The sequence below is a fragment of the Pristis pectinata genome, chromosome 33 (assembly GCF_009764475.1).
Source record: "Pristis pectinata isolate sPriPec2 chromosome 33, sPriPec2.1.pri, whole genome shotgun sequence".
Taxonomy (NCBI): Eukaryota; Metazoa; Chordata; class Chondrichthyes; order Rhinopristiformes; family Pristidae; genus Pristis; species Pristis pectinata.
In genome coordinates, this window is record NC_067437.1 from 1,178,796 (window position 1) to 1,236,991 (window position 58,196).

At 47.5% G+C, this 58,196-nt stretch overlaps 4 protein-coding genes across 4 annotated transcripts in view; 3 read left to right on the forward strand and 1 right to left on the reverse strand.

Annotated features, from left to right (window-relative positions):
• Positions 1-3,454, forward strand: part of snrnp70 (small nuclear ribonucleoprotein 70 (U1)) — a 19,888-nt gene extending 16,434 nt beyond the window's left edge. Inside the window, exons 7-9 of the mRNA XM_052042969.1 lie at positions 54-155; positions 1,087-1,174; positions 2,458-3,454. Coding sequence (XP_051898929.1) covers positions 54-155; positions 1,087-1,174; positions 2,458-3,181 — 914 coding nt within the window. The 3' untranslated portion in view covers positions 3,182-3,454. The remainder of the gene's footprint in view (positions 1-53; positions 156-1,086; positions 1,175-2,457) is intronic.
• A 7,039-nt stretch (positions 3,455-10,493) lies between these two features.
• Positions 10,494-16,445, forward strand: LOC127585615 (uncharacterized). The gene is made up of 5 exons (XM_052043217.1): positions 10,494-10,592; positions 11,421-11,621; positions 12,467-12,628; positions 12,994-13,121; positions 15,506-16,445. Exons 1-5 carry the CDS (start codon positions 10,494-10,496, stop codon positions 15,912-15,914), a joined length of 999 nt encoding a protein of 332 aa, XP_051899177.1. The 3' UTR covers positions 15,915-16,445.
• Positions 16,446-29,033: 12,588 nt separating this feature from the next.
• Positions 29,034-32,969, forward strand: lhb (luteinizing hormone subunit beta). The gene is made up of 2 exons (XM_052042827.1): positions 29,034-29,195; positions 32,739-32,969. The coding sequence occupies exons 1-2, from the start codon at positions 29,034-29,036 to the stop codon at positions 32,967-32,969; spliced, it is 393 nt and encodes a 130-aa protein (XP_051898787.1).
• Positions 32,970-34,637: 1,668 nt separating this feature from the next.
• Positions 34,638-56,823, reverse strand: ruvbl2 (RuvB-like AAA ATPase 2). The gene is made up of 15 exons (XM_052043106.1): positions 56,734-56,823; positions 53,545-53,599; positions 53,042-53,097; positions 52,157-52,298; positions 51,218-51,347; positions 49,965-50,031; positions 47,961-48,067; positions 46,275-46,368; positions 45,249-45,372; positions 43,947-44,041; positions 43,721-43,839; positions 43,188-43,307; positions 42,033-42,162; positions 41,445-41,559; positions 34,638-34,801 (listed from the first exon to the last, which is right to left on the reverse strand). The coding sequence occupies exons 1-15, from the start codon at positions 56,740-56,742 to the stop codon at positions 34,776-34,778; spliced, it is 1,389 nt and encodes a 462-aa protein (XP_051899066.1). The 5' UTR covers positions 56,743-56,823; the 3' UTR covers positions 34,638-34,775.
• Between the last annotated feature and the right edge of the window lie 1,373 nt (positions 56,824-58,196).

Below are 58,196 nucleotides of genomic sequence, written 5' to 3' on the forward strand. Positions count from 1 at the left end.
CATGTTGAATCCCACTGACTTTTAGTTGCTGTTCTGGGCACGCTCTATTGCAGCTGCATACAAACACGCAGATGGCAAGAAGATTGACGGGAGGAGAGTTCTGGTTGATGTGGAGAGAGGCCGCACTGTCAAAGGATGGCGCCCAAGGAGGCTTGGTAAGTTTAAGAGCTCTCGTTTAAAGAGTTATCTGATGAGTTTGTTGCAGTGGTACCCAAGCTCTCTCCCAATCCCAGGAAACTTGCCACAAAGGTTCAGAGCACTTGGTTTGTAATTTGAAGCTATGTTGCATATCTTGTTCAGTTGCAGATTTATCTCAGAGGCTGAGATTTCAAGGCAGCACTTGCTTGGTGACAGCCCATAGCTGCCTGACCTGAAAAAAGGCAGCCAGAGATCTAGTAGTTCTTGCAAAAATTAGGAACTATTTAGAGCGGTTTCTGTTGACCAAGTCAGTAAGTGTTTCTGCACTGATACTTCCTCAAGCTAGTTGTGATTATTAGTTGCTGTTTTGAAGGAAAAGGGTGCAAGCACTTTGTTTTCAAATACTTGAATCATTAAACACCATATATTCATGTATCTGATGTTTGACTTGAACTTTTGACTGGCCTGCACACCCTTGAGTTGACCACACTGAACAGAACTGTTGAGAGGAGACTCAGTTGCTCATGGTAGTCCTGCTGATGAGTCAGTAGAAAAGTGATCATGCTATTGGATAGTTAACCCCTTGCGTAGTTCTGCAGAGCATTGAATAGACAACATGACTATGCACTTGAGTGCATAGACTATTCATGGGTATAATCTCCATAAAGATACTTGGAAGTGATTTTCCTCTTTGCTCCTTCCTGTTTTCTTTGAAAGTAGTGTTTTCCATAGTTCATTTCTCCTACTCCCACCAATGTCCTACTTTCTTCTGTTAATTGAAGTGAATAAAGGAACTGCTAAGCAGTTTTTAGGAGTGCAGTGTGGTCCCTGTGCCAAATGCTGAGGTTTGATTGTTCAATAGAAGTGGGTGAATGGTGAAAGAGCAGTGGCACTCTAAATTTGATTGTAGCATGTTTTGCGTAGTTAACATTTGCTTTCTTTTTGCAGGTGGAGGGCTTGGGGGGACTCGCAGAGGTGGTGCAGATGTCAATATCAAACATTCAGGTCGTGATGATGCACCACGATATGATGAGAGGTGAGAAATGTAACAATGCAGCGACTGATGTAAAAGTAGCAGTCTTCTGTAAGATCCTGTTCAAACAATAACTTGATTTTGCACTGGGGTACAATGTTGAATGAACTTGCAATCCAGCTGTAAATCAGACCAGCCTACTCCTGTATCAAGTTTAGAAATATTTTTCTAATGGTGTTTTGGTGTTTGTTGACACTTGGGGTGAAAATGCAGGTAACTTCTTGGGTGCTACCTTTCTAAAGCCTTTTCATACCAGAGTTGGTGAACAAGCTCGACTCGATTTGCTTTGCTACTTTGAAACCCAGATCCAGAAAGCCTAGTCATTGTTTATGTAGTTGAAACTTTGAGCTTGTTTATATTTGTAGCTCCTCACAAATGATTGCTGTGTGGAATAAAGGCTTGGATTTTGCTGCTGCGGAGTTGCACTGTGGATGATGGGGCTCCGGTGAGACTTTGGGGTTATAGGAGTCACCATCTTAGATGGTTATTTCATTTCATTCTGTTGTGAAATCCCATAACATGCCAGTGTTGCTTCCTCCTTTGTGGCATGCTGATAGTGCCAGCTGGGCTCATCATGAATGTTTTGTACAGTAAAGCTCTGATAATACAGCACTCCTCAGGACTTGAGTAGTGCTGGGCTAACAGATTTTCCAATCTATTGGAAGTTGCTCCTATTAACACTTTTCCACATGTTACACAGTGTTATGATAACTTTTTCAGTGAATCTGAGTTTAGAGAGTGTGGGAAATAGGCAAGTTCTCAAGACCACAAACCTGCCCGTGTTCCTGACCCCTGGTTCTGGCCATACAACCTGCTTGCACTCTGGACCCCTAGCTCACGTTCCAGACTAATGAATCAGCCAGATTACCAGAGTTATTACTGTACTGATTTATGCAAATCTCAGCAATCACTATTGCAGTGCTGGGTTCCATTTATTGCAGGAGCCCCAAAGGGGTAACAGTGCCAAGTAAAGTCTTCCATTTCTATAGTTGTCCCAGAACAAATTGTTACTGGAGCTTGGGAAACATTGCGGCCAATTTGGGCACAGGTAGGTTCTACATAGTGTAATTAATTCATATCAATAAAACACATTATCTGGTCATTGTAGAATGACTGGACACTAGGGGTAACTCTGCTCTTTAATATAGATCCCGGTGAATTCTTGCAATGATTGCACCTTGCTGACCTGTCGCATTCCAAAGGTGTGTGCTAGTCAGGAAGATGGGTCTGAACTGATGCTGGGGGATCTTTGAGTGGTTTGGATTAACTTTGGTTTCTTCCTACAGAGACCGGGATCGAGAACGAGACCGAGATCGTCGTGAATGCAGCGAGCGCAGCCGTGAAAGGGATAAGGAGCGTGAGCGGCGTAGAAGTCGTTCCAGAGAACGACGGCGCCCCCGATCACGCAGTCGCGATAAGGAAGAGAGGAAGGCTCGTAGTAGCCGTGAGCGAAGCAGAGAGAAAGATAAGGATAAAGATCGAGATCGCAAACGGCGCAGCCGTAGTCGTGACCGTAAGAGAGAGCGAGATCGTGACAGGGATAAGGATAAGAAGGAAGAACGTACAGACGTAGAACAGCCTGAGGCGGGTGATGGGCCCCACAATGATGCACAACAAGTCGATGCAGCCGGTGAACCAGTTGAACCGAAACCTGAATCAGAAGAGAAGAATAGGGAACGGGGAGACAGGGATAGAGACCGGGAGAGAGATAAGGAGAGAGATAGAGACCGGGATCGTGACCGTAGACGGAGTCACAGGGACAGGGACAAGGATCGAGACCGGGACAGGAGGAGAGACAGGGACCGGGACCGTGATAGAGATCACAAGCGGGACAGGGACAGGGACAGGGACAGGAATAAGGAATGTGACAAGCTGCAAGATAATGGGGCTCCAGAGCAATTTGAGGAAAGTAGTCTGGACTTGTACATTGACCTGGAGTCACAGCCTGCAGAAGGATACATGTTGCCTGAAAATGGCTATCAAATGGAGCCACCCTCAGAGGGTTACTGACAAGGCCTGTTCAAAGTGAACTTTTAAAAGTGGACCAATATTTTCATTTTCCTGTTTAACAGAAATCCGCAGCTTTTTTTTTGTTGGTTTTATGCTGTAGTGAAGGAAGTTTTCTGCGCGAGGTACTCGTTTTTTCTTAAGGTGGGTAAGTTCTAGTGACCGTATCGTAGCAGATGGTTTGGAATCCTTCTCAAGCTTTGTGAAACTCAGTTGGTGAATGTTATTAAATTCCTTTTTATGGTGTAATACACAATAAACCCAGTTTTAAAGCTGTGTGATTCATTTGTGTACTTTTATGTACAGGTGTCCATCAGTGAGGTCTTGGCTTGGGTGAACATTTGCCGTATTGTGCACCTGTGAATACATCAGGTATTGAGTTGCTTCTAGTGAGTATAAGACCCTCAGTGAAGGTCTCCTATTGGCATGTGCTGTAATAATTCTGCATTGCAGGCTTTAAAGGTAATGGATTAGAGGAGAAAATGGGCAGTTTTGTTGAGATGGCTACATCTCCCTTTAAATAGTTTGATTCAAATATGTCAATAAACCTTTACATGTCACTGGTGTTTGCTATTTCTTTGGTTTTGCATTTCTGCCAATGGTATTTCACAATTCATGCTTTGGAATTTTGTCTGCGTGAAGAACTTGTAGCAGCAAAGGGACCTTATCTTCAAGCCTTAGTCCAAATGTGGACAAGAGAGTGGAATATTCCCAACAGTTGAGTGCTGCCCTAGCAGAAAGCACATTATTTCAAAGTGGAACATGGAAGCCAGTGTAAATACAAGGATGTTTGCTAATGATTCAAGTCTTGTATTTGCAACTCATGGGATGATCAAGTATGGTGCTCCCTGCAGCAAGACCTGGACCATATTCAGCAAGAGTCTGGTAAGTGCAAGTAATTCATGTCACGTTCCAGGTGTTTATCAAGCCCATCTTCCTTAATATTTGACAAAATTGTCATGTCAGAATTTCCTGGAGCTAACAGCGTGGAGGTCACTATTGACTAGAAATTTGTTACTGGCCCAGGTAATTACTATAGATTCAACAGTAGGTCAATGGGTAACAAGCTGCAGCAAGTGAGCTCAGCATGGATAGGTACATGTGGTAGGGATATTTGGCTATTACAGAAAAATGGTAATATGGTGAGGGGTGGGCAGGACTGGCAGCTCAGTATCCAAGGATACAAATGCTACATGTGTGATTGGAAGTAAGAGGTGGATGAGTTACGTTTCTAACTGGGGAAAACATGACAGCAGCACTTAGGATATTCCTGGGGGAGTGTCCAGTGAGGGTATATGGATGGAACTTGGAAACAGGTGAGTAATGGGATTGCACTATAGGCCCAAATCTTAGGAATTTTCAGAGCTAGTATGTAGAGAGATTGCAGATAGCTGTAGGAAAAATAGAGTTGAAATTGGTGATTTTAATTACCCTAATATTGAATGGGATTGCCATAGTGCTAAGGGCTTGAATGGGGTGGAATTTAAGTGTGTCCAGGAATGTTTTCTCAAGCAATATGTAGATGGCCATATTAGAGAGAGGACAACATTGGACCTCTACTGGGAAATGAAGTAGGCCAGATGACTGAAGTGTTGTTGGGGGAGCACTTTGGGACCAGTGACCATAATTCTCTTAGTTTTAAGATAGTTATGGAAAAAGAGGACTGGTCCGCAGTTAAAGTCCAAAATTGGGGCATTAGACAGGAACTTGCAACGGACAATTGGGAAAGGCTGTTTGCAGGTAAATGGATGTCTGCTAAATAGAGGCTTCTAAGTGAGATTTCATGTTCCTGTTAAAGTGAAGGGCAAGGCTGGCAGGATTGGGGAACCCTGGTTCATGGGGGATATTGGTCAGGAAAAAGATGTATGTCAGGTATAGGAAGCTGGGCTCAAGTAAATCCTTTGAGTATAATGGATGCAGGCATGCACTTGAGGGAAATCAGGTGGGCAAAAAGAGGAGATAGCTTTGGCAGAGACAGTAATGGAAAATCCTACGAAATTTTATAAGAATATTAAGAGCAAAAGGGTAACTAGGGAGAGAATAGGTCCCCTTAAGGATCAACGTGGTCATCTGTGTGGAGCTACAGGAACTGCGCAAGGTCTTCAATATTTCTCATCTGTATTTAATGTTGAGAAAGTCATGGTAGGGAATTCAGGGAAGAGATTCGTAATGTATTGAAACAAAGATGCTGGTAGCCGCATTAAAATGCTTAAAGGTGTATAAATCCCTAGAGCCTGACTGGGGCATTGAGTACAAGAGTTAGGAAGACATTGGTGAGACCACAGTTGGAATATTGTGTGATTAGCTAGTCGCCTAGCTATGGGAAGGACTTTATTGAGCTGGAAAGAGTGCTAAAACGATTTGCAAGGATGCTAGTGGGATTGGAGGGCTTGAGTTGGGAGAGACCAGATGGGCTGGTACTTTCCCTGAAGTATAGGAGGCTGAGAGGTGACCTTGTAGAGGTTAATGAAATCATGAGGGCCATAGGGTGAATGGTCAGTCTTTCCCCCAGGAAAGGAGTTTAAACTAAAGGGCATTGTTTTAAGGTGAGGGGAAAAATTTAGAAATGTGAGGGGCAATCTTTTCCACACTGTGGTGGGCATGTGAAACAAGCTGCAAGAGGAAGTGTAGAGGTGGTACATTTTCAATGTTTTAAAAGCATTTGGATTTGGTACGTAGATAGGAAAGGTTTAGAGGGATATGGGCCAAACTCCAATAAGCAGGCCAGGCTCAGGTAGACAACTTGGTTGGGATGGACAAGTTGGGCCAAAGGGTTTATTTCGTTCTGTATAACTCAAGCGTGATGCTATTACAGCGCCAGCAATCAGGGTTTGATTCCCGTCGCTGTCTGTAAGGATTTTGTACGTTCTCCCGCGTCTGCGTGGGTTTCCTCCAGGTGTTCCAGTTTCCTCCCACATTCCAAAGACATACAGGTAGGTTAATTTGGGTTTAAAATGGGTGGCGCGGACTCGGGCCGGAAGGGCCTGTTACCACGCTGTAAATAAAATTTTAAAAAAAAATTAACTCAATGACTCTACCCATTCAGAACAAATTGTACCTTGATAGCATTATGGAAATGAAAAGAATCCAGTTAACATTCTGATGAAGGGATCACAGACTGTGTTGGTTATTTTCTTTCCACAGATGCTGCCTAACTTGCTGATATTTTAGTGTTTCTGTTTTTGTTGGTTGGGTTATGTTTCATGTATAAACTGTTAACAGATTGTCCACTCAAACCTATAACTTACCCCGCACAGCTGGTTAAATACATAAGAATATCAACACTTGCACGTTTCTAATATATTATTCTGCATTTGGAACTAACTTGTACAGTCATACTTGTACAGTATAGAAACAGGCCCTTTGCCCACTGCACTATGCCTATCTATACTAACCCCTTGGCTGCATTAATTCCATATCCCTCTATGCCTTGCCCATTCAAGTACCTGTCCAGATGCCTTTTTAAATATACCTTCTTCCTCTGGCAGCTCATTCCCAATGCCAACTATGTGAAAAATTTACCCCTCAGATCCCCTTTAAACCTTCCCACTCTCACCTTAAACCTATGACCTCTAGTTTTAGACTCCAATATCACGGGAAACAGAATCTGGCTATCGACCCCATCTATTCCTCAGAATTTTATAAAGCCTCTAGTTGCTTCATAGCTCGCTTTGTTCCAGGGAAAACACCTATCAAGCACTCAAATTCATGTAACATCCTCGTGAATCATTTCCTTACCCTCTCCGGTTTAAGTCGTATCGTTCTTGTAGTGTGGTGACTGGAACTGTGCACACCACAACCCAAAGTGAGGTCTTACCAACATCTTGTACAACTGTAACATGATGTCCCAACTCTTGTACTCAATGCCCTGTCCAATGAAGGCAAAAATGCCATGTGGCTTCTTCACCACACTGTCAATCTGTGTCACCACTTCCAGGGGTCGATGTACTCGCATCGCTAGGTCTCTCTGCTCAATGACACTCCCCAGGCCCCTGTCATTCACTGTATATGTCCCTGGTTTAACTTCCCAAAATGCATCACTTTACACTTGTCTGAGTTGAATTCCAAGAGCCAGCCCATTGCCCACTTTCCCAGTTGATCTAGATTCTTAGACCACTGCCCACTATACCACCACTTTTGGTGTTGCGTGTAAACTTATCACGCCACCTACATTCTCATCCAAATCATTAGATGACAAACGGGATTTGGTACTGATCCCTACAGCACACCACTGTTCACAGGCTCCAATCTAATAACCAGCCCTCCATTACCAGCCCTCTGCCTCATACCACTAAGCCAATTTTGATTCTAATTGGCCAGATCACCCTGAATCCCATGTGTTCTAAACTTCTGTACCAGCCTACCATGTAGGACCTTGTCAAAGGCCTTGCTAAGGTCCATGCAGATGATGTCTACCACCCTGCCCTTGTCACTCCTCTTGGCCACCTCTTTTTAAAAAAAACTTCAAATGTGTGAGACGTGATTTCCTACACACTATTGCCTGAACAGCCCTAGTCTTTGCAAATAAATCCTGTCTCTGAGTCTCCACCAAGAACTTTCCCACCAGTGATGTAAGGCTCACCTTACTTATCCCTGATGCCCTTTTTAAAGACACAACATCCCGTAGTGTTCCAGTACCTCATCTGTGGCTAATGAAGCCTCCAAATCTCCGCCAGGGCCCCAGCAAACTTCCCCTGCTTCCCTTAACATTCTCTGATACAGTTGGTCAGGCCCTGGGGATCTATCCACCTTTGCTGTTTTCATTTATTTGTGCTTGATCAAAAACTTTGGAATTTTCCCTCTGACAGGATCAGGAGTTCCTTGATCACTCGGGAGTCAGACACAGTGATTGGAGGTCAGAATAACTCAAGTGTAAGAGCTGGGCATTAAATTTTAGTTAAACCAGTGATGCACATTCTTTAAATGAAAAGTGAATTCTCTACTGATTCTGGGGAAATTGATTCCAGTAGCTTGTCCACCTGGTGTGGTGACAATACTCCCAAGTGCAGCCCAACTAAAGTTTTAGACAGCTGCAACATGACTTCCTGACTCTTGTACTCAATGCCCTGACCAATGAAGGCAAGTGTGCCATATGCTGCCTTTATCACCCTACTGTATCTACTTCTGTTGCCATTTTTAGGGAGCTGTGGACTTGGACCCCAAGATCCCCCTGTACATCAATACCCCTAAGGGTCCTGCCGTTAACTGTATAATGACCCCTTACATTTGACCTTCCAAAGTGCAACACCTCACATTTTCCTGAATTTAACTCCAACTGCCACTTCTCTGCCCATAACTATAACCGATCTATATCCTGCTGTATTTGATAACCTTCTACATTACCCACAACTCCACCAATCTATGTGTCAATTGCAAACTTACTACACTTTCATCCAAGTCATTTATGGATATCACAAATATAGGTCCCAGCATTGATCCCTGCAGAACACCATTGGTCATGGACCTCCAGTCAGAGTAACACACCCCTGTCATGTATGGCCAAGCTAATTTTGAATCCAACCCACCAAGTTATCATGGATCTGTTCATTTTAAATATCAATCCACCGAGAATTCTATTCCACCTGGTATTGTGGTGGGAATCAGCTCCACGTCACCATCATATCACTATCTAACTTATTGCTTGTCTGACAGGATATGGTTAACTAACCTCTGAGAAGATTAGTGCTGTTTAATGTTCTACTCCCCCATCCAGCACCGGTGGCAGTTTCGACAATGGTGCAGTACAGTATGGTTCAGACAAGTTTCTGGCTGCACAATCCACAGCAGCACCCAGACCATTTATCACCTCAAACTTTTCCCAGATACCTTCAGGCACAGGCAAGTATGGCTGGTCTTCCACCTTCCATAACAAACTCATTGAAAACTGCTGCATAACCTAACTAGCAGTCCATCATCTACCACCCTTGTGCATGCCAACCTAACGTGGTTTGCCCCTTCCTCTGGTGTTCTGGCCTCTGGCACACTCTGAATCTCATCATCCTTCAGACTGCATCAGGCCTCCCCAACTTTCTCTGGAATTTCCTCCTATCAAAACTTGTGAAGATTTCCAATCATCCTATTAGTTACTTCCAATATCTCCTCTGTGTCAAATATTAGGCAGGTGTGGGGGAGGGGGGAGAGCAGATCCACTGGGGGATGGGTCAAAGGTAAGAAAAGTTTGTGAGAGAGGGGCAGGAATTACTTAAAGTGGGAGAATTCAATGTTCATGCCGTTAGGCTGCTAAGTTCCAAGATGGAAAATGAGGTGTTGTTCCTCCAGTTTGTGCTTGGAATTCTCCTGGCACTGGAGGAGGCCGAGGACTGACGTATCAGTGATGGTGTGGGAGGGGGAGTTGAAGTGACCGGCAACGGGGAGATGCAGATTAGGGCTACAGGCAGAGCGCAGGTGTTCTGCGAAATGGTCACCTAGTTTGTGTTTGGTCTCACCAATGTAGAGGAGGCCGCACTTGGAGCACCAAATGCACTACCAAGTATATCCTCCCCTTCCCACCCCTTTCTGCCTTTTGCAGGGACCACTCTCCGCGACTCCCTAGATCACCCATGCTGCTCCCACCCCAGAACTTTCCACTGCCCCTGCCTTAGGTGCAACACCTGCCCCTACACCACCTCCAGCCAGGGACCCAAATAGTCCTTTCAGGTGAGACAGAGATTCACCTGCACCTCCCTTAATATCATCTACTGCATTCGGTGCTCTCCCCTCCTCCCCTGCACCTGCCTATCGCTATCTCTTACCTGCATCTACCTATCACCGCCCCGTACCCACCCCGCCTCCCCTCTTTGTCCACCTATCGCTGCTCTGCTTTTCCCTCCTATATATTGGGCTTCAGTCCTGAAGGGTCCTGATCCCAAACGTTGCCCGCCTGCTTTTCTCCACGGATGCTGCCTGGCCCGCTGAGTTCCTCCAGCATCATCGTGTTTTTCATCCGGATTCCAGCATCTGCGGTCCTCTGGTCCTCTGGTCCTCTGGTGCTGCCACGTTCTCAGACTTAACGCAATAACCGAGGGAGGGAGAGTTATCGTCACTTTAACGTTTCCGTTTGCACAACTTCAGCCGGCACCAGTCTGCTGTGTGTTACCATGAACAGAGCTCAACACCCACCAGGACCATCACGGCAGCCCGGTGCATCCGACCGCGGACGCTCTCCGCCCGCCTCTGTGCGGGACCCGGGGGGGGGGGGGGACGGGGCACCGCCGCCACGTGATCTCGGCACTGTATCCAACGTATCGACGTCAGCGCGCCGCCGTTTCCACGGAAACCAACCAAACATTGCGGGAGGAGGGGCTGGGCCGCGCCAATGGCGCCGCTGGACCGGAGACCCGACCTGCACCTAACGAGCTCGGGGGTCGGCCTGCACCACAGCCCGGGCCGGTACTGGCCGCCCTCCGACTTCAGGGTAAGCGGTGGGGGGGGGGGGGGTCTGATGGACCGTTCACCGTCAGACCGGGGGTGGGGGTGGGGGGCACCCCCAGGCTGGGGGAACCGGCTCGGTTGGGAGGGGACACCCCCCCCCCCCCCAGGCTGGGGGCGCCCCCCCTTTCCCCGGAGATCACTTTTCCATTGCCAGAAGTTCCTCTGTTGGGTCAGCGGTGATTTCTGTAAACGGTGTCAGGCAAGCAGCGCCGTGCTCTGATAGAGCAGTAACCCCCAGTGGAAGTGAGGGCTTCCTATGGGGACTGTGGCGCTACCTAATTCTTCAAACCCTTCTTTGGTTAACTGTTACCCTGTTGGAGGGGAAATCACCTCCATGTGAAGGCAGTGGTGAACTGCTCTCTGAAACTCAGTTCAAGGCCAACTGGGGACCTATAACAAATGCAAGTTACAGTAGCCAAATAACTTAGCAACTCACGGACCTTGGGTACCTGGGAGGAAACCAGAGCATCAAGGGAAACTCTGGGGTTCACAGGGAAAGTGTGTAAACTCCACACAGACAGCACCAGAGGTCAGGATTGAACCCTGGTCACTGGGAGCTCGAAGTAGTGGCTCTACCCGCTGTGCCGCTGAGAAACGTCCATACTTAAAATTAACCTTCTAGCCCAATAGTGTCCAGTAGTGTACTGGAAATTCCACTGAGAGCTCAATTAATAGTCCAGAGAAAGTGTCATTGAATGTCTCGGGGATAAAACTCTAGTTAGGCTGCATCTGGAGTATTGAGTCCTGCAGAGATCAGAAGGAAGTTTCCGTATTAAACATGAATCGCCATGTCCATTCTTGCTTCTTTCAGTTTTTTTTTAAGGATCCTCTCCCCCCAAAGCTGAGAGAATTAAATGCCATCCATCCATACGATGAGGTTTTTAACTGCTATGAGACCACAACAGGCTCCGCGCACAACCTCAAGACCATCGGTGGAGTCCTCGGTCACCCTCGCCACGTAAAGGCTCGAAACCACTGGAATGTTCATTACATGAAGGATCTGTCTGAGAAGGTGAGGCCAGCACAGGTTAGGTGGAACTTTCAGTGATTTTACGCAGGATCCTTTATTGGCATCGTTTCTGTGTATTGATCAAGGGAATGACAAGGGTTCACATTCCCCATGGGGCAGTGGCAGTGTTTTCTGCACTCAGTCAGATGTGGGTTTGGCAGTGGAGAGAGGGGACTGCTGCTCCGTCCCACCAAACACTCCCACGGCAGCAATGGAACAGATTGGGAAACAAAGTGAAAAAGAATGGGGTAGATGTGGAGTAAAGCTCCCTACATCACCCACTGCCTCACCCCTCCCCCTCTCCTCTACACTGGGTATCTTCCCTCTCCAATCTCAGTCCTGATGCAGGGTCTGAACACGAGGCATTGACAGTTCCCTTCTCCCCCCCCACAGAACCTACTCAACCCACTGATTTTCTCCAGCAGACTGTTTGAAAGCTCCCTGTATCCCATTTCAAAAAACCATCCCAGAACAGCCACAATACAGGTTAGATACAGTGTCAAAAGTTTCCCTTATCCTGTCTCAACAAACACTCCCAGGGCAGGTACAAACGGGTTAGAACAGAGTGAAGCTCTGTCTATAATGTTGAACTCTCAGGGGATGCAGATACAGAGTGAATCACTGTGAACTGTTCCATCCAACATTCCCAGGGCAACATGCCTGAGATGCAGATAGAGCTCCGTTCATTGTCTCAGGCTCAGATCCCCTCGGTCCTGTTGTGGATTCACGGGAGTTAGAAACCAGCCGGAGCCTGTATCAGACTGTGGGCCCTTGGAAATGTCATCCCATTGACCATGGCTGTATCAGTTTCTCTCTCAAGATCCCTCGCTTCTTTATCTGTTTTACAGCTGAGCCGGCGAGACTGGAAGACTGCGCTGAATATGGCCAACCAGACAAGTGAGATGAAGGACAAATTCACAGGGAGACTTCCACAGTCCATGGACACTGCTTTTAGGGCAGGACCACAGCCGTTCCCCCTGGATAATCACCTCAACAACGGACCATCAAAAGTAAGGCCGAGAAAGGACTTGAACTGCCCTCAGGACCTAGCAGCTGAAACAATCCTGTGGCTTAAACACTCACACAGTTCCCCACTGGCAGAGAAACCAGAGCCCGAGCAACATACAACACGGGCACACGCGTGCAGTGTGGAGACATGAACAATACACACATGCATATAATACAGGTGTATATACACGTGCAATATGGATACACATTAATATGGATGCATGCATTGAACACACACACACACCCCACAGCATGTTGGCCTGGGAAATATGGTTGATTTCAATGGCTTGACTTGATGGGCAGCATGGACTTGATGGGCTGAATGGCTCCTTTCTGAGCTGTAACTTTCCATTATTAAACTTTACAGAATATCGTGGCCAGCACAGAGAATGCAGCGCTAGCCGGGAAGGAGTATTACGTTCGAGATAAGGATGTTCTGCGCCTCAATGACATTTACCTGTCGACCACCAACAAAGACTTCAGAGCCTTTAAAAAGTACGTTTATAATCACTGTCCCTTCACCTCCGACTGTGAAGCACGTTGTCAACCGGAGCTACTGTTAGGGCCCGTTTAGCCTCAGCTATGTATGTAACTCCTCTAATGTGGTGAAACATCCCAGAAGCCTTCACAGTATTGTTGCTGAGGAGATGTAATTGTAAGACCACAAGACCATGAGGTATAGGAGCAGAATTAGGCCATTCAGCCCATCGGGTCTGCTCTGCCATTCAATCACGGCTGATTTTTTTTTTGTTCAACCCCATTCTCCCACCTTCTCCCTGCAACCCTTAACCCCCTCACCGATCAAGAACCCATCGACCTCTGCCTTAAGCACACCCAATGAGGCAGGGATTGGGAAGAGGGTTAAGGGTTACGGGGGAAGGCAGGAGAACGGGGTTGAGAAGGGTCAGTTCTGCACCGTTGCAGATGTTCGGGGAGGAATTCCTTCATGTCATGAACTGTCCGGTGGTCAGGGGCTGTCTCGTGGTGAGGCCGGCCAAAGATGGTCTTGAGATGGTTGTGGGCTCACAGTGGCTGTGTGAGGGACCTTTGGCAGTCAAAGGCACAGAGGGATTCAGTTCGGGGATGAGTGAGAGGGTGGAACTGGAGGGGTGTAAAGGACCCTGGTGGCTGTAGATCTGGAGACATTCCAGAGAGAGTGCGGGGGGATTTCATCGAGGGCTTTGAAAACAAGGATGGGAATTTTAAAGTTATCACCAAGTCGTGGTCAGAGTGTTGACAGAGACCACTTGGCCCATCAGGTCCATGCTAGCTTCTGGTCCCACTCCCCCATTTCCCTACACCCCTCACCAGTTCTGTCCCTCATGCCCAGCGACTGCCCTTCTGATTATTTTTGCCTTTCGTCCACACTAAGAGGTAATTTTCAACGGCCAACTGACCTTTCAACACGTTTTTGGGATGTGGGAGAGAATGGGAGTAACGTCACGGGGAGAACTTGCAGATTCCATACGGAGAGATCGAACCTGGGACCCCAGGAGTTGTGACAGTTCAGCACTAACTGCAGTGCACTAGGGTGGTGACAACTGTAGGGGACATAATGGGGATGGGTGTCACCAGAGGGTGGACCAGCGGAGGACGTGGGTTTCCTGAAGAACTTCATTGACCCTGTTGGATTTTTAATATAAAATGATGAGATTGTTCATTCAGTTTCATGGTCTGTCGCAGTGACGTCCAAACTCAGGACCAGTGAGTCCCAAATCCTGGGCCGTAACTGGGGCTTCCCTCGTACCTCTGGATGCTCTCTGCGTCATAGTGTCACACGGCTCAGTAACAGGCCGGTCAGCTCACTGTCTGCGCCAAACCTCAGGCACTCACCTATATTGATCCCAGTTTATTCCCCCACCCCCGAGCCCACCACTCACTCACATATTGGGGGCAATTTACAGCGGCCAATTAGCCCACTGACCTGCTCGTCTTTGGGATGTGGGAGGAAACCAGAGCACTCGGGGGAAACCCACGCGGTCACAGGGAGAACGTGCAGACTCCACACAGTCAGCACCCGAGGTCAGGATTGAACCTGGGTCTCTGGCACTGTGAGACAGTTGTGCAAGTTGTCGGTGAGGCCGCACTTGGAGCACTGTGTACAGTTCTGGTCACCCTGTTATAGGAAAGACGTGGTTACACTGGACAGAGTGCAGAGAAGATTTACGAGGATGTTGCCAGGACTCGAGGACCTGAGTTATAGGGAGAGGTTGGCCAGGCTGGGTCTTTATTCCTTGGAGCGTAGGAGAATGAGGGGCGACCTTGTAGAAGTGTTTAAAATTATGAGAGGCAGAGATAAGGTGAATGGTAACAGTCTTTTCCCCAGGGTAGGGGAGTCCAAAACTAAGGGGCATAGGTTTAGGGTGAGAGGGGAAAGATTTAAAAGGGACCTGAGGGGCAACTTTTTCACACACAGGGTGGTGGGTGTGTGGAACGAGCTGCCAGAGGAAGTGGGTGAGGCAGGTACAACAGTGTCATTTAAGAAGCACTTCGATAGGTACGTGGAGGGGAGGGGCTTGGAGGGATATGGGCCGAATGCAGGAAATTGGGACTAGCTGGGTGGGCGGCATGGACTGGTTGGGCCGAAGGGCCTGTATCTGTTCTGTATGGCTCTATGACTCTACTAGTTGTGCCACCGTGTGCTCTGGTACCAGGCTTTGCTTTATGCCTCGATCGTGAATAGTTTCTCATTCACAGTGCTTTAGCTCAGGACATTTGACTGCCCGGCAAGGTGGCACACAGTACACAATGTGTGTCGGCTCTCCGGGTCCATCTCAATGACCCACCAGGGCGATGAGGCACACCCTGCCCTCGGGTAAATGCGAGCAGGCAGGGACCTGAGCACCACGTGTGTCCTCACCCTCTCTTCTCCACCACAGGGAAGAGCTGGAAGGGTTTCCCAAGAAGGATGTTGTCACTTTCTGGCAAACAGAAGACTACCCCAAGGTCTGGGGCCACGGACTGAAGGAGAACCCTCTACCCAAGGAAGCCCAGCGCATCGTCCGACAACCTGGGCCGATGATCGACCCTGCCGTGTTCCCTGCCCCAACCAGAATCCCTCGCCAGCCTAAACATCTCCCACCTGTCCCCAACCGGGGGCTGAAGACCCTGTTCCAAGAGTCCTACCAGCCCCCCAGCGATGTCAAGCGGACGCAAGATGTCTTCTGCCCCCTGAGGGCGCCCTGGGTAGTGACCCAGGAGGCGTCTGTCCCAGAGATCATGTCCGTGCCCCTGATGTACAAAACGGAGTACATGACGTATGGAAGCAAGCGCCCTGTGATCATGTGAAGGGTCCTCTCTCTCCCAAAGGCACGCAGGTTGCCTCCTCTGTCTGCTGTTCACGTCTCACATTGGTCATGATATTGGAATTATGTATCAGGAACACACGATCCAAGAGGCTTTTCACCCCTGCTTTCTGATGGAGCTCTCTAGTTAACCCACTCCCCCACCTCCTTTGCTCTGCCTTTTCAAAACTTCTGAACATGACTTTTGAATCTGCTTCTACTTCCTTTCAAGCATCACGCATTCCAACGTTCCCAACTTCTCCCCTCTGGTTCCTTTGCCAAGCATTTTAAACCTATGTCCTCAGTTTACTGACCCTTCCACCAATGGCAACAGCCTTTGCTTATCGAACCTGTCAAACCCCCACATTATTTCAAACTCCTCAACCAACTCTCCCCTCAAGTCTGAAGGAGAATTGTTACCAAGAATTCAACTCAAATACTGTAAATATTTGCTTTGGAAGATCTTTATTCCAACTGGAGTCACAACCTTTTCATCAATGTCCCAGTTATCAGCACATGAAAATTAAGAAATAAATAACAGAAAAGTTTATCTCTGCGTAAACAATTGACTTTTTAACCATTTCTCTGTGAGTGTTTTTTTAAAATAATCGTGAGTGATGATGGAACGAGCTGCCAGAGGTGGAGGCAGGTTCAACGTTTAAAAGGACAGGAAAGGTGCAGAGGGATACGGGCCTAGTGCAGGTTAGCATCATGGTAAGCATGGATGAGTTGGGCCCAAGGGCCTGTTCCTGAGCTGTACGATTCTATGACTGTCTGTGTGTGTGTGTGTGCACGTGCCTGTGTATGTGCCATTCCAAGCACATGTTGGTGTGCGCACAGTGTGGTGTTTGTAGAGATTTGGAGCTGAACAGGATTGGGTTTAGGTTGCAAGCTGCTGACCCTCAGAGCTTACCCTGTGAACGGGCAGCAGAGGGAGACACACTGAATCCCATCACAGCTCCAAACCTTCACAACAGTTTCCAGAAGTCCTGAATTTTCTAGCTGTTGGCCATCAGATGTAAAATCGTCCTGTCTTTCCCGAGCACACACACCTTCCTGCTCGACAACTTGTTTCAGAACTGTGGAAAATAGAGAGAATGCAACTGTCAGAAGATGCGATGATGGACTGAGCAAGATTCACAGCACCTCCTGCGTGGTGTATTGAGCACAGAGCAGACTCTGATTCCCCAGCAGTGTATGATGGGACGGTGTGGAGGGAGCTTCACCCTGTGTCTGACCCCAGGAGTGTGTGATGGGACGGGGTGGAGGGTCTGACCCTGGGTGTGATGGGACGGTGCAGAGGGTGTATTACTCCATATTTAACCCATGCTGTCCCTGCCCTGAGAGAGTACAACAGGAGATTGCGGAACCTCTGATGATGGTCTTTGTGTCGTCCATGGAGACGGGAGAGGTTCCGGAAGATTGGAGGGTTGCGGATGTTGTTCCCTTATTCAAGAAAGTGAGTAGAGATAGCCCAGGGAATTATAGACCGGTGAGTCTTACCTCAGTGGCTGGTAAGCTGATGGAGAAGATCCTGAGGGGCAGGATTTATGAACATTTGGAGAGGTATAATATGATCAGGAATAGTCAGCATAACTTTGTTAAGGGCAGGTCCTGCCTTACGAGCCTGATCGAATTTTTTGAGTACGTGACTAAGCACATCAATGAAGGGAGAGCAGTAGATGTAGTGCATATGGATTTCAGCAAAGTGTTTGACAATTTACCCCACGCGAGGCTTATGGAGAAGGTGAGGAGACATGGGATCCAAGGGGACATTGCAGTGTGGATCCAGAACTGGCTGGCCCACAGGAGGCAAAGAGTGGTTGTTGAAGGGTCGTATTCTGAGTGGAGGTCGGTGACCAGTGGTGTACCTCAGGGACCTGTACTGGGACCCTTACTATTTGTGATTTTTATAAGCGACCTGAATGAGGAAGTGGAGGGTGGGTTAGTAAGTTTGCGGATGACACGAAGGTTGGGGGTGTTGTGGATAGTTTGGAGGGCTGTCAGAGCTTACAGAGGGATATAGATAGGATGCAGAGTTGGGCTGAGAAGTGGCAGATGCAGTTCAACCCAGATAAGTGTGAAGTGGTTCATTTTGGTAGGTCAAATATGTTGGCGGAATATACTATTAATGGCAGGACCCTTGGCAGTGTGGAGGATCAGAGGGATCTTGGGGTCCGAGTCCATAGGACGCTCAAAGCGGCTGCGCAGGTTGACTCTGTGGTTAAGAAAGCATATGGTGTATTGTCCTTCAATCGGGGAATTGAATTTAGGAGCCATGAGGTATTGTTGCAGCTATATAGGTCCCTGGTCAGACCCCACTTGGAGTATTGTGCTCAGTTCTGGTCGCCTCACTACAGGAAAGATGTGGAAGCCATGGAGAGGGTGCAGAGGAGATTTACAAGGATGCTGCCTGGGATGCGGATCATGCCCTATGAAAGCAGTTTGAGGGAACTCGGCTTTTTCTCCTTGGAGTGATGGAGGATGAGGGGGGACCTGATTGAGGTGTATAAAATGATGGGAGGTATTGATAGGGTAGATAATCAGAGGCTTTTTCCCAGGGCTGAATTGGTGGCCACAAGAGGACATAGGTTTAAGGTGCTGGGGAGTAGGTACAGAGGAGATGTCAGGGGTAAGTTTTTTTACTCAGAGAGTGGTGAGTGCGTGGAATGGGCTGCCGGAAATGGTGGTGGAGGAGGATACGATAGGGTCTTTCAAGAGACTGTTAGATCGATACATGGAACTGAGTAAAATAGAGGGCTATGGGTAAGCCTAGTAATTTCTAGGGTAGGGACATGTTCGGCACAGCTTTGTGAGCCAAAGGGCCTGAATTGTGCTGTAATTGTTCTATGTTCTATGCTCTATGTAGGATGTGGATTGGCAACGTATTTAATGGGACAATGTAGCAGGGGTTTGTACTGAGCCTTTTTAAGTTAGAACTTTCAAAGGGAATTGGAGAGTGACGTCTGGGCTGTGGGAAAAGAACAGGCGAGAGGCACTAAATGGACTGATCTCCATGGAGCGGGCCAGAGTCTCCCACTGCGTTGTAACCATCCTGTGTGCCGGAGGCCGAGGGCAGATACATCAGGCTGAATGGGGACCAGAGAATTAAAGCTCAGAGTTCCTTGGTCTGAACAGTCTGCACTGGGAACCCCTCCCTAATGGAGAGACGTGTGGTCACCACTGAACACAGTGCACTAACCTGGAGGTGGAAACCTCTGAACTCGGGCTGGAAGGCGGCAGTGGCAACGACAGCATCAGCCCTTAACCTGCAGCCCAGCCCAAGGTCAAATTCAAGTACAGTGGAGCAGTCATGGTAGATGATATACTCCTCACCACACGGTCCAGCTCACCTCACCCCTCACTGAAAAACAATACCCCGTGCCCTTCACCGTAATGTTCCTTCACACAAGATTCTGTAACGTCCCTGATATCCCTCCAGCCTTACTGTAAAATCCATCAGATCTCTGAATGGTCCAGGAACCCTTGAACGCCACCTCGTTATTCCTCTTTTGCATTGTTTACTTATTTTTGTAATTTATAGTAATTTTATGTCTTGCACTGCACTGTGGCCACAAACAACACATCTCATGCCATGTAAGTCAGTGATAATGAGCCTGATTCTGAAAGCTCCCCAGTGTACAGAGACCCTTCACTACATTCTGATACACACCGTCCCTGGGTTACCAATACCCAACTTATGCACATCCCCGCACACGAATGAATGAGCTCCCATAATGTTCTTAGATTCTGAAGTCTGACAGATGTCCCTTCCTACGAACGGCAGAACTAGTTTCCTCTCTCTCCACTTTTGGGAATTGTTCGTTCTTATCAGCCTTGTGTGCTTTTGATGCCGTTCCTTATACTGCTGAGGTGGTGTGGTCACTGTGGAGGTTTTTGTATTTTCGGATTTAGGGACAAAATTAATTTGTGGATGTCTGTAAAAGCAGAACCTCCTCATTGCAGCTTTCTGACATACACTGAACCCCTCACTGATGCACCACATCTCTCCATGCAGCAAGCCTATGAAGGCATACCACGTAACACTCTCTGCTTCCCACCCCTTACCATAAAACCCTGATACCCCCCAGAACCCTCAGTGTCCCACAGTTCTATATACCCTCCTCACATGAACATGCCAATATAACCCACATCCCTAATCATGCCTCCCTGATATAACCCACCCCTGGCTGATGTCTCTCACACAGTTATAAAGCTTCAGGTTCCTCAACATCCTCTTCACCAGCGACCTCTCCTCTCCCTCCGTGATCAAGAAAATGCATCAGTGTATGGACTTTCTTGGGCGTCAGCTTGTCCAGAGGATTCGCTCGAACCTCTACAGATGTGCCATAGAAAGTATCCTGATGTGTTGTATCCCAGCCTGGGACGGCAACTGCTCTGCTCTGGACCGACGGGACCTGCAGAAAGTGGTAAACACCGCCCCGTCTGTCACCGGCTCCTCACTTCCTTCCATCCAGTCCATCTTCACCGTACATTGCTTCAGGAAGGCTGACAGTGTCGTCAGGGACACCTGTCACCCTGGCCATTCCCTTCTCTCTCTTCTACCCTGTGGGAGAAGATACAGGAGCTTGAAAATCCAGACTGAAGAACAGTTTGTTGGATTTTGTGTTTCTCTAACTGTCCAGGTGGAGTCTAGCCATTCGCAGTGACAGACGTCCTGATAACCACCCAACACCTTCTGTCTCCACCCTACCTTGAATGGGACCATTCTGTTTGCAGTTTCAGTCTGTTGGGACCTTTTCAGAATTTAGGGGTGATTCTGGCCAATGCATCTGCCATCTCTGCAGTCACTTCTTTCATGACCGTGTGTTGTGCAGTTGTGATTTAGTTGTACTCACGTTGCAGAGTATGACTCTGTCATTTAGACTTGGAGTATTAAAGGACCATTTCAACCAAGCTTCAGCTGGGCCTGAAGCATCAGATGGACAATTTTGCAGTAGTTCAACATGTAACACAGTTTCTTAGGGTAATACTGACCTTACAGATCATGAACTAACGGCTACACTTAATATCCACGAACAACATGTGAAGGTAGGTGGACCAACCTGTCAGCTGTTAGTCTCATTACTTTGCTAAATATCTTTGCTCTGGTGTTTCAAGTTCGACGTTCCATTTTACCCCTGCATTTTCTATTGCTATTAAGATGTTTTTAATGTGTTCCATTTGAAGAAAGATACAAAATATTTGCTCAAAGTCTCTGCCATTTCCTTATATCCCATTGTTAATTCCCCAGTCTCGTCCTCTAAGGTTCCAGTGTTGACCTCAGTGACATTCCTTTCTCTTAAATGCCTCTGTTTTATGTTTCTTGTTCATTTAAGTCTCACCATTTCCCCCCTCTTTGTTTTTTAAACATCATCCTTCGCTGGTTTCCAAAATATTCCCAATCACCTGTCCTACCACTAATCCCCACCATCCTTTTGCTATGCAGCTGAGATCACAGAGTTATTAATAAACAATCCAAGGTTGTTACTGAAGGAACCAATAGCTTCGGAAATGCTGCTGATCCAGATAGATTTCCATTAGCTCAGTTTGTGAACAATTGGTTCATTTTTATAAACTTGCCGGAAACACAGCATCTGATAGATTACCAAAAGTAGACAGAGTAATAGCAGAAATAGTCTGGGATTAAAGTCAGACCCTGAAACATTCAGCAGCCTGAAACCCATTGACTTCATTTCACGAACATCAGCTTCCTCTTGACCATTAACCTGATCACGTACGTGGCCAAGTGTCGAGATCACATACAATGGACACATGCAGCCATGTGCGCACACACAAACACACACGTACACATACACACACACATAGAGATAACACATGTATGCACACACATGTGCACACACATGCACACAAACACGTGTACTTAAGCATCATTGTAATCTGGGCACACACGGACCATATACAATACACAGGGATGTCCACACAGAGGTACAATACTTACACAGACTTGCACATAAAAGCATAAACATTACATTCACAGATGCCGATACAACATACCCAGACATTAATACAACCCACAGACACGGTACTACAAGCAAACGCCACAATATACACAGTCTACTAGAACACACAAACACTAACTTGGAGGCAAACTAAAATACACATAAAACACAAATACAGATGTTAAAATAAAACACTGAATATTTCCTGGATTTTCTGTTTTTATTTTAGATATGATGCATTTTGGGAAGTTAATAGGTTGAGTGAGCTAGGGCTTTTCTCTTTGGAGAGAAGGAGGATGAGAGGTGACTTGATAGAGGTGCACAAGATGATAAGAGGCATAGATCGAGTGGACAGTCAGAGACTTTTTCCCAGGGCAACAATGGCTAACACGAGGGGACATAATTTTAAGGTGATTGGAGGAAGGTATAAGGGGGATGTCAGGGGTACGTTTTTTACACAGAGAGTGGTGGGTGCGTGGAACGCACTGCCGTCAGAGGTTGTGGGGGCAGATACACTAAAGACATTTAAGAGACTCTTAGGTAGACACATGAATGATAGAAAAATAGGGGGCTATGTGGGAGGGAAGGGTTAGATAGATCTTAGAGCAGGATAAAATGTTGGCATAACATTGTGGGCCAAAGGGCCTGTACTGTGCTGTAGTGTTCTATGTTCTGAACCAGGGCAGGACTTACACAGAAAATGGGAGGGCCCTGGGGAGAGTTGTAGAACAGAGGGACCTAGGGGCACAGGTATATGGTTCCCTGAAAGTGGTGACCCAGGTAGACAGGGTGGAGAAGAAGGTGTTTGGAACGCTGGCCTTCATTGGTCAGGGCACTGGGTATAAGAGGTGGGACGTCATGTTACAGCTGTATAGGACGGTGAAATTGCTCCTGGAACATTATGTGCAGTTCTGGTCACCATGCTGTAGGAAGGATAAAACTGAGCTACAGGGAATGCACAAGGGTGCTACCGGGACTAGAGGGCTTAAATTATAAGGAGAGGTTGGACAGGCTGGGGCTGTTTTCCCTGGAACAAAGGAGGCTGAGGGGTGACCTGATAGAGGTTTATAGAATTATGAGGGGCACAGACAGGGTGAATGGTCACAGTCTTCCCCCCAGGGGAGTCTAAAACTAAGGCCATAGGTTTAAGGAGAGGGGGGATATTTTAAGGGATCTGAGGGATGGCTTTTTCACACAGAGGTTGGTGGGTATGTGGAATGAGCTGCCAGAGGAAGTTCTAGAGGCAGGTACACTTAAAATATATTGGACAAGTACATGGACAGGAGAGCTTTAAAGGGACATAGGCCAAATGCAGGCATAAGGACAAGCTTGGTCGGCATGAACTAGTTGGGCCGAAGGGCCTGTTTCTGTGTCCATGACTATTTCCAGCGTCTGCAGTTTTTTCATTTTCCTTTCTGTTGCTTCACCACAAGTGGCCCGAGGCCCCAACTCTTGAATTCTCTTCCCAAAATTCTCAAGCTTTCTCTCTTCCCACTCATTCCTTAAAGTGCAGATCTTTGATCAAGCGCTGTAATCTCCGGCCCTGCTATCACGTTACATGACCTGCAGCTGAATACTTTGGTAATGCCCTGTTTTATGATAAATACTTGTTGTTGCCAGGATTCACATCTGCAAACCTCTTAATGCATACTGAAGAACGACTGGTCACCATGTCTGAGTTGGTCGTAGGCATTAGGTGAAGACCATCTGACAACCTTGTTGCTAATCCTGGGATGATGGTCATCACAACCCTGATCCGGTAACATCTGTGTTAGAGAGTGCGTATAAAAGGACATGAGCAAAATACTTCTCCATCCGCTGCCCGCACCATCATTGTCAGATCTTCAGCAACAAGGGAGTTGAAACCAGGTAAAAGTCATTAACGAAAATACTTTCTTTTTGAGTGAGGGGATTGAAGTTCAGAGCTATCGGGGAAAGGGAACTGTTGGTCTCATTGGTTGAAAAATGTTGATCTTTCCAGCTGCAAAAATGAAAAGAATGAAAAGCAAATAAGTGAAACTCAGCATAGAATTGAAAATCGATCAGGCAGTGTGTGGGGAGGGTTGAGAGTTCGGGGTTGTGGGCTGTGTGTGGGTGGGCACAGGGGAGCCACAGTTCAGCTGTTCCAGTGGAAAATGGAGACAATTATCTTCATCCAGGTGTGTACCTGAGAGTGCAGGAGAGGCCACATCACACTGCCTGCAGTGAACGGTGTCCAGGCATTGGGCAGTTTGTTTTGCCTTTCCTCATGACAATGAAGGAGGCTATTCGGCCCAGTGAGTCTATGCTAGCTCACAGAACAAACCCATTCCCCCATTAACTTCCCTGTCAATTGTTCCCCACGTTCTCCTTGACTCTACCCGCATCATCCCCAGATACTACCCCCCACCAATGCTCCAGAGGCAATTAGTAGCATCCAATTAACCCACCAGCACATCGTTGGGATGTGGGAGGAAACTGGAGCACCCAGAGGAACCCACGTGGTCACAGAGAGAACGTGCAAACTCCACACAGACAGCACCGGAGGTCAGGATTGAACTCGGGTCTCTGGAGCTGTGAGGCAGTGGCTCTACCCGTTGTTCCACTGTGCTGCCTGTTCAGGAGAAAGTTCACTGGGTTGATTACTGGGATGAAGGGAATGTCTGAGGAGGAACAACTGAGTGGTTGGGTTTGTACCGTCACAGTTTGGGAGAGTGTACGATTGTCACTAATGACATAGGTAGGAAGGGGGATGAGGTCCTGAAGAGTGAGTTCAGGGAGCTAGGCAGAAAATTGAGGAACAGGACCTCAAGGGTAGCAATCTCGGGATTGCTGCCAGTGCCACATGATAGTGAAGGTAGGAATAGGAGGAGGTGGCAGATAAATGCGTGGCTGAGAAGCTGGTGCAGGAGGGAGGGTTTTAGATTTCTGGATCATTGGGATCTCTTCTCGGGAAGGTGGGACCTGTACAGAGAGGACGGGTTACACCCGAACCAGAAGGGGGCCAATATCCTTGCGGCGAGATTTGCTAGGGTGGTTCGGGAGGGTTTAAACTAGTTTGTGAGGGGGAAGGGAACCGGAGGAGTAGGTCAGAGGAAGAAGGGAATGGGGAAAAGTTAGATCAAACAGGCAGAGAGGCTTTGGGGAAGGAGAAGCAGAATACAGGCTATAAAAGTAGTAAGGTAGATGGACTGAAGTGTGTTTACTTAAATGCAAGAAGTGTCAGGAATAAGGGGGATGAACTGAGGGCTTGGATAAGTATGGGGGACTATGATATCATGGCTATTACTGAGACGTGGCTGACGTCAGGAGAGGAGTGGATATTGAATATTCCTGGTTTTTGGTGTTTTAAGAGGGATAGGGAAGGGGGGAGAAGAGGAGGAGGGGTGGCGATACTGGTCAGGGACACTGTTACGGCTGTGGAAAAGATGGATGTTGTAGAAGGATCATCTCTAGAGTCCGTATGGGTGGAATTAAGGAACAAGAAAGGAGCAGTTACTCTACTAGGAGTATTCTATAGGCCCCCCGGTAGCAGTAGAGATATAGAGGAGCAGATTGGCAGGCAGTGTTTGGAGAGAAGCAGAAATGACAGGGTTGTTATAATGGGAGACTTCAACTTCCCAAATATAGACTGGAACCTGCTTAGTGCCAAAGGTTTAGATGGGACGGAATTTGTTAAATGTGTCCAGGAGGGATTCCTGACGCAGTATGTTGACAGGCTGACTAGAGGGAATGCCATGCTAGATCTAGTTTTAGGAAATGAACTGGGTCAGGTGAAGGATCTATTGGTGGGTGAGCATTTGGGGGACAGTGACCATTGCTCCATAACCTTTAAAATTGTCATGGACAGGGACAGGTGCAGAGAGGACAAGAGGATTTTCAATTGGGGAAGGGCGAACTACGAGGCTATAAGGAGAGAACTTGGGAGTGTAAATTGGGATGTCCTTTTTGAAGGAAAATGTACCATGGAGATGTGGTCGATATTCAGGGATTTTATGCAGGATGTTAGGGATAAATATGTCCCGGTGAGGCAGAGAAGGAATGGCAGGGTGAAGGAACCGTGGGTGACGAGAGAGGTGGAACGACTTGTTAGGGAGAAGAAGGTAACATACGTGAGGTATAAGCAGCAAGGTTCAGACAGGGCCCGTGAGGAATATAGGGTAGCGAGGAAGGAACTTAAGAAAGGGCTGAGGAGAGCTAGAAGGGGACATGAAAAGGCGTTGGCTAGTAGGGTTAAGGAAAATCCCAAGGCCTTTTTCAAGTACGTGAAGGGTAGGAGGATGGCTAGGGTGAAGGTAGGTCCGATTAAGGACAAAGGTGGGAGAATTTGCCTGGAGGCGGCGGAAGTGGGAGAAGTTCTCAATGAGTACTTCTCTTCGGTATTCACCAGGGATAGGGGTCTTGATGATGCGGAAAGGAGTGCTGGTAGGGGTAATGTTCTCGAGGTTGTTGATATCAAGAGAGAGGATGTGTTGAAGTTGTTAAATAATATTAAGACAGATAAATCTCCGGGGCCTGACGGGATTTTCCCCAGGCTGCTTCGAGAGGCTAGGGAGGAGATTGCTGAACCGCTGGTAAGGATCTTTGAGTCCTCGTCTACGGGGGTGGTGCCGGAGGATTGGAAGGTTGCGAATGTTGTCCCCTTGTTCAAAAAAGGTAATAGGGATAGGCCAGGGAATTACAGACCGGTGAGTCTCACGTCTGTGGTGGGTAAGCTGTTAGAAAGGATTCTAAAGGGTAGGATTTATGAACACCTTGAGAATCATGGACTGATTAGGGACAGCCAGCATGGCTTTGTGAAGGGAAGATCTTGCCTCACAAGCCTGATAGAGTTCTTTGAGGAGGTGACGAGGAGGATTGATGAGGGTAGTGTAGTGGATATCTTCTATATGGATTTTAGTAAGGCATTTGATAAGGTTCCTCATGGTAGGCTTCTTCAGAAGGTCAGAGGCCAAGGGATCCAAGGAAGCTTGGCTGTGTGGATTAGGAATTGGCTTGCCTGTAGAAAGCAGAGGGTTGTGGTGGAGGGAGTGCCCTCGGATTGGAAGGCAGTGACTAGTGGTGTCCCGCAGGGATCGGTTCTGGGACCTCTACTTTTTGTGATATTTATAGATGACTTAGATGAGGGGGTGGAAGGCTGGGTTAGTAAGTTTGCAGACGACACTAAGATAGGCGGTGTTGTGGATAGTGTGGAGGGATGTCGGAGCTTACAGAGGGATATTGATAGGATGCAGAACTGGGCTGACAAGTGGCAGATGGAGTTCAATCCGGAGAAGTGTGAGGTGGTACACTTTGGAAGGACAAACTCCAGGGCAGAGTACAGGGTGAATGGCAAGGTACTTGGCAGTGTGGAGGAGCAGAGGGATCTGGGGGTTCATATTCACAGTTCATTGAAAGTTGCCTCACAGGTGGAAAGAGCAGTTAAGAAGGCCAATGGGATGTTGGCTTTCATAAGTCGCGGGATTGAGTTTAAGAGCCACGAGGTGATGATGCAGCTTTACAAAACTCTAGTTAGACCACACTTCCTATAATGAGTACTCTGTGTTCAGTTCTGGTCGCCTCATTATAGGAAGGATGTGGAGGCGTTGGAGAGGGTGCAGAGGAGATTTACCAGGATGCTGCCTGGATTGGAGAGTATTGAATATGAGGAGAGGCTTAAGGTGCTAGGGCTTTATTCACTGGAAAGGAGGAGGATGAGAGGAGACATGATAGAGGTATATAAAATATTGAGAGGAATAGATAGAGTAGACAGTCAGCACATCCTTCCCAGGGCACCAATGCTCAAGACGAGAGGTCATGGCTTTAAAGTTATGGGTGGGAGGTTCAGGGGAGATGTCAGAGGGAGGGTTTTCACCCAGAGAGTGGTTGGTGCATGGAATGCACTGCCTGGGGTGGTGGTGGAGGCAGATACATTGGACAGGTTCAAGAGCTTGTTGGATAGGCATATGGAGGAATGTGAGATAGAGGGATATGCGGGAGGAAGGGGTTAGGTAGTGTGAGGGTGGTCTGATGGACGGCACAACATGGTGGGCCGAAGGGCCTGTTTTGTGCTGTATGGTTCTATGGTGACAGGCTGTGACGGGGGAGATGTTGAGTGTTCGCTTCCACGTGGGGGAGACTAGAGGGGTAAAGTTTCAGAATAAGTGGCTGCACATTTAAAACAAGAGCTGAGGAGGAATTGCTCGTCAGTGTTAGGGATTGTTGGACTGTCGCCAGAGTCGGGGAGGCCGAGCCACTGAATATTTCCCGGGATAAAGCAGAGATCACTCAGCAGGAGCCAGGTAGGAACGCAAATCCGAGAAGGAGAGCAGACCCGCTGTTACCTTATCCGACAGTGGAACAGATCGCGGCCGATGTCTGCTCCTGTTTCGGAAGATATTATCTTCACACAGTGCACGGACTGGGGCTGGCTTAACTTGGGATGATGGGGTTCATTAAATGGTGTAAGTTAGCTGCACATTAAATGATTACTCTGTTTGAACCCAGTGAGGTCACAACAATATTGTCCATTTCACGTTGTAGGGACAGGCAGAGAGGGAGAGTGATAGCTGCTGTTCTGCCTGAACACCTCCAGATAACTGGGTCCTATGATGAAGGTCGATGATCCAGGAGGGCAGAGACAGAGACACGCCTCTCCCGTACTCGGGGTCACCGACCAGGGTCAACTCTGCCCTGTCAAACCCTCCCACAGCCTAAAGACCTCCGTCAGGAGATTGGGAGTGGGTTGACAGAGCGGGTACCGAGATGTTTCAGGGTTGGGGAGGGCAGAATTTAATCATATTGTTGCACAAAGTCCCTTCGGCCCATTGAGGCCGTGCCAGCCAGTTACATTCATCCTATTTTTATTCTTCCCATATTCCCCTCAGCTTCCCCGATTCTACCCCTCGAATAGACACCAGGGACACTTTACAGTGGCCAGTTAACCTACTAAATAGAATGTCTTGGGATGTGGGAGGGAACTGGAGCACCTGGGGGAAACCACGCAGTCACAGGGAGAACGTGCAAACTCCTCACCGACAGCGCCGGAGGTCGGGATTGAACCCGGGGCTTTGGAGCTGTGAGGCAGCAGCACTACCTGCTGCACCATTGGCTGCCCAGTCCTCTTTGACTTATTGTCATGATCTTGGAGCAGAAACCATAACCTGAAGAAACAAGAGTAGGGAAAATTTCTCTTCTGCAGGATGGACTCCACACAGCTTCTCCTTCTGGGCCTGTGTTTCTCCTCCGTCTACAGCCGGTACATCTGCCACCCGACCAACAGCACAATCTCCGCAGAGAAGGACAACTGCCCCTTCTGTGTGACCCTGACCACCACCGTGTGCAGTGGCTACTGCCTAACGAAGGTAATGGGGTGACAGAGAGCACTGCTCTCAGGGTTTTTGTCCTGGTACAAGACCGGAGCTTGACCCAGTGTGGACCCAAGCCCAGGGCTTGTAATGTTTAATAAGAACAGAAAATGCTGGAAACACTCAACAAGTCAAGCAGTATCTGTGGAGAGAAAAAGTTGATGTTTCAAGTCCAGGGTCCTTCATCAGAATGTGTTTCTCTCTCCACAGACACTGCCTGACCTGCTGAGTGTTTCCTGCAATTTTGGTTTTATTTCCGAATTCCAGCATCTGCAGTTTTTTCTGATTTTTATTATGTTTTCCTGACATGAGCACTATCTCTCTTCACACCTGCACTGCCTCCTGCTCTCTCTCTCTCTCACACACACGCACACTGCTCCTAGTATGTGGGTGTGTAGTGGAATCTGGGGCAGTTGATGGGGATGTGGGAAGATGGTATCTAATGGTCAATGTAGCCAGATTGACTGAATGGCCCTTTCTCACCCACACTGAGTAAATTTATTACAATTCAGAGCTCCTTGAAGGTTTAATGGGAAATTCCAAATGCTGATGGCAAGTGCCTTCACCCACAGAGGAAGTCATAACCTTCGGCCTGACTGCTCCTTGGCTAAGCTAAGGGCTGGGTTTAGTTGGGTTGTTATCAGCTGCCCCTCAGGCTTGTGAGTTTCACCTTGCAGGAGTCAGGATCTGGAGCGGGACATTTGAAAAGAGGGAAGTCTCTGTGCTTGTGTTTGGGAGTTTCACCTTGCAGGAGTCTGAAAGAGGCACATTTGCAAGTTGTTAATAGTTGGCTCATTGGCTAGTTAACGGCAGCCAATAAAAAGATTAGGATCAAGCAGAGCAGCCAGTTTGAGAGGGGCTGCTGGTTGTCTAAGCTTGGGCTTTGGTGAACGCGGGTCCCTTGGAAGATGAGAAGGGGGAATTAATATTGGGTAATGTGGAAATGGCCGAGGCCTTGAACAACTATTTTGTGTCAGTCTTCACAGTGGAGGACACGTCTAACATGCCAAAGAGAGATGTTATGGATGCGATGGGAGGTGAGGACCTAAATACAATCACTGTCACTAAAGAGGTAATGATGAGCAAACTAGTGGGTCTAAAGGTAGACGAGTCCCCTGGTCCTGATGCGATGCATCCCAGGGTTCTGAAAGAAATGGCGGAAGTTATAGTAGAGGCGTTTGTGATAATTTACCAAAATTCTCTGGACTCTGGGCAGGTCCCGGCAGATTGGAAGACGACAAACGTCATACCACTGTTTTTTTTAAAATAGGATGTCGGCCAAAGGCAGGTAATGATAGGCCAGTTAGCTTAAAGTCTGTAGTCGGGAAAATGCTTGAAACTATCATTAAGGAAGAAATAGAGAGACATCTGGATAGAAGTAATTCCATCAGGCAGACACAGCATGGATTCAGAAAGGGCAGGTCCTGTCTGACAAACTTACTGGAGTTCTTTGAGGATATAATGAGCGCAGTGCATAGAGGGGAACAGGTGGTTGTTGTATACTTGGATTTCCAGAAGGCATTCAGTAAGGTGCCACATAAAAGACTTATCCATAAGATAAGGATGTATGGATTTGGGGGTAATGTATTGGATAGAGGATTGGTTAACCAACAGAAGGCCGAGAGTTGGGATAAATGGGTGTTTCTCTGGTTGGCAATCAGTGGTGAGTGGGGTGCTGCAGGGGTCGGTGATGGGCCTGCAACTGTTCACGATGTACATTAATGATTTGGAAGAGGGGACAGAGCGCAGTGTATCTAAGTTTACTGATGACACTAAATTGAGCGGAAAAGCAAATTGTGCAGAGGATGTGGCGACTCTGCAGAGAGATATAGATAGGTTAAGTGAGTGGGCAAGGGTCTGGCAGATGGAGTACAATGTTGGTAAATGTGAGGTCATCCACTTTGGAAGGAAAAATAGAAGACCAGGTTATTATTTAAATGGTGAAAGATTGCAGCATGCTGTTGTGCAGAGGGACTTGGGAGTGCTTGTGCATGAATTGCAAAATGTTGGTTTGCAGGTGCAACAGGTTATCAAGGCGGCGAATGGAATGTTGGCCTTCATTGCTGGAGGGATTGAAGTTAAGAGCAGGGAGGTTATGCTGCAACTGTACAGGGTACTGGTGAGGCTGCACCTGGAGTACTGCGTGCAGTTCTGGTCTCCTTACTTGAGGAAAGATATACTGGCTTTGGAGGCGGTGCAGAGGAGGTTCACCAGGTTGATTCCGGAGATGAGGGGGTTAGCCCGTGAGGAGAGATTGAGTCACCTGGGACTATACTCGCTGGAATTCAGAAGAATGAGAGGGGATCTTATACTAAGATATAAAATGATGAAGGGGAGAGATAGGATAGAGGTAGGAAGATTGTTTCCACTGGTAGGTGAGACTAGAACTGGGGGACACGGCCTCAAGATTTGGGGGTGGGGGTAAGATATGGGTCTGAAATGAGGAGAAACTGCTTTTCCCAGAGAGTAGTGAATCTGTGGAATTCTCTGCCCAGGGAAGCAATAGAGGCTCCCTCATTAAATATATGTAAGACACAGTTAGACAGATTTTTACATAGTCGGGGAATTAAGGGTTATGGGGAAAAGGCAGGTGGGTGGATCTGAGTCCACGGCCAGATCAGCCGTGATCTCATTGAATGGTGGAGCAGGCTCGACGGGCCAGATGGCCGACTCCTGCTGCTATTTCTTACATTCTTGTGTTCCAATCACTCTGCTGGAGGCGCAGAGCTGAATGGGAGGTGAGCTCAGGGTAGGATTCACCTCTGATGGCCGTGTTTGAGATTGGCACCTGTTAATTCGCTTCACACATGCAGTACATTGAAGGGAGGCAGGAAATGGTGGACTGTGGTTCCCACATCCATTGGGGAGGTGTGTGGTTACATGCAGTTCCCACTACAAACACCAGCCTTGTCTCTGCCCACAGTCGGGGTGCTAACACCAGTGACGTGCCCACATCCTGAGCTGGCACTGCAGAACAGGGTTAAGAACATAGAACATTGCAGCACAGTACAGGCCACAATGTTGTGCCAACATTTGATCCTGCTCTAAGACCTATCTAACCCTTCCCTCCCACATAGCCCTCTATTTCCCTATCATTCATGTGGCCATCTGAGAGGAACTATGTCAATGGTTTCATCTTTGCATCTCGCACGTCTCAAAGATTCCATCAAACTCCGTGTATCCTGCCCAAAACAAGATTAAACGTTATCTGTTCATCAACTCCTTGCTCTGTGGAATCTTGTTGTGCCTCCGATTGTCTGCTGTGCCTTCCACTGTCAGTCAAGTTCCAAAGTCTTTCGTTGTGAGCAGTTTGGTTTATCGTTGTAAAGGTTGAGCTGACAGATATATGAAGTCGGTGAAAGGAGTTGGTGTAAAACTCAGTACTTTCATCACAGTTATGGAAATATCTGTCAGCCAGTGTTCCTTGTGAGCAGTTATCCTCCAAAATGCAAGTGCAAAAGAAAAAGGTTCTTGGGGATTGTAAAGTTGGAATGTCTGAGGGGAACACTGAACCAACCAGAAGTTGCTCTTTGATTGCAGGAATCAGTGTACAAGAGCCCACTCCTGTCGGTGTATCAGCACGTGTGTACTTACAAGGAGCTGCGATACGAGAGCATCACGTTACCGGGCTGCCCTGCAGGTGTGGACTCCACCTACACCTACCCAGTGGCAGTCAGCTGTGAATGCAGCCTTTGCAAAATGGACTACACTGACTGTACCAGGCAGAGCATCATGCCCGACTTCTGTAGTGCCAGGAGGTTGCTGCTGTGAGCTCCGTGCCTCTGCACCACTGTCCGCCGGCTTCCTTTGTCCCCTCCTCTGTCTCCTCTGCTGCACTTTCCTTCTTTAGGACTAGAATTTCTGATGTCGAGGCAGGTTCCTCCCACGTCACTAACATTGGCACCCAGTGACTTTAATTATGTATAACACCTTGGGTTTCATGTCTGAAGCCCTGCCTGAAATGTAAACAAAATGTTTCACTCAAGTAGTTTAATAAAAAAATTATTTTGTAGGTTCTACTGCCGTGTCCAGACTGGCCACTGACATTTTAAAGTGGGACAGAGGTGGAGGGGTGGCAGGGAGAGGCAGATCATATCATTAGTTCTGCTAGTCACTAAAGTTGTTAATAACTTGTCACTGCTTTCACCATGCAAGACATATTGGGAGGGAGAAAGTAGTCTTTCTAGCTCAAAAACAACTCTGGTTTCCAGTTCCTTCTCTATAAGTTCCAGGTAACTTATTTAACAAAATTGTTTGTACATTTTGCAACACTATGAACTTTGCACTAAAATGTTCTGTTTTTGTTCTAATTGTGTTCTTTCTTGTAAAAATGTGTATAGTTTGTTTCTCTTGTGACTGCTGCTTATCTGATGCTATGTGCCTGTGATGCTGCTGCAAGGAAGATTTTCCTTCCACCTGTGCATGTGTACTTGTGCACGCGTGTACTTGTGCATGTGACAATAAACACAGTCATTCCAGAACAAATAATTGGTGTTCCTTGCAGATGGGTCTGCTTCATGTTGAGTTAGTCTTTGGTACCTGTAGTACGACACACCTCCTCTCACCCTGGATTACAAACTCCCACTGAAATGGTGAATGCAGTTTCCTCACTGGAAGAATGCCTGGTGTTTGGAGTGGATCATGGCGTGGGGACGTGTTAGACCTCAGGCACACTGGGCAGTGTGGAGGAAGGGCGATCATACTGCAGCAACCCACAGGCAATGTTGCCTCACAGAACTTTGTGGACCGGTGTGCAGTGCCTCGGCCCTGCTTCACCTGCCATGAGAGGGCTGAATACAGAACAAAATGATCAGAGCTTTAATGCCTGCACTGAGTTTGCTTTGTTCTGCACTTCTCTGGGGGACAGTGGGAAAAACCCACCGATCACCATTCAGTAAATGGTGGCACTCAGTAGTACTGACAGTCAGAGTTCTGGATCATGTCCACAGAGTTTGAATCCCACCACTCTTGGGAATTGAAATTTAATTGGTCTGTAACATCATTATCATCAATAACAATGTCCATGAAGCCACCAGAGTCCTAAAACCCACGTGGTTCACTCATGCCCTTCAGGGAAGGAGACCTGCGGCCCTTGGTCGGGTTGTGTGACTGCAGACCCACCAGTATCTCCTCAGTTCCGGGGACGATAAACGAAGGCAGCACCAGCAACGTTCTAAGTGAATAAAAAGCCAGCTTGCTGTGTGTGGGAAAAGCCCGTTGAGAATTGAGCCTCCCTTGGTTTAGGAGCCTGCAGAGATTAAGCGTCGATACCTTTTAATGTCCCAGCAAGCCCGCACCTGTGATGCAAGGTGAGAAACCCCTGTGCTTGAGGCCGAGGACACAGGGTACGAGTGCAGTGGAGCCTCTGGTACATGAAAGCCCAGCCATCACTAACCCTGTACACCATGTGTAACTGACCAGCGAGAGCAAAACTTACTGAACATTTCAAACTTTCAGAATTTATTATAAAAACAACTTGAAACCATAAAAAGTGACAAAAATATTGTTCAAATCAACAAGTGATTAGATCTCAATCATAACAAACACTGTGGAAAGCGTTCGTGACATCTTGCTGGGTTAGTTGGTGTCCATCACCTCACCTTCTGCAAAACAGAGGGATAAAGTCATCAGTGGAAACGCACTGTGGCAGCTTTCTCCCGTTCCAAAGATAACTCCTCCACCACAAAAAGGACTGTACAGTGCAGCACCAAACCACAGACCATGAGGCTCCTGCTTTCATCGCAGTTGTACGTTTGCTAACCTTAGTTTCAGGAGCATTGAGATCCTGCAACTAGCCAAGAGCATTTCCAGGACAACTACTGTCTGGAGAACACTGCAGTGATGTGTGCAAGTGTGCTCGATCCCCATCTTGTCTTTTACGTTATTCCATTTCTGGCTGTAGAAAAGCCCTTTAGAATTCCTCATTCTCACGGAGAAAGTCCACTGAGACAAACCCGTTGCCTTGTTATAATATGCCATTTACTGCACAATGATTTCTTACAGAAAACCATCTCTTTGTGATCAATTTTAAAATACCAAAAGGTAACATTAAAAGGGAGCCACAGGATACTGCAATGTACACCAACCTTGAAGCTGCTACACCTTTTTAGCATACAGCCACCTCTCCAGTTTTGTTCCTCCCCTGAAGCCCTTTTTGGGCTCTAGTTGATTACTTCCTTCTGCTATTTCAACCACGTGGCATTCATTGATGCAAGGCTGGACAATCCAAAGGACTCATCAACAATTCCTCAACAGCACCTCCCAGACCAGTGGGCTCCAGAATCCAGGACAAGGGCAGGTGTGCGGAAATGCTCCCTCCTCAGACCCTCTAGACTTGGACACTGTCCCTCCTTTTCTGACGGGTTGAATTCTACCTGTGGGAGCAACTTCAGTACCTGGCCCACTGCATTCCTGACAACCGCCCCCCTCACATTCTCAGACCAATTAGCAGTGTGAAATAAATGTTGGTTTTGACCACATCCCACAGATGAGCAATAATAAAGATCAGTGACCAGATGAGCTGGAGGGCCCTCACAACAAACCTAACCATGCTCACAGCCAATACCTACCTTTCCCTGAAGTCACCAGCAGTGGCTGAGATGACCATGTGGATTCTATCACTCCCCAGCTTAAGGCCAATGAGTTAACGTTGACAACCCAACTTTGATCCAATTGAGATAGGCCAATCTTGGGCCAAACATGCCTTCACATTATCAAAAACTTATCAGCTTTACACTTTAAAGTGATCTGGCATTCTGTCTTCCAGAGTACTGTGGACAAACACTGGCCAACAGGTCACTCAGAACACAGTGAAAGCAGGAATGAGCCACCTGGCCTCTCAAGCCTGACCCACCATTCAATACAATCAAGGTTGATCTACCCGGCATCAACTCCTCTGTGCTTGTGAGTTTCCCCTTGCAAGAGTCAGGATTTGGAGTGGGAGATTTGAAAAGAGATGAGTCTCTGTGCTTGTGTTTGAGAGTTTCCCCTTGCAGGAGTCTGAAAGAGGCACATTTGGAAGTCGTAACAGTTGATTGGCTCATTGGCTAGTTAACAGCAGCCATTTTGGGAGTGAGCCAGTGTTAGAGTGGGAGGCAGACGATTTGGTGACTTGGAGTGAGTGGGAGAATTGAAGATAGTCTCCTTGGTTGCTTGTGAGTTTCACTTGCAGGAATTTAAGGCGTAAATCAGTTAATTATTAGTTAATAGGTGATTGGCTAATCATCAGCAGCTAATAAGTTAGGGTCAAGCAGAGCAGACATTTTGAGAGGGCCTGCTGTCTAGTCAGTGCTACTTGTTGTCTAAGTGTGGGCTTTGGTGACTACCAGGCTTCAGTGAGGAGGGTGAGCAGCACTGAGGGTAGGTTCTTATTTTTTTCTGTCTCTTTATTTCCCCTCAAAGGTTTTTAGTCATGGCAGGTGAGCTCAGACCTGTGTCACGCTCCTCCTGTGCAATGTGGGAACTCAGGGAGGCTGCCGGTGTCCCTGATGATTACATGTGCAGGAAGTGTGTCCAGCTGCAGCTCTTGATGAACTGCATGATGGCACTGGAGCTGTGCATGGATTCACTTTGGAGCATCCGACATGCTGAGAATGATGTGGATAGCACGTTTAGTGAGTTGGTCACACCGCAGTTTAAAGGCCCAGGGAAAGATGGGGACTTAGTGACCAACAGGCAAAGCAGTAGCAGGAAGGTGGTGCAGGAGTCCCCTGCGGTCATCTCCCTCAAACAGATAGACCGCCTTGGATACTGTTGGGGGAGATGGTTCATCAGGGGAGGGCAGCAGTAGCCAGGATCGTGGCTCTCCTGCACAGGAGGGCAGGAAAGAGTGGCAGAGCTCTAGTGGTGGGGATTCCATGGTGAGGGGAATAGACAGGAGCTTCTGTGGCTACAAACGGGACTCCTGGTTGGTGTGTTGCCTCCCAGGTGCAAGGGTCAGGGATGTCTCGGAGCAGCTGCTGGGCATTCTAGAGGGGGAGCGTAAACAGCCAGTTGTTGTGGTGCATGTAGGTATCAACGATATAGAAAAAAGTGCAGTGAGGTCCTACAAACTGAATTTAGGGAGCTAGAAGATTTAAAAGGTAGGACCTCAAAGATGATGATCTCAGGATTAATACCTGTGCCACATGCTAGTTAGACTAGGAATAGGGGACTTTAAATTCCACATAGGGTAGGTGAATCAAATTGGTCGAGGCAGTCTTGAGGACTTCATAGAATGCATCCGTGATGGCTTTTCTGAACAGCATGTTAGTGAACCTACTTGGGAAAATGCTATCTTAGATCTGGCCCTGGTCAATGAGAGGGGTAAAATTAACAACCTTGTAGTTGGGGATCCTCTTGGAAAGTGTGATCACAGTATGATTGAATTTCTCAAAAAATGAAGGGTGCAATAGTTCTATCTAAAACCAGTGTATTATGCCTAAACAAGGGAGACTATGATGGGATGAGGGAGGGAGGAGTTGGCTAGCATAGACTAGGAACACAGGCTATACGGTGGGACAGTTGAGGAACACTGGAAGACTTTCAAAGAGATTTTTCACGGTGCTCAACAAAAGTATATTCCAGTTAAAAGCAAGGACAGTAAGGGTGGGGAGAGCCAGCCTTGGATAACTGAGGAAATAAAAGAAAGCATCAAACTAAAAGCTTGTGCATACAAAGTTGCCAAGAGTGGTGGGAAACTGGAAGATTGGGAAAACTTTAAAAAGCAACAAAGAACCACTAAGCAAGCAATAAGGAAAGGGAAGATAGATTATGAAAGTAAACTAGCACAGAATATAAAAACATAGTAAAAATTTATTATATAAAACGGAAAAGGGTGGCTAAAGTGAACGCAGGTCCCTTGGAAGACGAGAAGGGGGAATTAATATTGGGTGATGTGGAAATGGCTGAAGCCTTGAATGATGATTTTCAGTCTTCACAGTGGAAGACGTGTCTAACATGCCAAAGAGAGATGTTATGGATGCGATGGGAGGTGAGGACCTCAATACAATCGCTGTCACTAAAGAGGTAGTGATGAGCAAGCTAGTGGGTCTAAAGGTAGACGAGTCCCCGGGTCCTGATGTGATGCCTCCCAGGGTTCTGAAAGGAATGGTGGAAGTTAGAGTAGAGGTGTTTGTGATAATTTACCAAAATTCTCTGGACTCTGGGCAGGTCCAGGTGGACTGGAAGACAATGAATGTCACACCACTGTTTCTTTAAAATAAAATGTAGGCAAAAGGCAGGTATCTAGGCCAGTTAGCTTAATGTCTGTAGTTGGGGAAAATGCTTGAAGCTGTCATTAAGGAAGAAACAGTGAGACAGCTGGATAAGTGGTTCAATCAGGCAGACACAGCATGGATTCAGGAAGGGCCGCTCATGTTTGACAAACTTACTGGAGTTCTTTGAGGATATAATGATGGTAGTGGATAGAGGGGAACAGGTGGATGTTGTATGCTTGGATTTCCAGAAGGTGTTCAATAAGGTGCTGCATAAAAGATTCATCCATAAGATAAGGATGCACGGAGTTGGGGGTAATGTATTGGATAGAGGATTGGGTAACCAACAGAAGGCAGAGTTGTGATTAGTGGGTGTTTCTCTGGTTGGCAATCAGTGGTGAGCGGGGTGCTGCAGGGGTCGGTGATGGGCCTGCAACTGTTCGTGATGTACATTAACGATTTGGAAGAGGGGACTGAGAGTAGTGTATCTAAGTTTCCTGATGTCACTAAATTGAGTGGAAAAGCAAACTGCACAGAGTCTGCAGAGAGATGTAGACGGGTTAAGTGAGTGGACAAGGGTCTGGCAGATGGAGTACAATATTGGTAAATGTGAGGTCATCCACTTTGGAAGGAAAAATAGATCAGATTATTATTTAAAAGGTGAAAGATTGCAGCATGCTGTTGTGCAGAGGGACTTGGGAGTGCTTGTGCATGAATTGCAAAAGGTTGGTTTGCAGGTGTAACAGGTTATCAAGGCGGCAAATGGAACGTTGGCCTTCATTGCTGGAGGGATTGAATTTAAGAGCAGGGAGGTTATGCTGCAACTGTACAGGGTACTGGTGAGGCCGCACCTGGAGTACTGCGTGCAGTTCTGGTCTCCTTACTTGAGGAAAGATATACTGGCTTTGGAGGTGGTGCAGAGGAGGTTCACCAGGTTGATTCCGGAGATGAGGGGGTTAGCCCGTGAGGAGAGATTGAGTCACCTGGGACTATACTTGCTGGAATTCAGAAGAATGAGTGGGGATCTTGTAGAAACATAAAATTAAGAAAGGGATAGATGAGAGGCAGGAAGGTTGTTTCCACTGGAGGGTGAGACTAGAACTAGGGGACATAATCTCAAGATTTGGGATAAGAGATTTAGGAATGGAGATGAGGAGAAAATGCTTTTCCCAGAGAGTACTGAATCTGTGGAATTCTCTGCCCAGGGAAGCAGTAGAGGCTACCTCATTAAATATTTAAGACAGTTGGATAGACTTTTGGATAGTAGGAATTGGGGGTTATGGGGAAAAAGGCAGGTAGGTGGATCTGAGTCCACGGCCAGATCAGCCATGTTATTGAATGGCGGAGCAGGCTCGATGGGCTGGATGGCCAGCTCCCGTTTGTGCCAGATTGCCCATAGCACTATTGCCACTTTAAATACTTCTAATGAGCTTGCCTCCCAACTCTGGGGAAGAGAACTCCCAGAGATTCAGGACCCACTTTACTTTGGTAAACCCTTTCCCTGGTTTCCTTATCAGACCACATAACAACTAGCAAGTCAGTTAAACTGATGCCAGCTCTTCAGCAGTAGGCCCCTGAACCGCTCAGGCTGAGGTGCAAGCACGGTGAACAAGCCTGCCCATCATAGCTGGAGCAAGTGCTGGCTTCTGACTGGCTGCCACCAGAGGCCTAGGTCAATGGTGATGCAGGGAGAGAGGAGGAACATCAATCAGACTAGTTTTTGTCACGTCACACACTGAACATCACTGGGATCACTTCCCTGACATGGGGTGCAGCAAACATTCTCACTCCTTCACTGTGTATTGAGTCTGGTTCTAAACAGCCAGCTGGAAGACATATTTCTCCTGTTCCTTATACTTGTAACTAGGAAATCTCACACCAAACCATTCTAAAGAGCTGATTCTAAATATCACTCCAATAGGAGCTGCCTCTGGGATATGGGAGTTGGCAGTTGGCAGTTTCCAGCACCTGCTCTGAGGATAACTTGCCCTATCAGTCATTCAAAAGGATTGGTCCTGAATGGAGTCAGATCTACAGCACAGGCTGCTGATGCATAATCCCACCTCCTTGCCCTGGGTCTGTGGTCCTGCAGGTCTTTGAACGTGATCTGGTTTCCTACCTCAACCCCAGATTCCCCCACGCACCACCCTCTGGGTGGATATTTTCCTCATCTTCTACCAATAACTTTAAACCTACGATTCCTGATTTATGAAGCTTCAGCAAATGGAAATATATCCTCCCTTTTACTTCATCCCAGTCTCTCCAATTCTACACTCCTCCATTACAATAAAAACAACCTGAGCTGATCCATCTGTCCACAATCCAACAAAAACTGAGAGGAGGAATTTCTTCAGCCAAAGGGTGGTGAATCTGTTGCCAGACGGCTGTGGAGGCCAAGTCATTGGGTGTATTTAAGGCAGAGACTGATACGTCCTTGATTAGTAAAAGGGGAGGGGGGGGGGTGGGGATGGTTAAGGGTTACAGGCAGAAGGTGGGAGAATGGGAATGAAAAAAATCAGCCATGATTGAATGGCCTAAAACTGGTGTTGTTGTAGTGAAAGACTGACATCAGGAGTTGGCTGTGTGGACATCACTAGTAAGTAGCGGTAGTCTGGGCCAATGAAGACTGCTCCTCTGCCAAGTAAAATTGTGGTTGATCCTCAACCTCGAAGGGTTCCTGGAACTGCTTCCCCCTCCAGGATAGGCTGGTATGGACATTGATGGGACAACAAGTTCACGCATGCACGGTACTCCTGCTACAGCAAGGTACCGAGAGCTGCACCTTCACAGAAGAGAAGGGCTCAGGTGTTGGGCAGACCCCGGCTCAACGTTTCCTGTTAACTGTTTTTAAGTGGTTTATTAAAATCATCATGAATGGAACAGAATGATAGAAACCTGTATTTTGTAATGGGAACTTGATTGTGTGCTTACTTGTGGTTCACCTAAGTTTAAATGGTAACTGAGCTCGTTAATGTCTGCAGACACTTTCCACACACACCGATGAGAAATTTCACTTGTTAATAAACCTTGGCTGCTGCTGGGACAAACTCACTTATTTCATTGAACATGAAGGCGTCCTGATATTCCTTCATGTACTGCGTCGAGCGGGACTCATCCAGGAAGAGGGAGTAAACACGCTTAATGTCATCCACTTGCACCTCTGTGCCCTGATGCAAACAAAATAGGACACAATTGTGGTTAGGATCAAAGTAAGAGAAAAATGGGGAGAAGTGTAGAAAAAGGGGAAAAACCAGATGATACAGCAACAGATTTTGATATCACACATCCCCACGGATGAGATGAAATTCTACCCTCTGTAGGTTGTTGGGCCCCCTCGAGATTTACAAACATATCGCACCAACTGCCCATAATTCTGGGGATTGGATGAAGTTGTGGGAAATGGAAAATGCGAACTTTGGAAGGGCAGAACTTTAGTTCCACTGAGGGATGCTGCAGGATGGAAATGCAGAGCTTTATATTACATCTGTAGGTGACTTTGAAATGTTGCATGTAATCTGGCAGCTCAAAGGGAGAGGGCACCATTTGCCAGCACTGAGATATTTGGTCTCAAGGAAGGAACAGGCAAGAGGATGAAGACAGAACAACGAGAGAGCCCGGACTTGTAGGAAGTGTTGTCTACCTTGCGCTTCTTGCAGACGAGGTTAGCAGCGGTGATCAGCTGGATGGAGTAGCGGAGTGATGTTTCCAAGCCGATGCGGGTCAGCACTGTATATGCATCCTCACTCATCTCCACGTCCTCCTCCTCACACCTGCGCACGGTTGGAGGGGAGGGGAAAGTACTTAAAGGGAAGATCGCTGTGGCACAGAGAACTTGCAAGGCCATAGATTTCATTTGAGTTATATAAAATGAAAGTGGCTGTTTATACAAACAAAAACTTTCTCAATCAGTTCACTGCCCTGCAAACAAGAAGATCTATACATGAACCCCAGTGCTGTTAATCTGAAGGTGAGCTGTTGGGTTAACAGGTTATAGTGAGCAGTGATAGGTTCTGTGATTCACGACAACGCTTATTGCTTTCGTAGCTAATTCTTCCTGATGACTTGTTGAGAATGAAACTTCAGGAGTGTGAAGGATGACCACATAGAGGCATAGATAGGGTAGATAGTCTCTTCCCCAGGGTGGGGAGTCTAAAACTAGAGGGTACAGGTTTAAGGTGAGAGGAGAAAGGTTTAAAGGGGACCTGAGGGGCAACTTGTTCCACAAAGAGGTTGGTGGGTACATAGAACGAGCTGCCAGAGGTTGAGCTCTTGCACTAAGGAGGTCCCAGTTTATATTAAGGAAGTTGAAGTCCCTCATGACAACAACCCTATTGGTTTTGCACCTTTCCCTAATCTGCCTGCATATCTGTTCCTCAATGTCCTGGTGACTACTGGAGGGGGGTGGGGGGGGGGGGGTCTGTAGTATAATCCCATCAGAATGATTGCACCTTTCTCATTTCTGAGTTCTTTAAAGCTTCATCTCACTGAGTGTAACCTTAAGGGCCTCCTGAACCATTTCAATGAACAAATTATGGAATAGTTTTTGTTCAAGTCTTGAATGGGATATATTTCCAACACTACGTCCACCCTCCACCTGCCCCTCCTTTTGGCCCAGGGTGCTGGGGTCAGTTCTAGCCCTTTTAACCAGGGATACCAAGAGTTACAAGACTGTGGAACACAGAATAAATCAGTGACTGAACTGTACAAGAGCCTCTGGCCACAACTGGAAGACCACACCTGCAGTACAGTAATTCCCCACTAACTTCTCCTGAGATCGACACCCCAGGCACCTCACCTGATCTTCAGAATCTGTTTTGTTTCCTTCTCGTTGTAGGGAGAGGTTGAGATGATTACCAATCGATCCAGTAAGTCAATTGGAATTCCGTGAGGGCTTTTGTAGCTTGTACCGCGGATCCTGCGAGACAAGAGGTGTTGAGTGGATGTGTTCATTTCCCCTCCTCATCCTTCATAACATCCAGGATTCTTGACTCAAGACAACTTGAGTGTGGATGGGTGGCTTTTCTTTTTAAGTGAACTGCTACTACCCATCTCTCCCCACCTGAATGTGCAGAGTTACAGGTGGGTGCACCAAGAGTTCACGTGGCCATCCCAAACACAGTACGGAAGTCGTGCGATTTCAACCACAACATTTACTAATTCAATCCATTGTTGTATACTGCTGTACAAGTCCTAAATCAGAACATCAATGGTTTAAAATGCCTTCAAATTAATAAAGTTAAAATTAACCCTTGGCAGAACCTCCACAGATACAAGCGTCAAGGACAAAAGGTATGGCTAGCCTTTTTGTGGACAGAGGGGTCTCTGTACCTGGTTATCCCTCGGTTTGTTGCCATGATCAGAACTGGAGCCATGTCACTCTCTAAGCCACGGTTTAGGAAGGAGAAGCACTCAATGTCCAGCATGTGAACTTCATCTATAAACAGCACCTGGAGAAGTCCAACACAAGGGAAGTAAACAGGGTTGCATTAGCCAGAACTGAGGACCAATTCTGGGGGCAAACTTCAGCACGTGCAGGTGAAATTTGGGCACTTACCCCAGGAATTATCTCTGCCTTTCCCTCTTCCCTCCATTCTGCTACCTTGGCGTTGATCTGCTCACGCACTTCAGACTTGATCTCTCCAGTGTCACCTGTGAAGACAACCCACAAGAACACTGAGCTACACTTTACGTTTGAAGACCAAGGGTGGACTAGCTTCCTGTCCATGGAGCCTTTGTGCCACACACATGCTCCCATCAGTTTGACTGCACATTAGGTCACTGGTACCCAGAGATCGGGGTGATCTGATTTGGAATTTATCCACCACAGCCAGAAGAACACCAAGCTTCAGCCCACAAAAATCAAATCAGGATAAACTAAAAGTAATTTGAGACGGATGTACCCGATTCTTGTTCCTTAGAGGACCTAGCCTCAGGAGGGCTGACCATAGATTGCAGTTGGGAGGATACGCTCTGTTCCAGACAATGGGACTCAGCACACGTACAATACTCCGAATGCAATAGTCAAGGTTCTGGTGGAACGGTGAAGAAAATTACAACCAAGCACAATAAAAGGCAGCGAGGTTTGGTGAACCAGGTTACTAGGCTGACATCACGGAGCATCCAGCTACTTGTTCCATCAGTTCTGAAAGCCAAATCAAACAAGGCTGTCGAGGAGCAGCACTGTCGTGGATGTGTGTTCACTAAAAGTGAAGCAGTTTGATCCATTTTCCTTCGTTCTCTTACACAGAGCTCCAAGCCCCACTCTTTATGTTATTCCACAAGCAACTCAAAACCAGCACAGCACAAGCTGCTGGGCTCCCATCCCACGCCCTGCTCTGATTTAACACTGCTGTCCTGTAGAGAGAGAGCCAGACACCACACAACCCACACACCACTGACACCATGACCCTGTGATGCGGGTTTTGGATTTATTTACAGTTACTCTTTTCTCCTGCCTACTCCAGTCAGATTGGATGTCTCATGGGATGGACAGCAGGATATCTGATCTGGAAGGGAACTGTGAAGCGCCTTAGAATTCTTTTTTGCCATGTCAAAGGAGCCACGTAATGGATGCTATTGCTATTTTACTGGTATTTGTAAAGCTTTCCAGAAAGACGGCACTAGATAACTAATGGGTACAAACCTGGGTTAACTTCTTTCCGCTTCCTTTCCAGCCCAAGGCCCCTCACACAGTTTCAGTGCTGAGTCCTTCTAACTCAATCAGGGCAGACGGAGGGCTGGAACCCTCAGTTCTTAATGGGAGAAGGGTGGGGAAATACCAGGTATTCAACCTTCTTAACCTTTCACAGTCATCATTTGCTGCCAGTGACCTCTGGCTTCAATGTGCTCGTGCTACCTGAGAACAAGGCGAGGAACCCCTGTGTCCTGCTGTTGATCACATCGATCTCGTGCAACGTCACCGTGTGAACCACCTCCTTGCGTTTCTGAAGCTCTCCATCTGGGCACTGCACAAATTTAGTCTGCAAGAGGAGACATTTTCAGATAATTACTCTTTCCCCAGTCTTCCTTTAAGCCCTTTCTGTCATCCCAGAACACAGAAAGCCCCCCGGAGCCGCATTCACAGAAAAGCAAGAAATAGAGGAAGGGGTAAGCTGTACAGAACCTTGAGGTTGCTCCACCATTTGATATTATCACTGACCCTGTTGTTCACACCCACCTTCCTGCCCAATCCCTCGACATCTACTGCGCTCAATGACTGATCGACCTGTGCAGACCTGTGGGGTGCGGAGTTCTAGTTCACAACCGTAATCTGTCTGAATGGCCAAGCCTTATCCCGAGACTCTGCCTCTCAGTTCCAGACTTCCTGCTCAGAGGTAAAAGTCTCTCAGCATTCATCCTGCCCATCCTTCACAGAATCGATTTACCCCTCTTAGAACTCCAGTGACCACAGGCCAACTGTCCTGGTTTGTCAATAGTATTCACTTCAGTAATCATTTAGTGAATCTATGCTGTGGCTCATCCCTCCTCCTGTATGGGCAGCCCTCAAGATGTGGCTCTGTACAGGTATGGTTCCAAATGATTGAGAGAACCACAGAGAGCACACAGCTGAGCACGAGGTTGTTTCATTAACATGTCAATGTACTTTTGGGAGGCGATCGACCAGGGCAGACAAAATGGGCCAAACACCCTCCTTCTGACGTTGACCCTCACCCTCACCGCCTGCTCTGCGGAGGAGCCGGATTTCCTCTGGCTGGAATAGCGACGTGGTATATGATGGGGCTGACAGGCACCTTCTCTCCCCTCCCTCACGGAAAGCCTTCTGCAATACTCAGAGTCCCATATTTGCAGTCAGTTTATTCGTGACTCGACTAGCGGACAGACCTTCCAGAGTAAACGTCTACACCCAGTAACAGAGACGTACCTGGGCCCCCATGGCATCATAATCGCGAGCTCGAGTGAAGGAGCGTCCCAGTTTGCTAATTTTTCCTGTTGCTTTATCAATGGTAATGACGTCTCTGCAAAAATATAAATACAGGACTTCACTCACTTGCAGTCTCTCTCCATTTAGATAATAATCTGTCTTTCGATTTCTCTTATTGATGTATACTACCTCACACTTCCCTACATTAATTACTTGCCAGTCTTTTACCCACTCGCTCAATCTACCCAAGTCCCATTGCAGAATCACAGTATCCTTGTCTCAACATTAGATGCATTAGGAGTGCTCAAATTCTGTGAATGAAAATTTGGCAAATTGAAAAATACTAGAGGTAATCCATATACTTAAAAAAGCACTCACAGAGGTGGTAAGTGGAAAGCCGGTGCCTTCTTGTGTGAGGAAGGTTAGAGAGATGGGGAAGTTACTTTAGGTCAGCGTTACACAGAACTCGAGCAACTGATAAACTGTCTCACACTTTCAGGGAAGGATTAATAAGAAATAAAAACTTGGTAATGTGATAACTCTGCTGTCGATCTTTAATTTAAATACTGCTGATTCCTGGATTGGCAAGGTGAAATTGTGGACATCACACAAAATTCTGGAAGGAAGTCTGTGACCAGTGGTGTACCTCAGGGATCAGTGCTGAGTCTATTGTTTGTGATATACATTAACAGTTTGGATGTGAATGTAGGAGGTACTATTAGTATGTTTATGGATGACATGAACATTGGTGGTGTGCTGGATAGTGAAGGTTATCTAAGGCTACAGCAGGGTATAGATCAGATGGAGAGTTGGGCAGTGTTGGCAGATGGAACTTAATCCTGACAAGTACAAGGTCATGTACTTTGGGAGGACAGAGACAGCAAATGGTAAGGGCCTAAGGAATGGTGATGAACAGAGAGACCTTGTGGTACACATCCATGGATCCCTGAAAGCAGCAACACAGGTAGATGGGGTGGTGAACAAGGCATATGGCACACTTGCCTTTATCAGTCAGAGCATAAGAATAAAAGAATTGGGACATCATGTTGCAACTTTACAAAATGCTGGTTAGGCCGGACTTGGAGTACTGTGTGCAGTTTTGGTTGCCACATTATAAGGAGGACATGATTGCACTGGAGAGAGTGCAAAGATTCACCAGGATCTTGCCTGGATTGGAGGACTTTAGTTATAAGGAGAGATTGGATAGGATGAGCTTGTTTTCCCTAAAGCAAAGGAGGCTGAGGGTTGACCTGACAGATATGTAAAATTATGAGAGGCATAGAAAGGGGAGTCAGAACCTTCTTCTCATGGTAGGATGTCAAAAACAAGAGGGCATAGGTTTGTGAAAGGGAGGAGGCTTATAGGGATCTGGGGGGAAAGTTTTCATAGAGAGAGCGTTGATATCTGGACCGCACTGCCAGGTGAGGTGGTGGATGCATACACAGTCAGTATATTTAGGAGGTATTTAGACAGACACTTGAATAGACAAGGCATTGAAAGACATAGACCTAATGTGGGCAAATGGGATTGGTGTAGACAGGCAAGGTGGTCAGCATGGCCACGGTGGCCTGCAGGGCCTAACTCTGTGCTGTAGGAGCTGATGGAGCAAGTGTACAACCAGCACCACAGGTGCAGCTTCATAACATCCACTGTCATTCTGCCGGTTACACCTCTGTAGGTACTCACCCAGCCTGCACTTTCTCCTTCGTTAAACACTCGATCATTTTCGTTCCCAAGTCATAAATTGTCTCCATCTCTGTTGTTTTCAGGGTTAGCTTTCCAACCTTTGCACCCTGCAGGAAAGAAAACATACATGAATGCTCTTATTGAAAATCTAAATGATGAATGCCCGAGCTGTCTCTCTGCTGTATGCCAGGCCAGCACTCAACACTCCAGATCACGGCCAGCAAGGTTTGATGTCAGTAGAGTGTACTTTGTCCTGACAATACACTTTACCCCAACCTCAGCAAACTAATCCTTGCTGCACTGGCATGAGCGTCATTTCTCACTGACCCCTCCAATGGGTGCGCCAATGGTGTAACGGATTGTACTGCAGATCCAGACCTGTTGTCATACATACTTCACGTACAACTCATATGGTGAGCAGACTGGATCATGGACACCAAGACCTGGGTAGATTTGTTAGCTACTGCAAATTATTTTTTAATGCAGTTAGGTGGTAAATCAATTGAAGGGGAGTTGATGGACAAGAGAAAAAGTTTCAGGGCTAAAAGAAGTAAGAGGGGGAAATGGGGTCTGATGGAATCCACAGGGAGTGGGCTGGATGTTCTCCATCTGGGTCGTAACAGGAGAAACATGCTGGATATTTGTCTACACACAATTTGAATGGAGTCCCAGAAATAAACCCGCTGCACCATCCACAGCCCACTTTATCATACTGCTCGACAAAAACACCGACAGAATGATTAGTACTTCAATGTCACCAAAGTTTGCAAAGTGCTCGGAAGCTGCCTTTAACAGCGTCTCCCTGCTCTCTAGTCCCCTCAGTAAACTCCATTTCCCAGACCTGAATTCATTGCCATTTCCAGGGCCCAACACAGCAACAAGGTGGGCACAAGCAACTGTACAGGATTTCACTGCTAACGTTACATAGAAACATCAAGGGCAAAAAATGCCTATTCTGCTCCCCAAACACATTCTCCCAGTGGTTATTCCTGCATACCCAACCTGCTCACGGCAAAATGTTCCTCAGATAAAGAATGCAGGGCTTTTTTGTGAAGATAGCAGCAAGCTACCATTTCAGGCTGCTGACGTTTGAGGACTGACTTCTGAATGCCCACTCAGTGGGTGGCTGGCTCCTTTGGGATGTAGTATAGCTTGCTTTTATTTTTATAATCAGTATTGGCGGTTCCAAATCAAAATTATTGGTCCAACTTCCAGGCTGGATGATCAGTGACATTTATTCCAATAAATTCAATTTTATGTGAGGTTGTGTTAAATTGTGACCATTACATGGAGTATCTGCTTAGACACACTTGCAAAGAATGTGTTTTTGTCTTCCATTAGTAATTCTCTTTTCCTTCTGTCTCTTTGATTACAACACTGACCCTCTGTGGTACGATTACCAGTCACCTTCCACTGCCTCCCACAAATATTTATCTTCACACAAGCCACAACAATGGGAGTCAGTCAGCTCTTCAATGGTGTTGGGCATCATGAACACAGATACCTCCAACAGGAGACATTGGTAGGTAAAGAACAACAAAGAATTTTCTCTTTCCCTTTAGATAGAAGGTAAGGGGGCAGTCATTTAAAATGGAGGTGCACAGACATTTCTTTTTGCAGAGAAGTCTTTGGAATTTTCTACCTCAGCAGGATGTGGGTAGATCATCAGAAGTATTCAAAGTGGAGGTAGATACGTTTTTGAAAGATCGGGGAATTGAGGGCTACGGGGAACTGGCACAGAAGAGGAGCTGAGGCCTGGGGCAGATCAGCTGTGATCATATTGAATGCAAGGGTGGGATTGAGGGGCTGAGTGGCCTATTCCTGCTCCTATTTTCTTGTGTCCTTGCCCAGAGCCAAAAGTTATCTGCACTACTAGGGAGATTCCTCATAAATGGGCAAGGAAATAAAGAACAATGGTTCAAATAAATCCTTCGGTTTAAGTGCACTGCCTTAATATAAAGTAACACTGAGACATTTCCCAGATTCAGATCGTTTTGAACTTACTGTGCCGGTGGCTGGTCGATCTATTTGAATTTCCACCACCTCTCCTTCTATAATTTCAGTTTCCTCTCTGTTTCGGTAGAAAGAAAAATCCTAACTTAGCACAATGGATAAGATAAAGCTTCTGGCCACATAGTCACAAATTACATAACTTCATGAGCTTCGGGGTTTCAAAGTTCCACTAAGAATCTCTCTAACGTACTTTTGAGTGGAAGTCATTTTGTCTTGACGCAAAAACCTCAGCACCCGATATCCTGCAGATCAGCATGAAACTGCTGAAGTGTGAATAACATTCCTGCATTACTGAATTATTAAATGCTTGCTTTTGAGAAACAAAAGCAAAGAGTATGGTGCAACGTACCAAAGTCGGACAAAAGATGAGCAGTTAACAAGTAATGCCATAGTCTTGAGATCTCAGCAATACAAGGGAAAAGGGAGCAGGTCGAGTTACAAGATAATATATTTATAGTTTAGGATCAAGTTGGACAAGCTTCAGAGGAACTCTATTTTTGGGCCATGAACCAGTCAGCAGTATTGTAGAGAACTACTGACTACCTTCATTCATGACTTCCGCCCTTACATATTGCAACACTAAAGTTAGCAATGGACGGCAGGCACATCTGATCTCCCGTTCTGCTGCTGAGGATCTGGATGCATTGAGCATTTGGTTGCTCAGTTTTAAGCCAATCGGAACACAAGCCCATTGATTCAAAAGGTATCAGCAACCTTAATTGAAGAGGTAAGTGTGGGAAGAGATCTGATGTTTTTTTTAATTAATTTCAATGTTTAAAATTAATTTCTAGCCATTATTAAAGTAATTTAAAGAGACCACAGATGCTGGAATCTGGAGCAACACACAAAGCGCTGGAGGAACTCAGTGGGTCAGACAGCGTCTAAGGAAGGAAATGGACAGTTGACGTTTTGGGTTGAGACCCTTCATTGTCAGCCCAGGCCCAGGGTGATTGAGGGGCAAGGTTTAGGATCCACCACCCGAGGCCTGGTCGCTGCTTGTCATCCATTCAGCCTGATGGGACAACTGCAACAGCCGGGCCTCCAGCTACATCAGACCTGCAGGGCTGCAAAATGTGTGTCTGTGGGTAAAGCACCAGGGGCGAGAACAGCTGCTGGGCTGGATCAGACCCAATCACTGGCATTGCTGAAAGAGTGAGACCAAAAAGGCTGAATTCGAGGGAGGGGCTGGCTGGCCACTATACTTCAATACTAAATACAACAACAACAACAAACAAAGTGCTTACTTGATGCGGACCCCAATGGACCGACGGAATGCTTGGGTCAGCGCTTCTGTTTTGCTCATTTCCAGAGAGAATATCTCACTGCCGGCGATAGCTGTGAATGGAGTGTCTTGCCCTAGGGCCTGAGCCATCCCTGTAGAAGCACAACACATTCAATTAAACCCCAAAAACAGGTCAATGCTTCAGATGGCTATTGTAAAGCTATGTGGAATACTAAGCAGTACTGGAAAGAATGATTCTGAGGCACAAAACAGGTAAAACACAAGTTCAAGAATGTCAGAATATTCCTTTATACAGAGTGGGTACAATTTCAGAGGGCCATCACAAGTTATTTGAGAATTGGTCACATGGTATGGTGGTGCAGTGGTTAAACACTGGACTAATAAGCTGGAGATCTTGACTAAGGATCTTGAGAGAAAAGTTTAAATCATATCATGTCAGCTGTGGAATTTTAAATGTTAGTTATATAAATTGGGTAATATCTGCTGGTAAAGCATTGCCATTAAAACAATTTGATTTGGTAATCTCTTCCAGGGGATCAAACCTGCCACTCTTACCAGTCAGGCCAACGTGCAACTCCACGTTTAATGCCTTCTGAACAGCTGAGCTAGCTGCTTAGTTCGAGGGCATTTAGTGAGGGACAACATGTGCTCACCTTAATCCACAATCCATGAAATAATAAGAGAGTTTGAGAAGTTGCATGTTATATGGAGAGAGCAGTTAACCGAATGGAACAATTTTCATTTCTATTTACATCTATAACTAATATTACATTCATCTACCATTTATACCTCCAGTGAATATTGCATTTCAATGAAATTTATTGCATGTGCAGGGATTTGAAAAATATGACGACACTATATAGATGCAAGATTTTTTTGAAAACGTTCCTAATGCATTGTCAATATCCTACATCAATAGCACTGGAAAGGCGTTCCATACCCATGGCAATTGCAGTTTTCCCTGTTCCTGGCTGGCCAGCAATAAGGATGGCTCTCCCAGCAATCTTCCCCTCCTTGATCATCTCCAGAATGACTCCGGCGGCACGTCGAGCACTGAGCTGCCCCACCATGCCCTGAGACACCTGCAGCACAACAGCCAACACTCAGCACAAGGGATGTTAACAACAAAGAAAACTAGTGAGAGAAGTACTTCAGGAAATAAAAATCTAACTGAAGGCTAACTGTGGTCTCTTGGGACCTATCTATATATCAGGACCTAGAACCCCAGCCCACTGAGAGGAGGGGCAGTTATCTGCACAATGACCAGCGTTTGGCAGATTGCTTCCCCAATAATATATCTGCAAACTCAAGCTAAAAATCCGCTATCCAATTGTTTGGAATTCCTGATGGTTCGGCACCTGGCTCACCGGGTGATGTTAGTCTCGCTCTCTTTAAACTCATGGGGCCCTGTTCCTGCACTCCTATTGAACTCGCTGGGTTGATTCCCTCATTCTCTATAACTTCTGGTTCACTGAAAAAAAATTATCGTTTCACTGTGTAAAATCTTAAAAACAGTGAATTAAGTTGGTTGGCTATTAATAGAAACAACATCTGCTAGACTGGAACAACCAAAGTTCACTGTTGTAGGATCCCTTCTAAGTATGTACAGCAGAAGTCTGATAACCTGGCATTCCCGGGACTTTAGTGGATGATGCCAGCCAGCTCAGTGATAGAGTACAAGGACAAATCCCACGCTTACTCCAATGTGAGGAAATGAATGAAAAATATCAATTGGTCCAAGTTTCTGTCCCTTTACCACTGGAGAGCCCCAACAATCCCAAACTCACTCCATGCACCGTTGTCTCGGCACTGGCCAAGTCCGTACCTGTCTGGGCTCCAAGGCATCATCAAGTCCCAAACCACGGATGTGTGAATGGGCACCTGTGGGAAGGAGATCGATGCCGGTTAGTTCAAATCATCAGCTTTAACTTTGTCCTGTTGCTAATCTTAAATTCAGAATGTTAACGATATAGGAAGTTTCATTGTTGACTGTGAATTTAAGATGGATGAAGTATCGCTTCCCCCAGGGTCTCCATAGGTAAGGAGATACTGAACCAAAAACGAGAAGACCCCAGATTCAGGCCCAGACTTCTGCCAGGGTAGATTGGGGTATCACAATCAATGCAAACTTGCAAAGGTAAAATTCTGGCAGAATTCTTGTCCAGGTCACAGGCCAGTGAGTGTTGCCATGTCAGGAGGACAGCACTAAGTGTCAGGGGCTCTGAATGAACGTCATGCTGCCATTTGTTGACGAGGCCATTTGCTTGGTGATGCTGTGGGCAATGGAGGAAGGAAAGGAATCGGCAGTGAACGTTTCTTTAAACCTACCAATTCTCTCGATCCTGGTGACATCCCTCACCTCAGGAACCTTTGTTGTGGTGGTCTGAAGAAGAAAACAAAATTCATGCAGCATATTTAAAAAGACCATGTTTTAAATGAACTTAAGTGATATTCTCAATGTAATTGCTACAAATAAATCACAAAATAAATTTAGCCACGGTCCACTGTGTGCACAAATGTTCTTTCTTGAAATCTGGACTGGATATTTTTAATTAACTGTTACCTGTAATCAGCTATGACAATGTCCTGTAATTCAAACAGCCACTTTCTGCTGATACTAGTTGATTATTAAACTAAGAATACACTGGTGCTTGTGGTGGAACTGATGGCATTCACTAACATTTCTTCCCTTGGCATTCTCCTGGCCACTTTGAGAGTACTGGTTTGGCACTCACTGCCCTAACTCCTAGTGTATGTCGAGTAGCTTATAGTTAAGAGAATTGATTTATTCAATAAGCCACACACAAAATGCTGGAGGAACTCAGCGGGCCAGGCACCATCTATGGAGGGAAATGGACAGTCAATGTTTCGGGTTGAGATCCTTCATCAGGACTATATTAACTATCTCCCTCTGTCTTTCCAGTCCTGATGAAGGGTCTTGACCCGAAACGTTGACTGTCTATTCCCCTCCATAGATGCTGCCTGACCTGCTGAGTTCCTCCAGCATTTTGTGTGTTGCTTCCAGATATCTAAGATCTGCGGCTTTCTTCTGTCTCCATTATGACAAGCCATATCTGTACTGAGGGAAAGGCTGCTTATTTTACTATGGCTGACATCATTCCTCATGCAGATCTGCTTCTAGGAGTCTCTAGTTCAGAGTTTTTTGAGATCTCAAGCAAATGATCTGGAAAAAAAAGCTCTTCAGCCTCTGGATGGACTCAGAAAGCAGAGATGCTGTGAATCAGAATATTGGAAGCATCTGCAGACACACTGGTTGGCACTCTCTCACTTGAGTTAAACCCAGTCCAGGACCTGAGCATGTACTCCCTACACGACTCAAGTTAACGTTCAGTGGGCATGTCCTTAGATCAAAACAGTGCTCCACTAATCTACTTGAATGATTTATGTGGCTGTTCAAGATCCCACAGATTTTGAGGGTTTTACTTCACGATCCTTCATCAACTGATATCATTCATATTCTATCATCTCATCAGTTTTCCAATTCTATTGTGTTTGAAATTAGTAACTCAATAACAAATCAACGATCAGACAAATTCCGTGTGGTCAAAGCACTTCCAGGCGTTGCTAAAAGGGAACTGCATAAATGCAAAATGTTCCCTTAGCTTTGGCTCCCAATCATTAACCTCCATTTTCCTCCTAATTCTCCTTTGTTCTGGTTCGGGGTGACCTTCTTGGAAGAGAGACGGCTGTCACATTCTTGATACATGAGGAGAGGGATCAGCACTGTTAAATGAGTGAGGGGGAATTGACCACCAATTGGACTTGCCACCCTCAAATCCCACAATGGATCAAAAACTAATTTCCCCTCCTTGATACATGCCCACTCTCCAAGTACGTACAGAGGCAGCATTGCCATTTCTTAAATCAAGCATTGAAAGAAGCCCCATCTTCTCTCTCAGAAGAACACAAAACATTATGTTGAAGAACAAGGCAGAATCCCCCAATATCCTGGGGCATCATTTATCTCTGAGATTACATAACTAAACAAGTTTGCTTTTATCACATTGTGGCCCCCTTCCTCCCCCCTCCACTCCTCTTCCTCCTCCCCTTTCTCCTCCCTCCCCCTCGTCTCTCCCCTCCCCCCCCCGTGTCACTCCGCTTCCTCACTCACGGTCTTCCTCCTCCCCTGTCAGTGCTCTGCCCCCCCCCAAGTCTCCCCCAGCTCCACACATACCGTTCCCCCTCCCCTCTCCCTCTCTCCCCCACTTCCCCCCTCTCTCTCCCTTCCCCCCTCCTTCTCTCCCTCCCCCCTCCTCCCTCACCCTCTCCCCCCTCCCTCACCCTCTCCCCCCCCTCCCTCACCCTCTCCCTCCCCCCCTCCCTCCCTCTCCCTCCCCCCCTCCCTCCCCCCTCCTCCCTCCCTCCCCCCTCCCTCCCTCTCCCTCCCCCCCTCCCTCTCCCTCCCCCCCTCTCCCTCCCTCCCCCTCTCCCCCCCTCTCCCCTCCCCCCTCCCTCCCCCTCCCCCCTCCCCCACCCTCCCCCCTCCCTCACCCTCCCCCCCTCCCTCCCCCCTCTCCCCCTCCCTCCCTCCCCCCTCTCCCCCTCCCTCCCTCCCCCTCCCCCCCTCCCTCCCTCCCCCTCTCCCCCCCTCCCCCCCTCCCTCACCCCCTCCCTCACCCCCTCCCCCCCTCCCCCCCCCCTCCCTCACCCTCTCCCCCTCCCTCCCTCCCCCCTCTCCCCCTCCCTCCCTCCCCCTCCCCCCCTCCATCCCTCCCCCTCCCCCCCTCCCTCCCTCCCCCTCTCCCCCCCTCCCTCCCTCCCCCCCTCCCTCCCCCCCTCCCCCCCTCCCTCCCCCCCTCCCTCACCCTCTCCCCCTCCCTCCCTCCCCCCCCTCCCTCACCCTCTCCCCCTCCCTCACCCTCTCCCCCTCCCTCCCTCACCCCCCCTCCCTCCCCTCCCTCCCTCACCCTCCCCCCTCCCTCACCCTCCCCCTCCCCCCCCTCCCTCACCCTCCCCCCCTCCCTCCCTCCCCCTCACCCCCCTCCCTCCCTCCCCCTCCCCCTCACCCCTCCCCCCCCCCCTCCCCCTCACCCCTCCCCCCCCTCCCCCTCACCCCCCTCCCTCCCTCCCCCTCCCCCTCACCCCTCCCCCCCCCTCCCCCTCACCCCTCACCCTCTCCCCCCTCCCCCCCTCCCCTCCCTCCCCCTCCCCCCCTCCCTCCCCCTCCCCCCCTCCCCTCCCTCCCTCCCCTCACTCACTCCCTCCCCTCCCTCCCCTCCCTCCCTCCCCTCCCTCCCTCTCTCCCTCCCTCTCTTCCTCCATTCATCCCTCCCTCCCTCCCCTCCCCCTCTCCCTCCCTCCCTCCCCTCCCTCCCCTCCCACCCTCCCCCTCCCCCCCTCCCCTCCCTCCCTCCCCCTCCCCTCCCTCCGCCATCACCCTCCAGCCTCCTCCCCCTCACCCCCTCCCCTCCCTCCCCCTCACCCCCTCCCCTCCCCTCCCCTCCCCTCCCCTCCCCTCCCTCACCCTCCCCTCCCTCACCCTCACCCCTCACCTACCGTTGCCATGTTGCTGCAGTCACCGGTTTCCAACGGCAGGCCGGGTTACCAGACACACTTCCTGTCCGACCAGACCCGCCGCCCCGCACCGAGGTTCCGCCTCTGTACAGAAAGTCCTATCTGTCCCTTCCGAAGAAGAACAAGTGTCCTCCCGTTCCCCAAGGACCGAGCTTCACCCTTCAGTGGCATTTAGCTCATTTTGTGTCTCTGGGAGCTCGCTGTGTGCAATTTGATTACATCACATTACCAAGACATGAGATGTGTAACAGTTGGCACTTACTGAGATGCTACAAGTTATATATCAATCTTCCCTTCTCCTTTCTCTTAAATTCATTTTTCAGGATGTGGATGTCACTGACAAGGCCAGCATTTATCGCTCATCCTTTATTGCCCTTGAGTAGGTGGGGAGTGCCCTTCTTCAACAGCTGTTGCGCCTCTCACAATTTTGCTCAGTAAGTAGGGGGTTAAGGATTTGGACCCAGCACTGACAAAAGAACAGCGGTTTATATCCAAATCAGGATAGTCTGTGACTTAGAGGAGAACCTGTTCCATGAACCTGCTCCTCTTGTCCTCCTCAGTGTAGAGGTGTGGGTATGTTCTGCCATTCACTGTACCATGGCTGATCTGACCCCATCTCTTCTGTGCCAGTTCACCAGTGACCTCAGTTCCCTGATGTATTTACCTCCTCCTTAAATACCTCCATTGATCTGGCCTCCACAACCCTCCAGGATTCACCACCCTCTGCCAGAAGAAATTCCTAGCATCTCAGTTTTAAACAATCACCCCGATATCTTGTAACTGTATAGCCTTGTTCGAGACTCTCCCACTGGTGGAGTCACTCACCTCATCCACAACAATGAAAGGGTGGACCAGAATTAATCACAGAGGACAGAATCCAGGAGAAGAAAATGACTCAGGTCTGGTCACTGAAGATGCCAGTGTACCTGAAGAAGGCAAGAGCGTGAACGTGGCTTTGAACATCATCCCTTACATGCAAATATTTTGCTGATTAACCTCTCAACTTGGACAGAACTAGAGTAACCATACATAGGCAGTGGGGCGGGGGCGGTGTTGTGGAAAGATACATCACCAATAAAACGCATTACCAAGATGCCAAAGTTTGACCCATCCTCAGCTTGAATACTTCAGTTTGTATTTCTGGAACGTTTTGGGAATGTTGTTTTGAAATCATGGGCACATCAGACAAGTTAAATGACATCTTAGGGAAATGCATCAATTTTTGATCTCCCTGATAAATCACATCCAAGTTGGTGCAGTAAAGCCCTGATAATCCGGCGTCCGATTGTCGGACCACCCTGATAGTCTGGCACCCGACTCAGTCATTGGCCTGGAACGTGAGTTACGGACTGGGCTCCGGTCCGTGGGTGGATGTGGGGTTGGAGCCGGGGGTGGGGTTTGGAACACCAGGCATCAGAGACGTGGGGGGGGGTTATGGCCCAAGC

What these genes read in the sequence shown, in the direction of transcription:
- lhb (XM_052042827.1), top strand. Translation starts at nt 29,034, where the DNA reads ATGGACTCCACACAGCTTCTCCTTCTGGGCCTGTGTTTCTCCTCCGTC. An exon ending in GTGGCTACTGCCTAACGAAG is followed by an intron (nt 29,196 to 32,738) that starts GTAATGGGGTGA and finishes CTTTGATTGCAG; the next exon opens with GAATCAGTGTACAAGAGCCC.
- ruvbl2 (XM_052043106.1), bottom strand. An exon ending in GAAAACTGCAATTGCCATGG is followed by an intron (nt 51,348 to 52,156) that starts GTATGGAACGCC and finishes GTGCTTCTACAG; the next exon opens with GGATGGCTCAGGCCCTAGGG. An exon ending in CTTCATGTTCAATGAAATAA is followed by an intron (nt 34,802 to 41,444) that starts GTGAGTTTGTCC and finishes TCTGTTTTGCAG; the next exon opens with AAGGTGAGGTGATGGACACC.
- LOC127585615 (XM_052043217.1), top strand. Translation starts at nt 10,494, where the DNA reads ATGGCGCCGCTGGACCGGAGACCCGACCTGCACCTAACGAGCTCGGGG. An exon ending in TGAAGGATCTGTCTGAGAAG is followed by an intron (nt 11,622 to 12,466) that starts GTGAGGCCAGCA and finishes TCTGTTTTACAG; the next exon opens with CTGAGCCGGCGAGACTGGAA. An exon ending in GACTTCAGAGCCTTTAAAAA is followed by an intron (nt 13,122 to 15,505) that starts GTACGTTTATAA and finishes TCTCCACCACAG; the next exon opens with GGAAGAGCTGGAAGGGTTTC.